Raw genomic sequence first — 72,089 nt, 5'->3', positions numbered from 1 at the left:
ACGACAACAACACGTCTGAAACCTCATTCTGGTCAGATCCTTCACGTCTCTAACTTGAATTTCCTTGTGCTCCTTGATCAACTGGATTCGCTTCACAATGGCTTGCCTGGCTGACTGAAGCTTGTGCATGTATTCGTCGCGCAACGTGCAAGTGGCGCTCTCCAGTAAAACGTGCTCGCCTTCAGCTGCTATCTGCTCGCTATCGCCACTGCCTGATCTGTTCCAACAAAATGATTTTTTTTCAACAACTGCGAGTACCGCTATAAGGAAAAACTTACCTAAGTATCGGTTGCGATGATTCCCTTTTCAGCATGTTCTTGATGTGCTTGTCGAAGTCTTGCTCGAAAATTTGACAGTTTTCAGCTTGGAGAGTTTGTTCTGGCAGATTGGAACTACTTGTATAAGAAAAAGACTCGTTTAGTGATAAATCAGGTTGACTACCTCGTAATGTACTTCTGTGTATTTGCAACTTCTAAAAACTATGCCACGTAAACCTCGTTTACTACTTTTAACTCGTTAAAAGAATAAACCTCTTTTAGTTTTGTAAAAAAAACGCTATTTAATAACATTTGTACTTATTACAATAATAATATGCTTAATAGACTTTCTTAATGGATATCTAACAAAGTCGTAACAGTACAAACTTTAAATTTAAGTAATAGTTTTTTAAATGTTGTAGAAGCGAAATTTAATTGAAGATTAAAATTACTAATTAAAAAGTAAACGTTCTCGGTTCATATAATCAAAAATATCGCTGTATTGTGTTAAATTTCAAATAATATAATACTAGTTTTTTCTGTATTTCAGCACGACTGATTAAGTTTGAGTATTATAAACTTATAACTTAATAATAATAATATAAAACGGTGTATAGTTTATAAATTTACAGTTACATTACCAACTCAAACAAAACTACTAAATCGAGTTTCCTATAAAAACATAAAAATAATTACTATTTATGATGAAAACAACAACAGTAAAGTTTAAAAAAAAACAATCAAAAGCTTTAACGATAAACTAACAAAAGATTTAATGCAGTACAATGGTTGTCATCAGTAACGCAGAGCAACATGTTGGATCCAGCCAAATTGTTGTTGATAATAGTGAGAGCTGCTACATTGCAGGGAGAACTGGCTGATGTTGGCTTCGTGCAAATCATGTGCTCTACCAAGCACGCGTCCTACAGAAAGTTAAAATAACAAGCTTTATAAATAATTAAGAAAAAGGCTAAGTAGTATAACTTTTAAAATTAACTTATCAGTTGACTAGAGTTGTAAAAAATGTGAAAGAAAAGTAAGTTTATACCATACTAAGTGAGAAATTTAGTCAAATAAAAAGGTATTGTTCTTAAAATGTTATAATAAGCTAGAAATAAAACTTGAAATGAACAATATATATATACATATTCAAGCTTTTTCTTATTTGTGTTTTAATTTTGAAAATAGTCAAGTAAAACTTATATTATTATAAATACTTAAGAGTATCAATATAAATATCAGCAAAAATAATTTCAAAAAAAAGCAATAAACTATAGAATTTTTTAACAACTTTAATATGACAACTTTTTATAGTTATTTGTGATATTGTAAAAAATGATTTTGTTCACTTTTCATAAGTTTTAATAATCTATAACAGTGGTCGGCACGCTACTTCGAATCCGTAAACCCTAAATCACAAAATTAAAATTCTGTGCACCCCAATTTGCATTCTTTAGCGCCGCTAGTGTTTAAGAATATGTAAACACTTTTAATCGTTTTTTTTACTCATAATTCGGTAACACCCAGTTAATTTTTACACGCTAACTTTAAGTTTACCCTATGCATTTCAATAAACTTTTAATATCGATGATATAATTTTTACAATAATATTTTACTTGTATCACCCAGGTCTAAAATACTAACTAGAAATTTTACATAATGTAACAGAATAGAACTAGGAGAGTACAAAAATGGTCGTTTTATTGACAACATAATGGTCAATGAGATATTAAAGTTGAATATGTCTTTAATGTAAAAAGATATAAAAATAACTTTAATTTAGTTTCTGCGCGAAAAAAAAACTCATGTACCCCAAAATAAGTTTCAAGCACCCCTAAAGTCTCGTGCAACCTAGAAAAAATTCATGTACACTAGTATGCACCAGTGTACACCGTGCCGACCACTGATCTATAACACAATGTATCATACATTATAGGTTACACAGTATAAGAACTCACACTTTTTAGTCTTCTACAGTAATAATGATTTAGCTTAAGTTTTATATAAATATTTTGTTTAATTTTTTTACCTTTTACATTTTTACTCTCACAGCATTATAAAAGATATTAAAAACATTTAAATATGCTCATCATTATGCGGAAAATCAAAAAATAATTATTTTGCAAAACTTTTTAACTTGTTCATGATTTAGAATTATATTAAAAAAACATTTGAAGGGTTTGATGATGTAATGACACAAATAATGTTTTGATATCTTTACAATTTAAACTATTGTTTCTCAAAGTGTGCACAGAACTTTTTACTATGAACTATAAATTTTGTGTGGTATACATATTTTTATTGATACATATTCAGTATTGCTCTGTTCTATAAAGTTATTTTTTAAAAGCGATTATCAAGTTTCAAATACAGTTAATTAAGAAAGGCAAATAAATCATAAAAAGTTTTTTTTTTCTTTTAGTAATTAAGTTTATTTCTAATGATTTTTTACAGATTTTTTCTTACACGGTGATTTACTGTAAAAATTTTTTGAAGATGGTGCGAATCACTGGTTTAAAATATTATTAAACTATTGTTTAAATTTGAAATTAAAGAACTTAAATATTTATTGTATGTAATTAAAAAATTTAAATGTTTTTTAAATATGTACTATCAACTAGGTAAGATCAGTAAAAAATTTATATTATACTTAGTTTTACTATAAAATATCAAACACTTTAAACATAACTATTAAAAATTACTAAGTAAAAAACTTACTTCAGTTAGCGAGCTGATTAGTTGTTCTGAAGTTTGTGGTGAATTTTCAATAAGTTTTTCATTATTTTCTACCATAAACATGTTAAACTGTTGTAGCCACGGCAGCGAAATAGAATGCACTCCAACACATGTACAACAATAATATCTCCAAGGTAATGATGGATCTAAAAACAAGATTTTCGTTGTTAATAAACGTTCATAAAAACATTTTTTTTACAATAACGGAAACTACTGCAAAAACCATCGATATAAAACTAAAAAACAAAACTAATAGCAACAGATATATTTTAATCACCATATCAGATACCCAAAAGAGGTCAACACTATCTGTATACTTTATTTACAAAAAGGTGTATTTAATTATCAAAACTACAAAATTTTCAAATTTTAAGATAAAAAAAATACAGGTAGTTACCATGGAAAAGATCTATAAAGTATTCCTGCATTTCATCGCTTTGTTCTAAATTATGTGGTACTATATCCAACTGGACAGTTTCGTATACGTACAATGTTGGTTCCAATGCAAGCTCTGCATCATCTTCTTCTATAATTTCCAATCTCTAAAAGTCAATTTTGATTATTTTTTTATTTTTTTAAAGTTAATGTAACGTATTTTTAAAATTTTTAAACAAAAAAAAATTATTAATTTGCAAAAGAAAACATGTGTCGTTAAGACACAAAAATCCAAGTAATTTGGCAGAGTATAAAAAGTAGATCAAGCATTGAAATATAAAACGTTTATTTTTATGTTATAGCAAACTATAAATAAATTAAAACATATTGTTAACTTCTCTATTATCGATCAAGTAGCTACAAAAAAAAATAGATTTTGAACTTTTCAATTTGCTGCTTAAAGGTTAAAAATTTGAAAGCTTTAGATTAAAACTCATTATTTTTTAAATGATGTAAAAGAATATAAATTTGTATAACATTTAAACCTCCCAGAACTTTTGAATTTTTTATAATTCTGTAAAAAATCTTAAAACTCTGTTAATTATCAAGAAATCGATATGTATCTTTTTATTCACCATACATTAGCTTCATTTAATCATAATTTAAATTTAAATGCAAAAACTACACTTGTTTTAATTTTTACAAAACTTGATTATTTTGAATACAATAACAACTTCAACAAAAGTACAATAAATTTAACTATAAGTATAATATAAGTATTCATAAACATATAACAAACTTTACTAGGCACCAATTCTCCTGCACTAAACTGATCTTGATTGTTGTGCAGAACAACGCAGTGGTGAACCCTGCCGTTTGTTTTTGTTCCTATAGCAATCATAGGAGGCGTTGTTTTAGTGACTAATATTGAACAAGAGTCTGTACCATAGTTGTCAACAGCCTGTGGTAGCATAATAAGAGGACCTAGCAGCATACCTTTGCTATACCTGAAAAACAAAACAGACTATTGATTTTGTTTCATACTAATATGTAAGTTAAAAGCTAATTATATTACTTTTAAATACTTGTACAGTGCTTATTCACTTATCCGAACCTCACTTATCCGGACAATTTCGGTCGTGAAGAGAATTCAAAATATTTTTCTATAACAAACACTAACACTTTTTTGATACAAATATTTGAGCTTTCATTCTGCAAGAAAGTTTTAAATTAAATTTGTTATATTCCGCGAGTTTTTTGCTAAAAAATGTAAATTTTTTTATAAAAACCTGTATTCTTTAATTTGTTAGGTGTGATATGTTTCCTTTAAATTGATTTTAAGATTATTCAAAGCTTTTTGTCTTTCTTTATATCGCTTTATTTATTTTTTGTTTGTTTAAATAATTGTTTTTTCATTTAGAGAGATAGGTTTACATATTTTTAATTTTGATTATTGTTTGTAAAGACCAACTTTTTTTTTCTTAAATAAAAATTAATCTTTTTTTCAAATTAAAAATTAGGATAAGTGGAATTACAAATGATATTTGACCCTCAAAAAACGTATACTGTTGAAGAGGTTTAGTAAGTCTGATTTTTTTCTACCTTGGAAAATTTAATTAAATAAATTAAACTGAAACTTTGCTTTCATTATTCATCATTATAATATCTAATACTCATAATTACTATTTGTTTCAATATAACACATTTATTATTTGTCATGCTTTGCACAATATACAGTATTTTTATAACTTAAGAAAAAAAAAATTTATTGTATTTATCGGGAAAAATGTTTATCCGGACATGCTTACAGAAAAATCTTGCCCAACATGTCCGGATAAGTGAATAAGCACTGTACATGTACCTGTAAAATCCTTACACTTGATTTAATGAATTTAAATTAAAGTTATTTTGTACCTTAATTTAACTATTTATTTAAAGTAAATTTATAATTTTTATTCTTAACTTTTTAGCTTTGCCTATTTGAATTTATTGTGTTGAGCTTTGTATAAAACCTGTTAGTGAGTTTTTTGATTTAATAACACTTTACTTATTTTATACAAGTAGAAGTATGGTAACTTAGTGTGGAAAAACTTTTTCGAAATCAGAACTTAATAAAATAAAGACTGGAAAAATGTTTATTTGTTACTTAAAACATTTAATATTTTCATAAGTTTCATATATATTCATAAAAACATTATTAACACTACTACTTTTAGGGCATATGGGAGTAAGGGACCTTTTTTACATTTTGATCTTATTTTAAAGATCTTCAACTTAGCTAACATTTGCTTTTCAACATATTTAAAAATCAAAGACTAAGCTGGAAAGTTCAACAACATCTTTATGGAATGGCGAAGTTAAAAAGAGAAAAAAACTAGTTAGTTAAAAATCTATCTTCTCTTACAGTTTGTAAACAATCTTTCTCAAACTTTCTCAGTCTAATCTTAACTTAATAATAAACAATCCTATTGTAAGAATTTTTAGAACTTTTAATAAAAATATATTCGGAGTCAGTAGCTTAAAAAATTAATTAAAATTCTTTATTAGTTCCTTACAATTATACCGGATTTTTTTTTACAAAACTGGTTTTGTCTCAAAAGTTAATCTGTTCGATAAAAAGTATAAAGTATACTCTAAGCTTTACAGTCAATGTTAATTTTTGTAAACAAAATTTTTCCATACCCAGCATAAAATACTGCTTTACTGTAATGCAAAGGATATTTGATAGTTACAGAATAATACATAATAAAAATAACGTCTGTAAATCAGGGTTGCCTCTCTTTGAGTCAAAAAACTTTGCTGGGTGACTTTAAAGTGCCACCCGGAATCCCTAAAAAAAATTTACCTCTTGTGCAAACTACTTATACCTCATGTTTATTTTCTTTTTGTTAATTTAAAGAAAGGTTGTATGTGCATGCTTCTACATTGGATGTTCACTAAACTTATGATAAATACTGTACTTAAAGATAAGACAACACTAGTCTATATTGTTTTTCTACTGAAAGTTAGTATTTCTAAGTTATAACAAACAACTTTATCTATGAACTACTTACGTAATTTGTGTATAAAACCATATAACTTTACTAAACTATATAAGTAACTAAATTTATAAAGTATATTAAAACTTTGTAATGTATAGTTCAACTTTTATATCTCTAAACTGTTTCTGTATATAAACTCACACCATATTAAATATTAGTTTAAGATTGAAAACAAAAACTACAATGTTATTTCTAAGAATAGTGAAGAGCTAGACCAGGGTTTCCCAAACTCATTTTCTAAATCCTTTTTCAGAAATTTAGAAAATAATCGACGCCCACGATTTTACAAAGTAGTTTTTCTCTTAAGTACAAACTTTTAAGCCGAAAAAGTTGTGTTCGAAATGTAATTTAGTTTAGTACTTCTTATGCACGCACTTTTGGGCTGTGTCCAAAGTAGGTTACAGGGCTTGAGAAAATAAGTTACATTTGTTTTCTTATAAGCCCAGTAAAGTGTATTAAAATACTTAATTATTAAAAAGCCTTTTGTAATCTGTAATAAATCCTGTTTAGATATGAATTGTTTTGAAATTAATGAAACTTTTAGGGTAGTAGTGGACAACTTTTGTAGTCAGCAATTCATATTTACTAAAAAATATTTTCTAGTTTCAACTTGTAAAAAATGTAATTGCAGGCTGCATAATTAAAAAAATAAAAAATATGAAAATTAAAAAACTCCAGCAAAATTGTAATAAAACGATTTAGTATTATTGTGATCTAGGAAATACTATTGTGAACTGAAAACAATATTGAAAGTATATTTCAAAATATTGAGTATCAAAAAACTAAATTTTATTTATTTTGCATAAGTAGTTTTCAAGTTACTTAGCGGGTCGAAGTTTGACTGGATCTTAACCGTACGTTACCCATCTAAAATCTAAACTAAAATCTGACATTATAATAATCTCTCATATAACGATTTTTAGACATTTAGAAGTTAATACTAAGTAAATTATTTAAGCCGCACAAAATATTTGAATTATTTTTATAAATAGGCATATTCTAAAATTACTATACCAGAGATTAAAAAACTATAAAAGAATAAACAGTTTATTTTACACATAATAAAATAAATATTAAAACATAATTTCTGATCTAGTTTGAGGAAGTTTGACCGACTGGTTGATTATCTCACATGAAAAGTGGTTTCATCAACAGTTTCAGTTAATGCAGTAAAATTATTGTTTTCAATGCTAAGATATATTATAAGCAAGTTAGTTGTGAAGTTAAAAACTTAATTTTAAACTTTTTAAACTATATGTTTTGTAGTAGAACACCATTAAATAGTATTTGACTTTGAATAACCTTTATATAACTAAACCTTGATTTTAACATTATCTTTTTCTTAAATAAAGTTCAAAAAAAAATCAAAAATTTTACAGTTAATTCTATGAACAGAAAGTAATCGATTGAAAATTTCTTTTAATTAGGTTAAAATTTTGTTTTGTAACTGTAGCAGTCTTTTTGATGGCTTATTTAATAATATTTAAATTTATTTTTTCTCTAGTTTTTAGCCTATAATAATTTACCAGAAGAAAATAGTAAAAAACTAAAAGCTAAAGTTGAACTACTAAAATAAACAACTCATTCTAATTGCTAATATAGTAAAATTAAGATTAAACAAAAAAACAGTTGTATTAATAGTTTAAAATTCCTTAATATATAAATTTTTAATAATAACAAATCAAGTTAAAAAATAAAATTGAGTTTAAGAATCTTTTAAATGAAAAATTTGAAGTCATTTCAAATAGAGACCTCAAATTTGTACTCTTTTAAAACCAAATAAAAATTTTTGAAATAAAAACTTTAATGGTTTTTAAGATTTTTTTATTTTTACAGATTAAACAAGTAATAACAAAATTATTTCAAATAAACTTCTTTTGAACAAATGCTTTAATCACTATGCTATAAAAACGTTTAGTGTAATGTAAACAACAAATATAAACTAAAAAATTAACCAGGTCAAAGTAAAACTATTAACAGATTTAAAAGAACATAAACCATTTAATAAATACAGTAGACTTCCGCTTGAGTTCGCACTTTGAACAAAATCAAAAAGTGCAAACTCTATAATTACTACCTTTTTTTTACAAAATGATAGATTTAAATATGTTATACGCAATAACGTTAGGAATAAACATGAAATCAACTAAAACTAACATTCATTAACAAAATAGATCTGTATAGCTATTAAATATTATGTATTTTTGTTTTATTCATACTTAGTTAGTAATAGACTTTATTTAAGTTAAATTACAGAAAATATAAATTTGCACTATTTTTTGGGTAAAAAGTGCGAACTCAAGAGGAAGTCTACCGTAATTAATGTTTATTAGGCATTATGCAAACCTATTGTAGAGTAAATAAATTAATAATTTTTTTTTTATAAAAAGACTACTTAAATACAATACAAACCAGGTTAAATAAGAAGTATTTTAAAAGATCAAAAAAAAACTTTCATAAAATACTGTCTGCTACTGAAGTCTAATATAATGTGAAGGATGAGGTTCAGGATTGCTTGCAAGTTTTTCTAATCTGATTCTTAATCAGTAAAATAACGTCTCCTTTACAAATATCTAGATTAGATCTTTTGCTAAATATGTTGATAACTGAACTGAAAGCTTTCTCAACAACATAGCTAGAAGGAAAAACTATAAACAACAATCTAAATTCCTCTCAAATGATTGGACACTATTGCCTTAGGTTTTGTTAAGTCCAAAAACTTTCATATCGTTCTTTGGAAAAATTTATTTTAAGTTCAAGGTCAATTTGTAAGTCTGAGAAGGTTTCCTGTACGTTGTTTACTTCAAAAGATCTGCCTCGAAAGGATTCATATTTTTATCCATATGATAGCTTTTTTGTGTCAAATCGGAATTTTACTACTTAATATGTTGAAATTGTTAAAAATTCCAGATTTTTTAAGTTTTTTTTTTGCTTAAATTGTCAAAATCCAGGTTTTTCCAGGTTTCTAGACAAATTGGCAACCATGTATAGTTTTATTTCTTAGTCTTACTTAGTGACTTTTCAAAAAACAATTAGAAATATCATGAGGCGATAAATAATAAATATAACATAGATTTTTACAAACCATTTATGATCCCAAATAACATATATTTCGGGTTATAAAATGGTGAGAGGGATTCCGATCGTCTATGATCTATGTAATTGTCAAATAAGAAAATATATGAATGAAAATATGTAATTTACTGTGAACGTAGTGTGAAGTAAGAGTCATAATTACTTGATTTTTTTCTCTATATTTTACATAAACTAAATAAACTTTTTTCGTTTAAGTTTTACCTCAGGTTCAAAAATTTATTAGCAAGCTAAAATTAGTAAAATAGCAAGATAAAAAATAAAAATTTTATGACAGCCCAAAATTTTAAAATCGCCCCTTTTTCGCCCTCTTACTAGTTATCGCCCACCCTTTCGCCCCCTTACTAATTATCGCCCCCCGACTTACTAAAATCGCCCCCAGGGGGACGATATCAACCACTTTGGGAAACCATGAGCTAGACGTAAGACTATAAAAAGTTAAATAAGCATTTCAAAACCAACAAAATCAATTTCTTGAGCAAAATTAGTTATATAAATAACAAAATATTGAACCTGGATCAAGAATAAAATCTGTCCTGAGATTTTTATTAAAAACCTAAACTGCCCTGAGTCGTACCGAGTTTTAAGAACAGGTCTAAATAACCTGAGATTTTCTATAACTTCAAAATATCCTGAGTTTCCCTAAGTACCCTCCTGAGTGTGTGGCTACCCTATTACATAATAAAAATGTAGTAATTGAAACTCACTTATTTTATAACTAGTTATAGATAAAACGATAAAAACTCAGTAACTACTTTACAAAGGGAGATATAAAAACAGTATTTTTAGAATAACAAGTTAAGTAAGATATTTAAACTCTGTTATGTTAATATAACATATAAAATTTAGGCTTGATTTTTGTTTTTGTGGAACGTTCTTTTACTAAATACCTGATTTATTTAACTTTTCCAAACGTTATAAAATAATGATAAAACTAAAATATTTTATTTATTTCTCAACTTTTTATTGCAATAGTGTAAAAATACATAGATTGTTTTACTAACTTAATTAATATTTAAAAAACAGTTAAAGAACAACTATCTTTAGTAAAAAAATTGTAGCATTGTAATCATGTATACAAAAAGTCTACTTCAATAAACTTAATTTATGTGAAAAGTTAAATTTTATAATAATATTAAATAAAATATGAGGAGTTCAAAAAGTACCTAAACTTGCCTATACATTTATAATTAGTTAAACATATGACTTTTAACTGGAATTTTTTTAAAGCACATTTATTTCTAAAGTAAAATGAGTTTTTTCAACTAATGTCTGCAGCTTTAAAGTTTAAGATATTTTGTAAACAAACTTAGGATGATACAGGTCAACTAATAGCAGTAGAACATCTCCATTCCCTTTTAAAATATATATTTGTTGCAGTAAAACATAGTCTTCTTGATCTTTATTGAAAAGTGATGACTTCAAAGGTTTGTAATCAATTTCTTGGCCAAAATCAAATGAAACTGCAGTTTCACCCAAGCCCCTACTCATTGAATATCTGCATTTGCATTATTAATCATTACCAAAACTGTAATTTTAATTTTTATTTTAGTTTTTGTACTATAATTTTTTTTTTTAATTTAAATAAGTTTCATCATAAGATATCTACAAAATAAAAATATTTAAGTAAAACTAGCATACAACGCTACAAATTATACTTTAAGGTGCTAGTTATACATACCAAAAGTATTAAATACTTTTGGTATGTATAACTAATATATAATATAAAATACTATTTTTAGCTGTTTAGTCTGAAACTTACTACTAAAATGTTTTAAAAGGTTAAAGCAAGGGTCAGCAAATTAAAGCTCACAAGTAGGATTTGAAAATGTTTGTTTTCTAATAAAACAGACTTAATTATCATTTTTAATTAATTTTCATGTTTATTGAACGAAAAATATTTCTTATTTACTGGCAATTTTATTCAATTTTGCTATTAATTATTTTTTTACAAAAAACAAAATTAGAGAAAAAACAAGCCCTTGCTTTATATAACACTTGTATTTACAGTACAAGGATCAATTTTTTTTTGTAGTAAAAAAAATCTAAACATTTTCTTATTCATAAACTAACTTTGTTGAGACAGAATGATTCATAGAACTATGTGAGGACTGAGATAAAACTTCACTGTCATTTTGATCTAAGTTAAAATAATGAGAAGCTGTTTGAGGGTTGTTCAGTGAAAACAAACGCAAGTAATTGTCAGACGATAAGATAAAAATAGCTGGTTTGTTAGACGTTGGATGCCATGAAGCTTGCAAAAGTTGCACAGTTATGTTAGTGATAAAAAACCTTTCTCCAATTGCAATAGTTCTGTAAATAAAAAAATTTTAGCAAACTTAGAATTTATGTTTGACAACAACATTAAAAACAACAAAAAAATATAGTAAAAAATATATGTGTTAATCTATTTCATATAGCTATTTTTTTATTTACTTTTACTTTTACATTTAATTTTTATTTACTCCCTAGCAATTACCATTCTAAAATTTTCTTACTTAATTTTTCTGCCCATCTAAAAAAAATCCTAAAAACAACTCATTTTAAAACTGAATAAAAGCATAAAAACAGTACAATTTTTTTTCAAATTTAACTAACATACTAAATTTAAACTTCATATTCATTGCTACATAATTCATAATAATCAGAAACTTTATATATATTCTTTTTGTTTAATTAAGCCTATTATTTCTCCAGATGAATTTAGTGTAGATTTAAAATAGTAACAACAGTGTGAGTTATTATTAATATAATTGTAAAAGTCTCTGCACTTCAAAGCATTGTGCATTATACCTAGATTATATCTCAATTGATAGATATTAACTTAAAGATATCTACAAAATATTTTCAATTTATGTAAAATAAATTGGATAGGTGTCAGATTTGCACAATTTAGCGTTTTAGCATAGATAAAAATAAATAATAATCTTAATCAGCATTTATAAATGAAAGACAAATTCCTTACCATAATACCTCTGAACTTTAACCCCTGAGACTAACTAAAAATAAAATATATTCAACTCCTATAACTTACTTGTGCATTCAGAGTAAAAAATATTTTTTTTTTCACTTTAAACTTTGTTAAATTTTTTAAATAAATAACTAACTCTATGATTAAAAAATTGCAATGATAAGTGTTACTCAAACACAAAAATAGGAAATAATTAATCTTTAAGTTAAGAAAAACCATTATCAAAATCTAAATATTTTTTAAATTCCATAGTATAAAGTATATTAGGTACTATTTGAAACATATTATTTTTATAATTAAACTAACTGGCAGACAACTTCTTCTTTTACTTCATTTGGTTTAACAAAAATTTGTTTAGGAAGTTTAACAACACTTAAGCCTCTTGAACCAACTAAACCAATGTGAGAACTGTCCTTCATGCATATAACTCTTTTTACTTCAAATAATGGTGCATCATTACACAAAAGAGTCTGAAAATTTATTTGTTTTTTAAATCTTCATGCTAAGCAAGCATACTAAGAAAATATTGAAGGGTATAAAAATATAATAAGGCCATAGGGGGGGGTAGACCATGTTTTTTACAAGTTGATCTTATTTTATAGAGTTTTTACTAAGCTTCAAGATGCTTTTTACCGTTTTTAAAAATTCGAATTAGTTTTTGAGATATGACCGGCCAAAGTCGGGCCGCATAACAGGTTCCTTATGGGGAAGGAAAACTAAAACGGCGAAAAAAGACTAATGCATTCAAAATCTATCTCCTCCTTCATTTTTTAAGCAATCTTCTTCAAACTTTCACAGTCTATTCTTTATACAATAACAAAAAAACGTTATTTGTGACTTTAAAAAATTTCAAGTAAAAATACCTTTTTTTTGTAAAAAAAAATTTTTTTTGATGAAAATTCACTTTTTTTTTTAATTTTTGTCATAAAATTACAAAAAAAAGGTATTTTTACTTGAAATTTTTTAAAGTCACAAATAACGTTTTTTTGTTATTGTATAAAGAATAGACTGTGAAAGTTTGAAGAAGATTGCTTAAAAAATAAAGGAGGAGATAGATTTTGAATGCATTAGTCTTTTTTCGCCGTTTTAGTTTTCCTTCCCCATAAGGAACCTGTTATGCGGCCCGACTTTGGCCGGTCATATCTCAAAAACTAATTCGAATTTTTAAAAACGGTAAAAAGCATCTTGAAGCTTAGTAAAAACTCTATAAAATAAGATCAACTTGTAAAAAACATGGTCTACCCCCCCCTATGGCCTTAACGTATTAGTCTATAGTGCAATAATTCATATTTTCAGTGATTTAAGCTTTAGTAAATTTACTTATCTAAAATATTGAGAACCACTAGCCAGGAGTATAAGTTTCATCTGCACTTTAAAAATGCTAATGGTTATAAGAAAAGTTATGTTTAATAAATAATATGCAGCAATATATTTCTTAAACAAACTTTTTAAAATAGCTTTTTTCATCAAATCTCTACTAGCAATAATTGACTTGTACTTTAAACTTTTGTAAAGACAGTATTTAATCTAAATATTTTGTTTAAAAACTAAAGTAGTACATTAATTTTGTTATTTATTTAACATTGTTTTTATAAAATTCATAATAGTAAAATACTAACATTGACAGCTGGTTCTTTACCATTGTATTGAGATGAAATACTAGTGTAATATAAACAGCTTTTTTTGTTGTTCCAGGCAAACATAAGTGAATTATTAGTTGTTACAAGCTGTGATGCTCTTGCCAATGGTACATCATCATTATCAGTGCTAAAGTCAATCATTTTCCATATTTTGTGGTTTTCAAGCAGCTTATCACTCATTTTATTTGTTAATTTAATTGAAGCTTAGTAAAAACAAACCAGAAATTATTTTTTAAGCAGTAACTGTAGTTTTGATATATTTACAATGTTAGTTAAATTTTTTATACTATTTTATTTATTAGGATTTTGTAATAAGTCTTCAATTATTTTACTTTTGTTATTTAATGTGTACAGCTTATAATTATACTTTGTAAAGTTAAGCGACCATAAAATACAATAAATTTTAAAGTCGTTTATGGTTGCTTAACTGTGGTTTTTGTGAATTTTAGTTGTTTGTTTAGTTAGACTGAAGATCAATTTTTGCAACAAATATTTGTAATGTATAATATTCAATTCTTACGCCATATTGCTTTTTTTTTTAACTTTTGCATCTCTGTTTACCAAAGTGCTTTTTATATTAAATTTGAACTAGCTGAAAATTAAAGACAATCTTTTTTGTCATTATGAAACATATGTTCTAAAATTTTTAAAACACATTTTACTAATAAGTTATTTAAAAACCCTACAAGTGGGCTCTGTTGAAAGTGATCAAGTTTAAACAATCACCTTATTTTCTATAAATATCTATATTATATTAATAAAACACTATGTTTTACATTAACAATTTATACACTGTTTTGTAAGACAGAACAGCTCTTTAGTTTATTTATTATAATAGTATGTTAAAACATAAATCAAAATGTACATAAAATTATGGGAAAAATTCAAGGATTAATACGACACTAAATAAATCATTAAAAAATATAAGACACACTAAGTTTGCATAAACGTTCAAAAATATTAAAATAAAGCTAAAAGAAAAATGTTTAAAATTACTAAAATGATTTATTGGAGCTATATTTGAGTTTAATTTTGAGATCTTGTGTTTTTCAACATTGCAGAGAGTGCTGCTATGTTTTATTAAATTTGTATTTTGTATGTGGTAAAATTTTGCACTTAATTCTAAATCTTTATTTTTATCTTTCAAATCCCAAATATTTTTCAAAAGCACAGTTTTTTATCTGTATTTACTGTTGTTAAAAGAACATTTATGTGGTGTGTACCTAAAGAATAAACCTGATAAGCCAACATACTGCTTACTTTTTTTGATACTATTTCCATTGGTCAATAGATAAAATTTGTTAATAAACAATTGCTAGCCACCATGCATTTATCTCTGCAGTTGCATAGCTTTCGTTTTTCTGTCTTATCTTCTAACATTTTGGGATTATGAGACATTATCTAGCTCTTCATATTTAGCATGAACAGGTACAAAATTTTCAACAGTTTTCTATTGAAAATTTTATGGTACGGGTGCCTTGGGCCAAATTTTTGGCTAACAATTTCAAACAACTGTTTAATAATTTTTGTCTCTACTGACAAACAAAATGGTGGCATGAATTACAGGATGTTTTGCTTTTTCATTTGGTCTTTATATCTTTACCAGCAATGCTTGTGACCTAATTTAACTAACGCTTCCTGGTATTTCTGTTTCACATATCAAGGGTGGTTTGATTGGACATATGTCCCTTGGAAATTTGGTTTTCTGTATGGTGCATAAGTGTCATTGCGAAGGTCTAGCTCTACCTCAAAAAAAAGTATTTCTTACAAGATTGGAATCTATAGTTAATTTTTAGTCAAATCTCTTTAAAGCTTTATGAGTCTTTTTAAGCTGCTTATTAATTGGATTGGAGTTATTTTGTAATATTGCTAAGCCATTGTCTGTATAAATTCCAAACTTGATTTGCACAAAGATATTTTTCTTATGAATTTCATACAGTATAAGCAACCCTACTAGTTTGCATACTTCTACACCATGAAAACTTCCCTGCAGTATATTAAAATTATCAACCATATCCTTATTCAACCAAACACAACTATTGTAAAAATGTAAGGACTGATTTGCAGCAGTGAACTAATGTGTTGATTTTGTCCTTACCAATTGCAAAATAGTTTTTAGCTAATGCTAGTGCTTCTAGCAGCATATTTCTAGAAATACTCAGGTAGAAAACTATAATATCACATCAAACATAAAAAATTTATGCTTTTGTTTGTTTTAAATATTATTGTATTAGTTGATAACGGATTGTGTATTTTTCCATTGGTTTAGCTTCATAACATACCTCATTCAATTAATTAACCTATCTAAAATTTTATACCCTTGTGGCAAACATTTGTTTAAATATGTTTAAAGGGAACCTAGTATTAGAAAAAAATTAGATAGGTAAATTATAAATCAAATTAAAATTAAGCCACGCATACAAGCAGTTTTAAAACTTTTTTATAATGCAAAATTCTTAAACCAATAACAAAACTAAAACAAGAGTATCTTTCAAACTTAACTTACTGCACAAAAACCTTCATTTTTATTACGTCAAAATATTTATAAAAATCTTAAACTCTAAATTTCTGCAACACATGCAAAACTACATCTTTATTGAGCAATATATGAGATAAAAATATCTCATATATAAAACAACTGTATAAAATTGATGTTTATTATACATGGTTGCCACTGATCAAGCTGAGAAAAATTTCCTGACTTTTCCTGACTTTTTATTAAAATTTTCCTGACTTTTCTAAATCGAACTCTTAAATTAAACTTATTCTAAAATACATAATCTAACACTTGAAACTGTATAAAGCTTTCAATCTCATTTTAATACAGGTTAAAAACAACAGTTTTTGCTGAATTCTATCATTAAACTTCCAGTACATTACTTAATAAACCATCTGTGTATGATTGATGTATTTGTAATAAACAGCTCTATCAGCAAAATACTTGTATTATTATTTTATAAACACAGCTTGTCTGAAAAAAGACACAATTTTTTAGCATTTCCTAGCATAAATGTATCTAGATAAACAAACGACTTATAAGGAAATTTTACAATTAAAACCTAGAATTAATAACGAACTTTCACAATTAAAATCTTAAAACAATAACAAATTTTTACAGTTGAAACCTTTAAACAATAAAGAACACAATTTTTTAGAATTTCCTAGCATAAATGTATCTAAATAAACGAAACAACATTATGTATTTACTTAAAACATGCTTTATTTATATAAATTGTTCACTTAGTTTAATAAAATATTACCCAAACTATTTAATATAAAATCCTTAAATTAAAAATCAATTAAAAAAGAATATAATTAAGTAACTGTAAAAAAAGACATAAAAAAGTAAACATATTTGTTGTGTAAAATATTTACTCTTATCATTTAGTATAAAATTTGTAACAAATAAATATACTCTTATTTACTTTAAAAACTTAATTTACTCTACAAAAAATAAAAATAATAAGTAAACTTAATCTTGGCATATACCTCTATTATAAGTTATTTTATAAATTTAAACAACTTTGAAAAAATTATAAAGATGTAAAGTATACACATTAACTTGTTATATAAAATACTTAACTAACTGCTTAGTTATAAACAACTCAATTATTTATTAAAACAAAAAACAATTTGATTCTAAAACTATGCTAGATAAACTTTTGAGTATATATCAGTTTCACTATGGAAGTGTCCTTGCTGCAGATCATCAATATTAAAAAGCTTACAAAATCTGCTTGTTCAGTTAGGGTACTTGTTCAATATGTTAATAGAAAATGTTTGCAATTTTATAAAGGATATTTTACTAATTTATACAAGATGAAGGCATTGGCAATAAAATTAAATATTTTTATAAATTTATGGAAAATTTTGGAGTTTTTTTTCTGACTTTAAAGGACTTTTAATTAATTTTTACCATTTGAAGGCTTTGGAATACAAGGAATTTTGTAAATTTAAACTGACAAAATCTGACTTTTATTTTAATTTTATAAAATTTCCTGACTTTTCCTGACTTTTTTTCAAAACCCCCCATTTTTACCTCACTTTTGTCATTTTTTTAATTTTTTCCTGACTTTTCCGGATTTCCTGACTTTTCCCGACCGAGTGGCAACCCTGATTATATAACTAATTAAATATTTAGCTCCAGTTTCACTTGTATAGCACTATCAACCAAAACTACTTAAAAACCTAACAATAGTTATAATATATATGTATATATAAAGCACAAAAATATAATTTCTTAATAATATATATATAACTTTATATTTATATAAAACTTTAAGGTAGAACCTATTGAACTTACTAACTTTAACACCTTGTATTTGACATGTAATTTTTAATTTGGCTTAAGTTAAAAAAATGTTTGATAGCTTTAATAAAATTTTAGAGATAAATTTTTAAAGACAAGGTCATAATCTATGGATGTGCAAGCATTTGCTTACCAAGCAGTAATTTCTTGCCACATATTTTAGCTTAAAGATATTTTTTAAAACAAGTAAAAATTAGCTATTTCTAACAATCATTTATAAAAGTGCTATTGACTTCATTTTTAGTACACAGTAGGGCTATCTAAAAGATTATTTGATTGTAGTTTTGCTTTAATTTCGATTGTATAATTTAAAAAAAAAATACAACTCTTTAATTTCAGCCAAAAAATAAATTTTCTTGTAAATGTGGATAACCAAACAAGGTAGTCACAGTTTTTTTATAAATTTTATCATGGTTTTAGGAGCTTTATTCAGGTTTTTTTTTTTACATAAAACTTTCATTGTCCCTTTTTAGTAGAAAATTATATTTATAGTAGTTAATAATAAAATAAGATTACTGAAAACATACTGTATTGCATTTTTTAAATATGTTTTGTAATGAAAATTAATCTAAATATCTATAAAAAGATCATTTATGAAATAGTTACATCATTTCTTTTTTAAATATCATTGTTTTACAAAAAAAATATTGAAATTTTAGGTAAAAAAAAATATTTTAAAGAAATAAAAACAAGCATAATATTTAAATAAACTATCTAATCTAAACTAGTTAAAGTTTCGCTTAAAACTTCAAACAAGCTTAATCAAAAAAAAATAAAATCAAACTAGCTTACGTATGCTGGAGCTTTTCTAAAACTATACATTAGCTCAAGTTGTATAAGTATGTGGCAACTTTTTGTTGAAATAAGTATGATATACAAATCTTTAATTTGATTTTAGTAATATTATGTTCTTATTCAACTTCTTTTATTGTTATTAATATAAATAATATACATATATAATTCTTTTTAGGTTATGCTAATGACCGTATTTAATACTCAACTTTTAAAGCTATCTGAATAGTTATTTTCTTATCTGCATTTTATTCATGGAAAAAATAATTTAGCCTTTAACTCAACCCTTTGCAACAATTGAAGTTTACTGGCCAAATGCGAGTGTGTTATATTAAAGACATTATTTAAAATATACTTTTTTTTTGATGAAGCTGATTGAATGATATCTATAACTTTAAAATTGTCATAAATACAATGATGAATTTCAATTTAAAAACTTAATAATCTATTTAAAGTTATCAAATAAAAATGATCTAAATTTAGGGCTTTTCCTATTTACTTTATGAATACATTGTTTTTTATTACATTAGTTTCAATATTTGAAAACCTTTATTATATACTTGTATTTGTAATATATGTACATTTATAATATGTTTTATATGTAACTCACGAGCATAAAGTTAATTTTATAGGCTAATTTATAATTTTTTCAAAAAACATAAAACTTTAATGTCAATTATTTTCCTTATCTTAAAAGCTATCTAAAAAATTTTTTTTATCTTAAAGAACGCACCTTTGTCTTTAATTTAAGAAAAAAAAAATTTGGTTTGGGGTTTGAATTATTTCATGGGGCCCCTCCAAAAATAAAGGTTTTTTTTTTGTTTTTTCTAATAAAATTGCTTTATAACCAAAAATTTTTTTTTTTTTGATTTTTTTTTTTTGATTTCCCTTAGTTTGCATGTTATTTAAACTCTTAAATAGTTATTTTATAAATAATGTTTATATCTTTTACGATTTGGCCCCAAAACAAAATGATGTATATTACACTATCATTTGCCTTGGCTATTTCCTAGATAAAAAATTGATAAAAGGAAAAAAACAATTAATAACAATGTGAATTACAACAAATGTAATTAAATTATTATAGTTTAATTAAATTTGTTGTAATTTACATTCTTATTAATTGTTTTTTTCCTTTTATCAATTTTTTATCTAGGAAATGGCCAAGGCAAATGATAGTGTAATATACATCATTTTGTTTTGGGGCCAAATCGTAAAAGATATAAACATTATTTATAAAATAACTATTTAAGAGTTTAAATAACATGCAAACTAAGGGAAATCAAAAAAAAAAATTAAAAAAAATATATATTTTTGGTTATAAAGCAATTTTAATAGAAAAAACAAAAAAAAAACCTTTATTTTTGGAGGGACCCCATGAAATAATTCAAACCCCAAACCAAATTTTTTTTTTCTTAAATTAAAGACAAAGGTGCGTTCTCTAAGATAAAAAAAAATTTTTTAGATAGCTTATAAGATAAGGAAAATAATTGACATTAAAGTTTTATGTTTTTTGAAAAAATTATAAATTTGTCTATAAAACTAACTTTATGCTCATGTAACACTTCCAAAATTTCAAATATATATTTGAAAAAAGGCAAACTTCAAAATTCAAACTGTTAAGATATTTGTCACTGCTTAGTAGCACAGCTTAGTGTAAAACTTGAAAATATTTTTTAAATTTAAGCTATTAATCAACAAAGACTTAAACTACTTTAGGATTGCTTTATCATAATTAAAATTTTGTGAGTCTAAAGTTTTAAATTTATATGATAAAAACGCAGTATTAATTATATCTTAAATATGGCAAGGGAACCTTTAAATAGTTTTATTTCAAATTTTTGATCTTGAATTCCGGTAATTTAAAAGATATCGTATTGTTTTTTAAATTTAGTTATATATATGCCAGTTTAAATTAAAGTAAAATTTAAGTATAAGAAATATTGTATAGGGCTGTTGTAGACTGGTTTCCTGTGCTTGTACTACTTCTGAAAATAAAAAAAAGTATAAATTTATCAACAACATTTAGCAGTTTTACATATGTTGGCAAATTTTCTTGCTATTTTTTAACTTATTTTTGAAATATCAATCTACAAATATAAAAATAGATAAAAAGTAGCACATTAGTGTCGGAAGCAAAGTAAGTTTGTTAATACAACAGTCTTACAATCACTGTCAAAATTACTTAAGCGTGACAGTTTAATTTAAAACAAATCTACGGTGTCTTGTTTAATTGAATTTATTTAACCCTATTATTTCAAGTTTTAAGTCTTAATCTCTAAACATTTATTATTTATTGTTTATTGTTGTTAATTTCACGACAAAAAACGCTCAAAAAGTTTGGCCCAAGGAACTGGTGCACGAAAAAACCTTTCGGTTATCGAGTCGTACACCAAAACAGTTTAACGTCATGTCCAGGACATATTGTTTAGAAATGTTAAAATTACGAGTGCAGTGGTAATCGTCTCGAATCTCGATAGTCGACTCGAAAGATATTTTCTACTGACAAACCATAATCTATTAAAAATAAACCAAACCGAAGATGATCCAAAATGTATTAATTAAAAGACTTTGATTCACAAAAAGACTTTAAGAGTTTAAGACATCAAGTCGCATACTAAAAAAGACGAAATTGAGTCACTAATACTGCATGTTAAGTTAGATAAACGTTTTGTGTTTAATAGACATTACAGTTTTAAAAATACCTTAAAAAAATCTTTAACTGAAAAAAATAATTTCTTTATGTAAAAAAACACAATCATGATTTAAAAATAATAAAACTAAATAAAAAAAAAACCATCTACTTTAATTTAAGTATAACTTGGTTTTCAAAGCATATATTATTATGAATAATAGTTTTAAGTATTTTACCGGTTATAATTTACTAAATTTATTAATGAAGTCAAAACTTTAAATTTTCTAACTACTATTTAAATAGTTTTAATCGTTAAATTATCACATGGACGAACGAGCTGGATGATTTAAAATTAAATTTTCATTTTTAAAACGTATAAACTAGATAAAAAGTCAGTTTAAAACTAATGTAATGATCTTTAACATAATTAAAACTAAATTATGTTTTAACACAGACCAACCCTGGGTTTATAAAAAATAATAGTTTTATTATTATTAGTTTTAGTTTTATTCTAAAGTTTGGTGTTGTTTACACACCATTACTATAGAAAATAATAAAGCATGCAATTAAGCATAAACAATGAAAAATCACTTAAATGTAAGATGATAAACTTATATTTTCATAAGAATCATATTATTTTTAGGATTTTAATTTTTATGTTATACACTTTATTATTTATAATTTATAATTAGAGTAATACATAAAAATATTTACTATAATATTAATAAAATTAATATAACTTACTATATAAATACATTTAGTCCTAGACATGACTTTAAACTGTATCTTGGTGTATGACTCGATAACCGAAATGTTTTTTTGTACACCAGGTCCTTGGACCAAATATTTGAGCACTTTTTTTTTTGTTCAATAAACAATAATACTATTATATATTCTAATTGCCCTTAAAAAAATTACTTCAATTAGATTAGATGTAAATAAAATTTTATTGCACCATATGAGCTGATCAGTAGCATAAATTATTTACAACTATTATATTTATAAGCAATTAAGACAGTCTTAGATGTAGAAATAACCAGATGTTTGAATAATAAAATAGGTATTTAAAATATGTGCTTATCTTAATATATGTATGGTTAGTTCTGTGTATATTTACACATATTTATTATATGTTTAGCTGGTTTTGGTTTGTTAATAAAAAACCAACATGTGTGGATTTAACAGTATGTATGAGTGAATATTTACTATTTTCAAATTTTTACATTTTTCTTTGCTTCTATTTTTAAGCAGCAATAAATTTAGATTCTTTTATTTTATTATTGAATTTTTAAATTGAATTATATAACATTTTGAAACTTTAATTATTGTTTAATACTTTTTAATTTTTTATTATTGTTATTACAGTAAAATTGGTGTTTAAGAAAGCCTTTTGTTGTTAAGTTAGTCTTTCAAGATTTTAATGTATTTATTATAGTAAAAGTTTAATGTGCTTTGTGAAAAACTGATTGTGGGTTCACTGTAGTGGAAGTGATCCCGGTTTTTTACTGTAAAAAAACATCAGTCTCAAACTCTACCCCTTGCAGTGATAATCGTTTTCTGGGGAAAAGTGAGTGTGTTACAACATGTGTAACTTTACCTGTCTCATTAATATTCAACTTTTAACTTTCCAAAAATAAAATAAACAAAAAAAAAAATTTTAAACAAATAAAAAGCCCTTGGTGACACGCCATTTGGAGAACACTCTTAAGGCTAAAATCTCAACTCTAAAAACCACAAAGTGTGGGAAAATCATAAAGCTCAAATCCCCAAGTGTTCACCAGAGCTACAACAAAAAAATCATACCAATAATCCAATCATGTGATCACTGCCACCATAGTGAACTCACAATTAGTTGTTGAAAAAATGCATTAAACTAGTATTATGATGAATACATTAGCATTAAGTAACTATCTTAAAACTTGTTAAATAATTATTTTACTGAAATGTAACTCAGAAAAAAATAAAATTAAAAATTATTAACAAAAAATGTAAATAAGAAATTTATATTGGCAGAGTTAATTTTAGTCTAATAAAAGTAAGAAGAAGAATAATAACTTGTAGTTATGCAATAGTAATTGTTATACACAGCTAACAAATAAAATACAATAAAATTGGAAAACAGCAGATAAACAATCACGCCCACCCATATAAACCTTTTTTATGTGAAGTTTTTAATATTATTTAGTGTGATCAGATAACTGTTTCAAATAAAATAAAATTAGTTTTAAAAAATCAAAAAAGCAATTTAAGAATACATATTTACAGCGCTGTAAATCTGATTATTGATAATGACTATTAAAAAGATTTAAATTTTTCTCTAATCTGGTATTATAAAAAATTCAAGTACTGTAAATCATAAAATAATCTCAGTAAAGCTTAGCTATAGAATAAAAGTATCAATATTCTATGAAAGTATAAAATAAATTGACTTTTTTTATAGAGTGATTCCAGTATGGTATTTTATAATTATGTTAATAAACAGTAAAAAAATAAATTAAATTCTAAATGGTAAAAATAAACAAAGCCTCATTATTTATTTTAAGGTAATAATAGTTTTTAACTAAATTTTTTTCAGCATAGTACTTTTAACTCATGTTTCTGGCATTTAATTGATAAAATTTGTACAATGAATCCAACAGTGATAACAATTTTTCTATCTATCGACCAATCTCAATGTGTTCAAATGCCAATTACACCTACTACAACTGCTTTAGATGTTATAGAATTCTGCAAGGAACCAGGTAACGTTTTACAATTACTGACTAGTTTTAATATTAAAGTTTTTCTAAAAAAGAGGATATTTAAGGGCATGGGGGGGGGGGGGGGGGGGGGGAATGAAAATGACAATGGAAAAACCAATGCCATAGGTTTGTATCTAAAACTGTTTACAAAAGTACTATATTTCACAATTTGAATGAAATCTTCATAATAAATTTAACTGACTTATGAAGATTCATAAGTCATGATTAATGAAGTTCATAGTTTGAGCTTTCATTTGAAATCAAATGTTATTTTTTTCTCAAATTGTAACATTTGAGATCAAATGTTTTTTTTCTCAAATTGTAACTTTAGCCTCTATGGCCTTATTGTAAAGTAATAGATTTAGCTTTTGGTAAATAACTTCATTGTCAATAAGTAGCAGGGTAGACACATGCTTAGACTATTCAGAATAACTTAGGCTAGTTTGATTTTTTTGAATAATTTTGGCTAATTTGAGGGTAACTCAGGTTAATTTGAACTTTTTTGCAAACTCAGACTGACTCAGGCTTGTTTAATTTTTTTTAAACTTTGATCTTATTTTCTAGAATTTAATCTGAGCTATCAGACACTTTTAACAGCATAGATGACCTTAAAGATTCCTTATAGAAGGGCCAAACTAAACAGCTAAAAAAAATTTAACTAAAAACAACCTATCTTCTCCCTTATTTTTGTAACCAATCTTCTTCAAAATTTTGCAGTAAGTCCATTATTGATATTTAAATCAATACAATGCAGGAATTTTATAGTTCTTGAAAATTTTAAATATTTATTTTAACAATCTTTTTTAATTTTTTTTTTTATTATGTTTTTTAAATCCCAATATTTAAAGTCTTTTAAACTATAAAAGAAATGTTTCCTGAAAATTTCTGGTCTCTAGCTTTAGAAATTAAGGAGAAGATAGTTTGAAGTGAATTTTTAAATTTCCAAGAAACAAGGAAAAATCTGCAGTCCATACGTTTGTATCCAAAATTTTTACAAAATTTATAATATCTCTAAAGTAAAACAAGTTAAAAAAAAATTCTATTAATAATGGCTTGTAGTTTATACTTTAAATATTTATTTTAAAGCCAATTTTTATTTTGTAAGAAAAATGTTGGACCCCTTATGGCCTTAAATGTGTTTTTTAGCTCTTTTTGTTTTTCTTTTGGTATTTTAAGTTATTTAAACTTGGTTAACAATAGTTCTTTTCTTTTTTTTTTGGTCATATTAGCTTTTAAATTTTTTCTTATATAAACTAGGGCTAGTTCTAGTGTATAAATTACATGGTTATTGGAATTTTGTTAAATGGCTAAAAGTGTCTAATAGGTAGCTTAACTCTTCAAAGTACTATCAATTGTTAAGCATCAACGTGGACCTTTTTATGGTTTTATTATTACTTATTTTAGTAACTTTTAATTAAACAACAGTATCATAAAGTTTGATTTACGTATATCAAAATTAGATAAAATAACTGTTTGTCAGGGTTTATTTTTAAACGATTCACATTAAACTTCAACTGTTGTTAATAGCTGCAAACCCTACAAAACTAAGAGACTTTGATAAAAGTTTGCTGTGATTTTTGAACATTTTCAGAAATTTTTAATAAATGTAAGTGTAATTTCTCAAATTATTACTTTTTTTTCTTGATTTTCTATGACACATTTATAAACAAAAAATAGGTGAAAATTCCAGTGATGTCAAGTTGTTAGAAAGGTGGAGAGGAAACGATCGTTTAGTTGACAAGTCTGAAAAACCATTCACACTGCTGCAACAGTGGGGAGGAAGAGCATCTGAAATTTCATTTATGTTATACAGGCAAGTTATATCAATATATTCAACCTTTTTCTAAATTAGTTAAATCTGTTCTTAAAAATCTAGATATTCATTTTATGTAAACAAAGTGGTGTTTTTCATTAAAGTAACTTCAGTTTTATAAAAAAAAATACATAGTTTTAATGTTACTAGGTTATTTGTGTAATATTTATACAAAATTGAAACACAGTAACTAAAAAAATGTAGGCTTGTATTTTACTATTATCACTATATAAATTTTAGGTTGAAAATTATTTTAATATTTTATTTTTAAATTTTGTTATATATATTTTAATTTAGAAATAGTAAAGTTTCTACGTAGTTGTATTTAATAAAGTTTCTGAGGATTTTTTAAGTTACTTTCTGACTAATATACTAATCAATAAAATCCATCTAAAATAAAAGGTATCCTTAAAAGATTTCCTGCTTATTTTATATTTGCAAGTTTTTACACTACAATATTTATACAATATTTTCACAAAAAAGGATTGAAAATTGTTATTTCAACACTGCTGATTATAAATATTTGTAGAATTTTTAGTACTTCAATTAATAATTTATTTTCTGAAATAAACTCAATTTCCAAAGCAAAATATCTTTAATTATTAATTTAAAAGTAATTTTACGACTTCTAAGTTATAAATACTGGTGAGAATTAAAACTGACTGCTAATATATAATACACAACAATATTTTTTTTTTTTTTGCAAAATAATTGTTGTTGTATGCTAATAGTTAAACTTATAATAGAGGTAATGCTTTGCAAAAGATTAGTTCTGATAATGATGATCAAGTAAAGGAATTCACTGGTGTTCAAGGTTTAAACTTAGATGGTCTAAACAGCTTGAAGGCACTACAAGAATTTGCTAAAAAACAACAAAAAGAGATTGAACAACAAGAATTGACTATGGCACAAAAGGAAAGAAAGTTGAAGTTAGTTTGTAAATTTGGATTTATTTTATAACTATATTTATAGTTTTAGTGTATATTATTAGATAGTAAACCTAAAACTACAAAATAAAGCATAAAAAACAAAACTACAAAGTTGCAAGTTTTTATATTATGGATTAGGTTGTCAAAAGTAAATTTTTACTTAAAGTATTTTTGAGATACTTTACATACAATATAAAATGTTTATTAAAAGTGATATTTTTTGTTATTAACTTTTTTTTTGTTAAGATTGTGTGTTTTGAACAAATTAAAACAAGGTTCAACAAATTGGTAATATTTACACTTTTTTAAGTTAAAGTATGTTTTTCTCACACTTTATTTTAATACGTATACAAAATAATCAAATAATTAAAACTAAAATTTTTAAGGTAGACACAAATTTTAAGTTGTTCATGTTACTAGTCTCCCTTAACACATTCTAAGATTGCATGTTTTTCTTAAGTTAAAATGTTTGTTTTAGATGTATTAATATTACATAAATATTTCTATGATAAAATTAGTTTTTTACTCTTTAGTAGTTATATTTAGGTTTAGTAGTTATATTTTAACAAATAGTATGTTTAAATTTTATTTTTAAAATAGTATTTACTAGTGTTTGTTTTATTAAAGTATATTTTTCACAAATAAGTTCTTTGTTTTTTATGAAGACTTATTTACTTCATTTGTTACGTATAAACTTTTTTACAACTACATACTAATAGTACAAACAATTGTAATTATTTATTTTAAGACATTTAAAAATAACAACAAAAAAAAAATTTGTCCACAATATATTCACTTTTAAGTATTGAAAAGTGTTTGCTAAACACCTTTCATAATATATGTACATTTGAAACTAGTTACAATTCTATACAACCTTATATTAATTTAAATAAAGCGTAATAAAAACATACTAAATCGTTTAAGAAAAACTATTTTTTCTTTTTTTTTAGTTTTAATTTTATTTTTTCAATAACATTTTTCTTATTATTTTTAGTTATGGTCTATTGCAAAATATTTAAAATACTTATGAGTGTTTATATAATTAAGTATATTATGAATATCTAATTAAATTTTCTAAAATATTTTTTTTTGTAGAATTATATTTCTTAAAAAGGTAAAGTAACACGATCAAACATCTTTTGAATCTAAAAAGTATATTTTATTTTTATCAAATCGTTTTAATTGTAAGATAAACTCTAAATTTTTTTTAAATTATATTTGTATTCTAATAAATAGTATCTCAAATAACTGTATGTAACACGTTGGAATTATAAATTTCAGAAATGTGAAGGATCAACTTCAGCAACATCAAATCCAGTTGAATGAAGGAGAAAAGCTGCGAAGGTTGAAGGAAAAAGCGCAAGCTCAAGAAGCAAAGTTGGCTAAAATTAGAATGATGTGCGGCCAAGTTGAAAGCAACAGGTATTTTTGTGGTTTTATTGTTTTTTGCAGTACGTATGTTACTGCAATATCTATATGTGAATTATTTAATTTGACTATAAACTAAACCTTGATATGGTTAAGAACAGTTTTTAAAATATACAATTAGAAATGCTTACATGTTTATTGTGAACAAACTAATGCTTGATGTATTTAAAGGCAAACAAAACATGGTGCAAATGCAGAATTAGAAGCAGTTAGGGAGTTGTTTTATAGAAAGCAAAAGGAATGTCAACTAAGCATACAACAAGTAATTTTTCAGTGAATTTATAAGTTTTTTTATTAAATGTTATTTTGGTTTTGATATAGTTTATCTTAAAATTTGTAAATTTGTTAAATCAAAATAATTTAAAACTTTTATTTTTAATTAAATAATTTATATCGTGACCGTAATATTGAGTCGAGTTAAAAGTTAATGTTGAATTCACCCTTTTTATTAATCATTGTAATTTGGTATTACCGGTGTAATTTTTATACATATTGTATTTTTTGCTTGTTAAGAATATTGTTTCGATTTTCAGGTAGACCAATTGACCCGCCAGTTGGATGACTTGCGTAAATTGAACATGACAAACAATCAAAGCAATTTAAGCAATAAAAGCAACATTTATGACTTCAGTATGAACGGTATTACAGGTATAGTTCTTTTAAAATTTATTTTCATAAAATTTGCTACTTGAAAAATAAAATGTCGTGGTGTTATTGAGTTCCATGAAAAAGCTATTTTTAAAACAGCGTTTGATTGTTGTTTACTGGAAATTTTTCAATAAACATAAAATGTTTAATTGAAATAAGTAGTTTTCTGCAAAAATGTTTAATTAAAAAACAGTTTTTAAAACTTATGCCAAATAATTTACTTTTAACTTCTAATATATTGTTTTAAATATTCTGGTAAATGGGTAATTTAGTTTTTACTTACAAAAAAACAATATTTTTGAATTTCTTGCTTCAACAAATATGTGCTGGTATTTGTGTATGATTAATTCAATTTTTTTTTTGTTGTTACTAGTTAAATTAATTATCGTTTTTTATTTATAATATTTTGTTATATTAAAAAAGAAAACTTAATTTTTTAAGTTTTATAATTTTAAACACACGTATAAGTACTGTGTTGTTTGAAAACTGTAAAATAATATTTAAGTTTTTTTTATTGCTTATTACTGATACAATTTTGTGGTTAAACTTACTTGAAGTTACATGTTACTAAACCTGCTAGTTAAATGACACATGTGATTTTAATCAAATGATGGTTTAAAATTCTATCTGTTATATTGGTTTATAAAGTTTTTATAAATTTTAATTTGTAGATGTTGAGATAGAAGGCCAACAAAGGGAGATGGAAAACTTGAAGCGAATAAATGATGCTCAGTTGAAAATTTTACAGGACAACAAAACTATGTTAAAGCGAAAAAACGAAGCAGCTGTAGAACTTGACAGAAAAATTGAGGTTGAAATTACTTCATAATACTAGCTATAATTCTATTAATGACTTCTCATGAAAAACATAACAAATTATAAAAGTAATTATAAGTGAGTATTTTTGCGTTATATCTGTTATTTTAAACTTAAACAGTTTTATTGTTTAGAATATGTATGTTGTCAAAAGTATATTTAACAGGCAGTCCATAGTATATTTTTGCGGTGTTATAGAACAGTAGACTTAAAAATTTATATAATTATGTAATTATGATAGTTTAATGTAAAATTATGTTATATAGAGGTTATGAACATCTGAGTTTTATTTTCTATCTTTACTTTATAATTGTTGCATTTTTCTTATGTTTTTTATAGGAGCACAAATTTTAACTTTTTTTATCAACTTTTATTTAGGTACTCACCAGAAAATTACGGCAAAAAAAGCAAAACAATCAGTCAACAAATTTTATAGAAAAATCACGCGACAACAGCTCATTAGCAAATAAAAACAAAGACATTAGCAATGTTGCTGCTGTTGAACCACAACTACAAAAAGTTTTTGTTTTTGAGTATGATAAAATTTTGAAACTAGTACAATAAATTCACAAAGACTTTAAACTACTTTATTAAAATGTAGTATTTTTTTTATAGTTTAAGAATGCATTTAAAAGTTTTAGAAAAAAATATATAGATACAGTTTTATTATAACAATTAACTTTTTTGACTATGTTGAAAGAGTTTCAGTAAAAATTTTACTGCAGCCTTTAGATGATCACATGACAACGGCGAAAGTTCACCCCATTGTGAAGACCAGCTTGTTCCAATACAACCAGCCCGCACAAACCAGGCAACTTGACAATGGCAACATACAATACCAGCCCCCTCCCTATACTGGTTTGATTTTATAGCATAATATTTAAGTTATTAGCGAATAATTTTCTGCTACAGATTGAATGCTTGGTACAAGAATTTAAATTTAATATAAATTTTATGTATATGCTTGTTTTTATTGTTATTTAAAATAAATTAAGTGAAAGAAAGTATTTTGTTTTAGAATGCAAAAAATATTCATTATCTTTTTTCACTTTTATGAGAAAGTAGAGAACGTTAACAAAAAAAAACTATGAGGTAGTTAAAAAAGTAATAGAATAAGTATAATATAAACATAAACAGTTTTTTAATATATAAACGTGTTTATTGTATTTAAAGTAAAGAAAATTTGATTTAAATTATTTAATTTAGAATGCAAGGAGAATGCATTGTTGTTTTTTCATAAATGAGAAAGTACAGAACGAAAACAATACTTTAAAAATAGAAAACTGTTTATAAATAAGATACTAAATTCTCTATATTTCACGGAATTTTATTACAGCTTCAAGTTTTAATGATCTGCGAAGAAAATTTCAAAATGCACCACGTGCGTTGAAAAAAAGAACATCATACACTGAGCCTGAAAACAGCAACACGGGTAAAACAAGTTGTTTTATATCTTGATGTACAATATTTTGTATTGTAGTTGTTTTGCTGGTTAAACTTAATATTTTTGAGCAGTTTTTACTTGTTAACATAATAAACATAAGTTAAAATACTTTTAAGTTTAATGCTAACTTATTTTTTTTTTGTCAACTCAAAAATATATTTTAAGATACACATAACTCAAAAAATAAACTATACTTCCTGCTTAACTCTTCAGTTGTTAACTAAGCAATAAAAATAAAGTTTCAAATCCAGCTTATATAGTCAAAAGGTGATCAATGTAAAAGTATAATAATGAGCAAAGGGTAATTAACAATACAAAAGTAGTTTTAATTACAATGAAATCAAAAATAGATAAAACATACGTAACAGTTTATAAAACTATTTATGAAAACAAAGAAACAGTATAATCAAAATCTTCATGCTTACACAACTTAGGTTTTTTTAATAAAATACATAAAGCCTCAAGTTTGATTAAAACAAAAATGCCATAGCAATTTTTAATAACTTAAAATCTTTCAAATTATTATTACTTGCACAATCACGGCTATTTTTGAAGCAATTACTACTCTTTTGGATTAATTTTCTTTACTACTCATTTTACTAAATTCCTCAATACTTTTTCGAATATGTTCTTTAATCCTTATACCAAATTGCCTTGAAGTCATACTGACATAAATATCTTCACAGAAGCAGTAAAACTGATAAACTACCATACTTTAAATGCTAACTTAAAATTTTTAATCAAATATAAATTAGTCAAATCTATATAAACTCATAAAAAAAATCAAAATAAATACAAAAAGAAAATTAGATTTTAAGTATGTACTTGATGTTTTTATGTATTCTACTTATTTTTTTATTTTTAATTAACACGAACTTATTTAAGAAATACATCTTGCTTTTTAAATTTTATAGGTTAAACATATTTTATTTTTGCTTGGAAAGGTCGCAATCTCTTGCCCCCGAAACCGGTCGCGAATAAAATATACAATTTGCATAAATCTATTTAGGTTAAACTTAATAAAAAAATCTTCTGTAATTTTTTTATAATCTTGTAGATGTAAGATTTAGAGATTGTATTGGATTTCAAAGTATTGTTTTACAAAAACTGTAGTGTATAAGTTCTTTATGTTAGTTTTTATACTACTATTGTAGAAAAAAAAGTTTTTTTTAAGTAATCTAAGAGTAGCTAGTGTACAGTTTTTGATTTCTAAAAAATATGTAAATTTTTTTAAATGTAATTATTATTTTAGACTTCTACTTATATCACTTTTTTCTTTATAAATTTCATAAAATATACTGGTTGATAACACAGTAAGTATAAAAATTCTTTAATAAATCAAATTTTTTAATGATGACTAATTACAATTTTTTAAAATTTACCTCTGTACCCTTAGAAACAGAATTTGAAACAGGCCCGGTCATTCCATACGACAGGCTGTTTAAAAAGCTCGACACGCGATTTCACAAGCCAAACGACAAAGTTCCGCCTCCCTCGTACAGACCTCCTCAGCAGCCAGCTGAAGCCGCCCCGCAAAAATCTGAAAGAGTAGTTTCTCCCAACGCCAGTGCTGCTCCTCCACAGCGAGGTGAAGATTCCATCGTTTCAAAACTTCGCGATGTCAAGCTGAGCGAAGGCGAAAAACCTCAGAAGCCCGTTGTTAAAGTTGCTGAGCAACCGCAAGTGAAAGATGATGCAAGCAGTGAAAGCTCAGTAGGGGACGGCAAAGTTAAAGAAAAACATATAAAGAAAGTGAAGGGAATTTTGAGGTTTGTCTATGTAGTTTACATAAGAAGATGATTTATCACTATAGTTTTAATTTAACCATACATAGGTTTATATAGAGTTAAATAAATCACAGACTTTAAATGTGTTGGTTATTATAAGATGTATACAAATTTGATTTTTTTTCTAATAGTTAAAATACAGCAAATTTGGAAAGTTTTTTTCTCTTATTTTATTTTTCAAACTGTATAATAGTAGGAATAAATTGTATTTTAATTCCAATTTACTTTTACTTTAAACTCAAGCCTTTTAAAAAGGTTCCATAGGGAACTTATAAAACGTATGCATTTATCTGTAATGTTATGACATTTGTTCAATCATTATTGTAATTGAAATAGTCCAACATTTATATGTGTATGCAGAGAACCGAAATCTAGAGGGTCTGGTCGAAGCATTAGGTTTGACCCTTTAGCCTTGCTGTTGGATGCATCTTTAGAAGGAGACTATGAAATGGTTAGATGTTTCAAACGTTTAGATGCTTCGCTTATAACGCTCATTAATTTTGAAGTTTCTAAAAAAACTACAACTATACTTTAATGTCATACTTTTTAGTTTTACATGAAAAGTTTAAATGTTAAAATGCTTAGTTTTAAACTTTTTTAGTGATAAAACATTGTAACTTGTGCAGGTCCAAGACGTGATAAGCAAGGTGTCAAATGTAAGCGGGGCGAACGACGAAGGCATCACGGCGCTTCATAACGCCGTTTGCGCCGGACATTACGACCTCGTCAGATTGCTTGTTCATATGGGGTTGGCCTTGCTTAATATAATAATAAATAACATAGAGTTGCCTTAACAAACGTGAGCTTTTTCTTAATGTAAACAAATACAGTGCTGATGTGAACGCGATGGATACTGACGCGTGGACGCCTCTCCACTGCGCTGCGAGCTGCAACAATTACCAAATGGTGAAGTTTCTCGTGGAAAATGGTGCTTGCGTGTTCGCGACGACCCTGTCGGACGATGAGACCGCTCCCATGAAGTGCGAGAAGTGTGATGACGGGTATCAGCAGTGCTACGACTATCTCATGGATATTCAGGTAACCTTTGATTGTTTACAATTTGTTTCAAAAAGCATATGCTGCTCATTTTTTAAATTGATGAATTCGAATAGTTTTAATTAAAAAATCCGAAGATATATAATTCCTAGTTAAACTACAACATTTGGAGTATTAATCTGTCGCATTTTTTAAGAACAAATAATGAACGGTAAAGAGGTACATAATAAAATTAAAAATACTTTTCTTTGAATGATTATAAAAAGTATTATAAAATTCAGTATTTTTATCTGAATAATGTAGGTTTTTGAAATTTATTGTGATATCAAAGTAAATACTTACATGACTTTTTAGCGGTATAACTTGATAATCACAATTAAACCTTACTAGCTTAACTTTGTTGACAGTATTTTGAACTATAATTATTAAGAATGCAGAGTTTATCTTAATAAATATCTTGTACGAATATGATTTTTTTTGTATTTATATTTTTTGTTATTTTTTATGCGTAAGTGATATAGTTTTGAAATACTTTTTTCAATAATATTACTTCTCTTACTAACTATATCGCTTTAAAATTAACAAAATATTGTATATAAAAATCAAATTATTAAAACCATTTTTAACCACTTAGTATTTTATATAATTCCATATCTATTCAAGTTCTGGTTATTAAATATTTTTTTTTTCAATTTCTTCACGTTGTAGAATTTTTAAGAAAGCTTAAAACGATTAAAGTTTTAGAGTCTTATTATGATTATTTATTTTTATCAATTCTTATTTCCCGCAAACTTGATGTTTTAGTAAAAGTGATTGAGTTAAAGTAGCAAATTAAATCTTTACATTGACTAGTTTCAGTACTTTGAACAACTATAACAATTCGTTAACTTAATTTCAGGAGAAACTGGGATACATCCGGCAAGCTGAGGTGTTCGCGTTGTTCGAGTATGAAGCTCAGAACGATGACGAACTCAGTTTCGATGAAGGGGAATCCCTTACCGTGATCAGAAAAGGCGATGACAGGTCAGTTTTGTTTGCTAAGTTGTTTAAAAAAGTTTTCACTCAACTCTTATTGTGAATATTTATCCACAGTGAGCAACAGTGGTGGTGGGCCGAATCTCAAACGTCCAAGCAGCAGGGCTACATTCCTCAAAACTTACTCGGGCTGTGGCCCAGGGTCAAAATAAACAACCATCAACAATAACTTGACCAAATTTTTTCTTTTCTTTTGTAACTAAAGTTTCAAATTGTTTGACTTTTCAAGCAGTTTCGTCCGTTTTTATTTATTATAAGTATTGATATAAGTTTTATTTTTATAATCTGTCAAAGTTTATAAACATGTTTCTTCGCTGCATAACTGAAGGGCATTTGTTATAATATATTATTTGCATTACGAAACATTTGCTTATATCATTTTATATAAGTTTGGTTCTTATTTTTCAAGGTTTAATTCTACAAAAATAACAAAAGTGTAAGCTGGAATTATATTTTTGTGCTCTAAATGAAAAATTTATTCTTATTGAAAAATTTTAAACTTTTGGTTTCTTTCAATTTAATATTACACTTTTTGTATTTTGCGCTTAATTTTATTTGAGCATTTAATTAGGTTTTATACTCTTGTTATTTTATGGCTTAATTTTATGTGAAAATTACACATCTCTATATTACTTTTACTTTCACATGAATTACTTAATTTTTACAACGTTTAATTAAATTACATCGTGAATAAATGGTACTGAACTAAACATTTTAGTTATAGTTTTAGCTCACTGACTTAATCTTTTACAAACGATTTAAAAAATTAGGAGGAAAATTAACTACTTTTGTAGTAAAAGCTATCAAGAAATTAAATAAAATATACTTAAAAGCTGAAAATTTGTATTAGTTTCAAATAAAGAATAATTAGAAACTAAATAAACTTTAAATAAAATTTTTAATACAACATTTTTAAAGTTTTCATAAATGTTACTTAAATAAGTGTAGTTTTAAAACAGTATTTTTTATTTTAACTATTCTCAGTTAATGATTTTAGTAAATTTATTTTTAAAGTAAAAACTTTATGGATAGCTGTATTTTTAGAGGATGCACCAAAACTGAAGTTTTTAATATTAAAATTCTTAAACTGTCTATTATGGATAATCATGTTTATAAAGCATTATAAATTTAAATATTTACCATCATAACCTTATAAGTTTGACTTAAATGTTTTTTTTTAAATTTTACTGAAACAAGTTTTAAAAAATTATCTTATTTTTAAACAAAATACTATTAAATTGCTATTAATTATACTTACATGAGAATTTAAATAAAATGCTATTTAATTTTTGAGATGTGGCCCCTTAAAGTTTTTATAAGAATTTTAATTGTCATGTTACCAACTTAAAAATATTCAAAACATCTCATTTATTCGAGAATTTACGGAAAAGATACATACTTGTTTATTACTTTATTTATGTTTTAACAGTATTATAATTAGGAAACTTTGATTAATCATCAATTATAAACACAACTTACTAAAGTTGATTGAAGCAAACTTGACATCTATCTTACTATAAACAAGTATGAATCTGTTAATATACATGACAAAGGTAAGTGGTAAGTATCATTGTGTTTCAATAGATTTTATCTAGAAAAGTATGGAAGTATACTAATACGTTTGCTTGGTTTATATATATTCATAATGAAAATAAAAGCTAAGCATACAGTTTTATACCTTAATTTTAAATTTAATATGCTGCAGACTTTTAACGAAAATAACAACTTAGTTTTAAAGTACACAGAAATTTTTCTTTAATTTCTAAAACATGTTATCAATTTAAGTTTCAGAATAAAATACAAAGCTAGTAAGTAAACTAGAGATGTCGCTTGAGAATGATTTTAATTTTATTGCTACATATAGGGATGAATAAATGCTAAAAAGAAAGTTGTGTATGAAAAATAACTTCAATGTTTTACATAAGTAAACTTTTTATAACCCATTACACAATAATCTAGATCTTTTTTACAAAAATATATTATATTAAATTGACAATTTTTTTTTTACAAATTTCAAGTACTGCAAACTATTTTCCACAATATACGTTTGTTCGTTTAATAAAACCAAAAATATTAGTTTACAGCTTCAGAAAAGATAATAAACAAGAAGAAAAATAAAATTTCTAGGTAAACAAGTAAATTTTTACTAAAGAATTTTTATTTTTAATAATACTGATTTTTTACTTAACTTTTTCTCTACTATAATATTCAGTAGCTACTAAATCTAGAAAACAGTAAGTACACTTATACAAAAATAAATGTAACTGTTAAATAATCACAGCAAATAATAATCCAGAGTAAATTTGAAATTGCTCAACTAGAGTCTAGACTCATGCCATTAGTACCCTTGTCTTTCTAAGTAATTAAGATCTTTTGATACAAATTAATTTGAAGTATATTCCTAAAGCGTATAATAATAACTCTTCTACCTATGCAGCCTACTTATTATTATAAATTTGTTTGATCTAGAACCTTTTAAGATGGCTTGGTCTTTAATTCAATGGAAATTAAAACACATAACATACTAAATTGTCCTAACATATAATTAATATGTTAAAAACCCTTAAGTTTAAAATTAGTGTAGCTGAAAAAGTAAATTAGAATATAAATTTATACTTTTGATTCGTTTTTAAATTTAAAACTAACTATTTTTTTATATCTTTGTTACTTACTAATTCATGTTTTAATAGATATTTTTTTGACACTATAAAATTTTGATAAGTAATATTTTTTAGTCATAAACCAACGAGCGTAGACTATTGATTTAAAAGGACTTAGTATTTAATTTTTAAGTACGAATTTTTCTGTTGTTATTTCTAAAAGTACAACTAAGAATTTATGTTTTGAAAATAGTTTTAAAGTTTAAATCATTATGTGAATTACCTTTAGTTTGTTCATAAAAGCATATTTGCCATTTACTACTAGTTCTATTTTAAGTTTAAAAGTTAGTAAGAGCAATATAACAACTTTAAATTTTCTAAGTTGTAATACTTAAATAAGCATAAAAAACACTCTAAACTAAGAGCAATTTGATAGGAAAATATATAAGGAATATAGAAATATAAGGAAAATTAAATTTAGAATTTGTTATTTTCAAAATTTTTATAAATCAAAAGATAGATTCAAACATTTAATAAAATTCATAAAACAATTTAAAACATCGGGCGAAGTTTACCAAAGCTAAATAAAGGACTGTCATGTGCCGTGAGACAAGCTTAAGTAATAATTATTTTATTATACCACTTTGATCATCAGACTAGAATCTCAGTCTACCGAAAGATTGTGTTTTGATGATCGAACCGGTATAATCTAAACTTTATTTTAATTTCGGCAAATATTAAACTTAGGAGAACTTTATCAAAATCAGTTTAATATTTAAAAAATAGTATTAATTTTAACACATTTAATAAAACAAATATATATGCTACTTTGAAGGTTTTTATGAGCGTGATGAGTTTTTTTTAAAGAGTTGTACATAAACCTCTTTATGTAACTACATTTTTTTATTAATCGATAAATAATTAGAAGCTATTAGATTCTAAATACTTAAAAAAAAAAATTCTACAAAATTAAGTGTAAACACCTATTAAAGCAGCATATACTTCGACATAGTTAAGTAAAACTATGATTACATTGTTTACCTAAGGTACTCTAAAGCTCTTATTATCATTTTAAATAGTAAGAGTTTAAATTCTAATACATGGTTACAAATATAAAATGTGACTAGTAAAAACCTTTTCCATTGTATACTCTACTCACTACAGTTCGTTATAGTTTTAATTTTATACCTTACGTTAGTAAATAAACCGTTTGGTATTCTAATATAACTAGCGGTTGAAAAACTAATAATTTTGCTAGAAAGTAAATATATTAAACAAGTTCTTAAATATCAGTTTGTCAGGGGTTTTAAATTGAGTATGTAATAAAAGTTTTATCAATACTTTTTGTTTATACAGTTTTTCAAACGCTGAAATCAAACCTTTACTTTTAATTGAAAATCTGTAAAAACTAAGATTGTAAGATTAAAATAAGCAAATTCTGCGTATAAAAAATCAATAAATTTTGTTAAAACAATAAAACTGTACAAAAAACAAACTCAAGTTAATACTTTAAACAAATTAACACACCTAAAAGTATACAAAGTACAAAACTAAATAATTATTTTACATTTGTTTTTTTTCATTAATTACTTAAAAAAAGACAGTTTTTAAAATAAATCGCGTTTTATGAATACTATGTAGTATGTACTTAAAACTTATAATTTTTTACCTAAAATTTAATAAGAAATATACATTAACACTTTTTATATTTTATGAGTAAAAGCTTTTAAAATATTCTCGTCTAAGATTTTATAGCATACCCTTGTTTTTTTTTTCTACTTAAAAATTGTTAAAGTTATTTTTACCAAAACATCAGCGCTTAAATTCTAAGAATAGCTTCAGTACAAGATGGACGGCACACAGATTTAGTTGGAATAGATCAAAACCAAATTTTTACCCAAAAGATATAACAGATGAAAATGTTTTAAATAGACACTACTATATTAAACACAAGAACGATCTACAGAGAGTTGGTTTTGATGGCGCGTATGAAGTTGCTTTTTTGGAAGAACCAGATTTTAAAAATCTTGACTATAAAGAAAATTTTTGGATAAATAAACCAAATCAAATATTAATTTAGCTAAAACACAATACAAGGATTCATAGGGGTAAGATATTTAAAGTACATTTTGTTAGATGCATCTTTTTTGTATCTTCTTGTATGTTATTGTGTTATTTAATAGATCTTAACATATACTTATATACTAATATACATATGTAATTTTATAAAACAAAGCTCTTTTTAATATTATAAGCATAAAGTAAATGTTTTTTTTTATTAAAAAAAATTTTTTAAAGTGTTTTGTTTGATGTTGATAAATAGATGTCATTTTATCAATTAAAAACATTTTTTTATGTTTATTTCTAAATGTTATGTTTATATTTTAATTTTTGTTTTTACAGCCGTATTTTTGCACTGAAAATGTTCTAAATAAAGAACGAAAGCTTTGCAATTAGTGTGTTTTGGTTTATGTTTCATTTAACAACTATTTTAAGGCTATTTTATAGCTTTTTTGTATTGCTTAAACTGTTTTGTTCTGATATCAACGCTCTATATTTTTCAGAGTTTTTGTGCCTAAAGAGCTGTTATTCTGCTTAACGTCGTTACGTAAACAAAATTAAACAAAAACAGTTGTATCTCCTTGCATGTTAATAGTTCGAGGATTAATAACTCTGTCTCATCTGCTTTTATCAAAAGTACTTGTACAAAAAATATTGAATTTGTAGTACTATGTTTTAAACTTTTGTTATGTTTTATGATATTTGTAAACTTTTAACATTTATATTTTTAAAATAATGTTATGTTTTGCTATAAATTTTAGCAAGTACTGCTGTGACTTACTATTATATTTAAAAGATATGTATGTTGTTTTAAAAAAAGTATGGTGATTTAAACGCCTTAAGGTAAAAATGTTAACATAAGTTTCACAAAGTTCAGTACAGTTTACGAAAGTATGTTTTGCAAATTTTTGAATCAGTTAAAAGTTAATTTTTTTTTATCATAAGAACTTTAGTTGTTAATTGGCTCAGTTTTTAAACGATTTCTTTATAAGTTATCTACACAAAAATTAATAGTTTTGCTAGTTTTATGAAAAGTGTAACTTTAAGTTAAGTCAAATTTAATTTATACATTAAAAAAAAATTATAAGTTATATACCCAAAAAATAATAGTTTTGCTAGTTTTATTAAAGGTGTAATTTAAAGTGAAGTAATATTTCATTAATAACAAGGGAGTTATTTAATTTTGAGAAATGAAAAGTTTGATATTTTATGTTACTGTATGAATGAGTGTTAAAATTCTCAATGAATACAATACTTCAAAAAAAAGATTCAAAAAATATTAATTTTAGTTTTAAGAATTTTTTAAAAAGTCATTACCAAGTCAAAATTTAAACTGTTTTTTTTGAATTTAATAATTTTTTACTTATGTTATAATTGTATAACTTTTATTAAATATTTCAATAAATCAACAAAATTATTACTAAGATATTAAAACCAAAGTTTTTCGTTTTAACTTAAGTACTAACGAGTAAAAATTGTTTTGAAACTATAGAAGAAACTTTTTTATTGACTTCAAAATGAAAAAAGGTTTTAAGAGTTAATGAGTAAGTTGTTAAAAATCATTTATTCATTTTTTAAAGTCTTTTTAAGCATTAAAAAAAGTATAGTATCACTTGTTTATTATAGCTTTTAAGTTTCGATACCTGATTAATTTGATAAATCTTGAGACAAGAAACAAATGGTATTTAATTCTTTACAGACAATCCTGAAAAATTGTCACTTGTACAAACTAAAATTTTAAGCTAAAACCTTTGCATAATCGTGGTTAACTTTTTTGCAATCAAATTATGTAAAGACTAATTTGTTGTTTAAATTGGAAACTTTTAGTTCTACGGATCAGACTTTGCCGGGGTTATACTTGGAAAAACAAAAAAAAATATTATAAATAATAATTTTTTAATATTTTTAGGGATTTTTTTCACTTTTAATTTAACAGTTTAAGTATCGTTATATTAATTTCTACAAAATATTTCTTTACAGTTGTACTGTACTGTTCAGTGTTCGTAAAAACTTATGAGGACTAAAAAGATTTAATGTATAAATTCAAACTTTATAATAATTAGTAGTGTGTAAATAACTATATTTTATTTATTTTATTGTTATAGATAATTTAAATTTTTACCCAGTTTTAGAAACTTTTATTTGTAAAAATTAAAATAAATAGAAATATATACCTACACTTTTTGATTTTACATTAAGGCCATTTACAATTTGCTATCTAACTTTGAGGTTGATAATAGTGTTATTAAATGACATAGTCTAAAACATGTTTGTTGAAGACTTTAAAACTATTGTTTTTTTTTGTAAGTAAAATGTTACAGGATTTATTAAATTTAGAAATACTTAAGTTGTACAAACTAAAATACAAAAATTAATAAAATTATGAAGAACAACTCAAGCGTAAAAAAAATCAACCCTATTTGTTTGAACGTTTTTCCTGAAATAAACCTTAGCAAGTCAAGCGAAAACTATCTTACACAAAATAATTATAAGCTTTTAGAAACTACTTTGTATGTTTTAGTTTAAATTTAAAGTATTTGTTGATAGAAAAACATAAAAAGTTATTAATATTCGCTTAAATTTAACTTTAGAATAAAGTGAACAAGAGCTGTAAATGTAAAACAAGTATAAATTAAGATTAAACGCAATTTTTTTACGCATTAAAAAAAAAATTAATTTGTTATCTGACCGCTGCTTAAGAATAACGATTAATGCTATTAAGTTTTATTACGCCACTTCCTTAGTATTAACGAAAAAAAAAAAAAACTATATGTTTACATATATATAACTTGGTTTTATTTAGTTATGCTTACTAAACTATAAACTTATTTGTTATAGCGTTTGTTAATTTCAAAAATCTTTAGAAAATTTGATCTATTCTGTTTATGATGAAGTTTTAAATCATTATACAGAATAGTATTTATTATAAAAATTTTTTTTACTGAAACTTTACTTTTACGTTTAATCTTTTAAAGTGCGTTTTATATTATCATTTAAATATATATTAGTTAAATTTGGTATATATATTAAAAAAAAGTTGTTCAACTATAATACTTTTGTTATTTGAATTATATTAAAGCTTTAAAAAACGATTAAACAATAAATTTCAATATAAAACAGAAAAATTGTTTTACAACAGTATTAATATATTGTCAGAAATACAACAAGCTCTTTTGATACGAACATAAACAATTGAATCAAGCAACAAATTACAAAACATAAAACGATTTCTATATTACTATTAGATCAGTAACTAGTAAGTGTATAATTAGTGTAAGTAATGAAACCTAATTCTACTTACTTAAGTTTTAAATATTTCTTTGATTAAGTTTTATGGAACTATTTGTAGTAAAATGATAACTCCGGATTTCGATAGTGATTCCAGCATCCCAAGCTCAAATGGCAGTATAGCCAGCTTTATTCTAAACAGCGCAGTAAAGTCTGTTCAGATAGGAGAAAACGATTTTGTTAAAACATCATACTCTCTTGTTAACGGTTGGTTTTTTGGACGTTAAAAATAATTTTCTATATTTTTTAAGCCCTAATACAAAGTATGTAACATAACAAAAAAGCATTTATTAACATAAGATATTCGTTACAGCTTAAAGTTAAACTTAGATTAAAATTATTTATACTGTTAGTTAGAATGATCGTATTACCATTTGAATGCGTTTTATAAAATTCTTATTTTTAATTTATTATAAAGCTTATTTATTAATTACTACTCTTAATTATTATTTTATACCAACGAACTAAATAGTTTAGAGCACTTATTTTATCATGCAAAACTTGTGTTTTGATTCATTGATTTGATAAGTTTCGCTTAACGATAGGAAAATAGTATAACTAATTTAATTCTGATCTAAGAAACCATTTTTTTATTAAATTAAATATCTATTTTATAAACTTAAAAGTAAAAAAAGTAAGTAAAACTTTAACCTTGAGATCCCTTGAATTAGTGTTTGCTTAATTTTGCACTCTGCACATTGACATGCATAGAAAGTTTCATTAAAAAAAACATACTTTACTTTAGATCTACTTTTATTAAAAAAAGCTTTTGAAAAAGAAAACAGTAAATCGTTATAAACAGTATTTTATTCTAATTAAATAAATTTTAAATAATCTACCGGGCAAAGTATTTCCGAAATTTTTAGAACACTGCTTTAAATTAAATAACAAAATAAACTAATCAGTTGAAACATTTTTTGTTCCATAGAGCTTGTATGAAAAAGTTATTGCTAAAAAACAAACGTTTCTTTTTAAGTTTTTTTTAAAACAGTGTGCTGTTTGTTACTTAACTATTTTCTTAAACTGATTTTAGTTAAAATATATGATGTTCAAAGTCACAGTTGATAAATATTTTATAGCACTTACTTAGTTTCTAAATATTGGTTTTAAGAACTTTCGAAAATAAATCAATTTTTGAAAAAGTAAGCATAAAGTTTCTTTAAAACGTTAGTTAAAGAAAATGTTAGTTTGTTATGTAAAAAAATGCTTTAAAATTATGACTAATTCTTATATACTTAGAACAGGATATATCTAATGAACTAGAGATTGAATTCAAAAGTACACAAGTACCATTAACCTCAGAAGATGAACCTGTTAATGTTGCATTAATCGATATTAATCCAACTAGGAAAAAGGCGGGAAAAGTAGTAAAAAAATTCAAGTCAAAATGCAAAAAATCTTCCATAAGAGACTCAAGTTGCTAATTTTATCATATGATAAACTTATATTTTTCAAATACTTTGATGTATATAAGCTTTACTATAAAAATGTTGCTTACTTATTAAAACATTTTTTCATTGTGCTTAAAATCCTTAAAATAGGTCACATAAATTGACTTATTTCAAGAAATGTTTGCAATCATCTAGTATTGCGTTGAAAAAACTCATATGAGTAACACAGGTTTTAAAAGTACTTATTTTATGTAACCTTTTATATGTTTTTATAATCTTTTATTATACTTTCCTTAACTTTTAGAATTAAGCAAGACTGAGCTGCATCATGCTAAATCAGAAAGCAGTATGAAACAAGATGTGGTAAAGACATCAACCAGATCAAAGAAAACTTTGAAACGAATGATAACAAGAACCCCTGCTGATGGTTCGTATATTAATTTGATTTTGACTTGTAAACTCAGTTATGTGTAAATTTAAATAAAGAGTGGGCTGACTGTCAAAAGAAAAAGGAGGAAAAACAAAAACTAAAGCAGAAAATAAAATCCGGTTGGGAGGTACGACAGGCTTTGTTTGGAAAAGAAAATGTGTAAGTTTAAGAAGTTTTACTTTAAATTTAAAAGTAAACCATTAAAAAAACGATTAAACTTACTTATTAGTTTAGAACCTTTCAAAATGAACATTAATTATATCTTTTTAATAAAAGTATAGTTGAATGATTTGTATAGTAGAGAATATTAAAATACACTTCAACTATACTTTAAACTATTTAATAATTTGTTTTGTTCTGGTTAGAATAGGGGTGAGCCAGTTTTTCCAGAAAAAAAGTTTTTGTAGGTGTACTTGTTTTACAAATAGTACTATAAACTTAAAATAAAACTTTTAAAAGTGAGAATGCAATCTACAAACTGTTTTACATGTCAAAATGTATTTGACAGTGACAAACTTTGCATGTAAATAAGAAGGATTTGAGATAATTTGTTAATATAACTTATTATTTTTTAAGCTTTTTTTTTAGTATTTACTTTTACAACAAATAAATGTTACAAAAACCTTTAAATCATTTACTGCTTTAATTAAAATCAAATATTGTTTAAAAGAAAACTAATGATCTAATTTGTATAATTTTTAAACAACACCTCTTTGAGCTTAAAATAAACACAGACAAGCTGAGGAATTATATTTAGAAAAAGTACAAGAAAAAAGATGTGACCTAGTAGAAGCATTGCTGAAAATTAGCCACATCCATATGGTCAAACTGAACATTGACGCTACAAACCAACACCACCAATCAGCACTTCACCTAGCGATTGAAAATGAAGATAGCGATATGTGCACTCTGCTCCTACAAAACGAGGTTATTTCAAATGTTTATATAATTTATCTTGTTCTTAACAGATTAATACTAGTTAATATAAATTTAAAAGTTTTCATTAACATTCAAAAAAAAGTTTTTTTACGTCTATGTACTTACATTGTACATTACAGTCTTAAGTTGATTTATAAACTCAATTTTATTTCATTGAGTTTCTAATGAAGTTTTGTTTGTAGTTATAAGTACAAAGATATAAAAAAGTAAAAAACTATAACTTACTTTAACAAACAACTTATACATATACTAAAGAAGTTTTAAGTCTGAAAATACTAAAAAAAAACTTTTATGTTTTTAGTATAGTTTAAAACTCCATAGTAAATATCGTGTTAAGTTTAATTTTTTTTTAATATTAATATGTAGCACTACTTTAAAAATTACAAACAAAACCAATAAAATTACGAGCTTGTTAGTATATAATATTAAAACTGTTTTTTATTTATCTAGTATTTTTTGATATCATCATGTTTATATTTTTACATGCTTTAGATGTTATTGTTATATAAAATTTACTAGTTACAAAATATTTTGTTTTCTTAGGTAGAGATTAGAGATGCGCTTTTTCACGCAATAGAAAAAGACTTCTCTGAGGGAGTGGAACTTATTCTCATGCATAATCCATGCGTGGGTATGAAAATTGTTGGTAACAACTACTTTTTCCCCCCTGACATCAGCCCATACCGATATGCTGCCTGGAAGAATAAATACGAAATGCTTAAAATACTTTACAAATATGGCCATAGATTAAAAGTAAGAAATACTTTTTACGTAATAAGTGAATTTATTTGATACTTGCAGCTTCTTAAAAGTTTATTTTAAAGTCAGTTTTTTAGTCACAAAACTACTTTTTTAGAAAAAATATTGTATAAACTTAATATTAGGAAGCAGGAGGATGGTACGAAGGAATAATGTTCGCGTGGGAGTCAAGCAACGACAGAAAATGGTATTACGAAGCAAAATCGAGTCCGGCTCACATCACAATTATTAGTGAGGTAGAAAGCTTGTATTTTTTGGATAAATTAATATACTAACTTCGTACTTTTTAAAGCCGAATAAGGGCATTAGCAAACATAATTATTTTAATTTACATTATATTGACCGTAAAATAATCGAGGTATTATTCTAAATATAAAACATGTTCAAACAATTATTAATCGGTACTAAAGGGTAAAACTTACAAAACCATTTAAATAAAAAACTTTCTATCTTATTATAAACCTCATATTAAACAAATCTTTTTTGTTTAACATAAACAATTAAAACTTGTTTGAGCAGGAATAAACTAAGAGAAAAATACTAGTCAATATTGAACTTTAATTTTGAAATAGACAAGTACATATAAAACATTTATATAACAAGATCTACTAAAATATTCTTTTTAATATGATGTAATACTTAAAATTATTAATTAATTATTTTTGAGAATAAACAATTACTCAGTTTCACCGCAGAGCGGATTTTCAAATTGTAAATCTGTAGTAAAATAATAATGTTCAAAATAAAACAAGGGAGTAAGCATTAAAAAAAAATTTTTGAAAGCATTGTTGTTGTTGTTAACACAGTTGTATTATGATGACAAAGAATAAAATGGCTTTTTGTGAAAAATTTTAGATAAGCGAAAAATAGAATGAGGGTTAGATTTCAGATGTTAAATTTTAAAAATAAGATAAAAAATTAAATATATTTAGTTGAGAGATAATCAAAGAGAGTATAAACTACTAATAATTCAACTCAAGAAAAAAAATATATATACTAATTCTCCAACAATTATGATTTACAACTGGAAATGGGTATATTATAGGGTATGCACAATTTATCTTATATCTTAATGAAATATATTTAACTAATAAACAGACTTGAAAAAAAAAAATAAAACAGTTTAAGACTGAGAATGGGAATAATATTATGATACATGCACAAATAATAAAAAATCTTAATAAAATTGATACCTATGTGAGATATAAATTATAAATATTCATTTAAGTAATGTGGGCATTGGGTTATCAGTTCGTTTCTCTTGTTTAAGGTTTTTCTCTTGTCTGCTAGGGCTATATGGAGTCTTTCTAGGTTACATAAAGTGCACATGTTAGTATGGTTTGTGTTAGATTTTACTGATTCTACTATTTTCCATTCAATTGAGTATTTTATATGGTTACTGTATAGATCCCATAGGTGAATGCAAGTTGGGTACAATTTTTGGGTTTGCTTTTAAAAGGTTTTGGGAAAGAGGTTTTGTGTTTATTATATCTAGACTTAAATGTTCTTTTGGTTGAACCAATATAAATCTTGTGGTCATTTAAGGATGTGGAGACTTTAGCTTGATATATTATATTACTTAGGCAACACTTGTTATCCACGGGGCAGTTTGTTTTTATTTACAATTACAAAGTTTTTCGTTTTTATCTGATTTTTTCGTGAGTTTTTTGTTGTGGGAATTTATATTACAGAAATATAAAATAAATGTAATACAAACATTAACAAAATTAGAAAAAGAAATTGCATTTATTACAATCCCCCCTTTTGTAAATCTGTACAGACTAAAATTGGCAAACTTTTCCTGGATTTAGTAGATAAACATTTTAAGAAAGACACCATCTATCACAAAATAATCAACAGAAATTCTATAAAAATATCATACTGCTGCACACCAAATATTATGGCCCTTATAAATATCATGCATTATCTATGCATCATGATATATGGTCATTTATATCAGAATAGTAAACTTTGAAATTCTTTATGAATTAAAAGACCAAGATCACCTTAGCACATTCAATTTATATAAATATTTTCGACTAAAAAAGCGAATAATAACAATTGAATGAATAAAGTATGTATGGTTTGTATGGGAACGTTATTTTCTGACGTTATAGTATTATAAACTGATAACTGTTTATACTTAAGTACACTCAATATTAAGCTAGTTAATGGGAACATTATTTTCTGACGTTGAAGTATTATAAACTGATAACTGTTTATACTTAAGTATTTTCACTATTAAGCTTGTAAATGGGAACATTATTTTCTGAAGTTATAGTGTTATAAACTGATTATTGTTTATACTGAAGTACATTCAATATTAAGCTTGTTTATAGAGTTTTAAGGGCATTGGTCTAGTATAGAATGTAAAAATTACTATCATATTTCTATTTTCGATTACTGGTTAAATTTCATTAGTTATATAAAATTTATTTTGTATGAATAAAATTACTAAATAAAAACTGTTACCAGAAAAAACTAAACAGATAAATCATTAGTTAAAGCTACTAGTAAAATGTATAATTGATAGTGTCATAGTTATAATTTTAATTTCTTCTTAAAGATAAATATTTACTACTCAGTTTAAGTATTTTTTAAGTCTGTTTACATTGTTTAAATTTTAATCCTTATACATAATTGTTAAAGTACAAAAAATTATTTTAAGTTTAGTTAAAGTGTTAAAATTAACGACTTTTATCTCTAGTTAAAGTAGCAAAAGTGGAAAATATTTTATAAGAAGATGAAACTCACTTTTCTTTTTTTTTCAGTTAGCTTGTTTAGTTTTAATCTTCTATTAGTAAACTTAATCAGCAAATATTATCTTAAACGTTTATTATCATTTTTATAAATTTTATAGGTTAAAAATATGTACAAAACATAAATGTCTCCTTTTTTTTCAACTATGTCAAGTTAGTGTGCCTGAATTCTTATTTCTACGCAGCTTTTTATCTTATATTGTTTATTGAACGACAAACAAAGCGCTCAAAATTTTTGGTCCTAAGACCTGGTGCACAAAAAAACCTTTCGGTTATCGATTCGCACACCACTTGGATACCTTTTAACGTCTTGTCCAGAACAATTTATGTTACAAAATATCTACTATTTAAATATCGTTTTTTATTTATTTCTTTAAGCTAAGTGGATTATTTCTTTTTTTTTTTTCTATCTTTAAAATTTATCAAATATATTTCTATGCAGCACAAAATAGTTAAAGTAAATTAATAAAACTTATTTTCAATAAACTGTTACTACTTATGGAGTAAATTATTTTTTATTAATTTCTAAACGAGCTTGCATTAAAAGATAGTTATAATTAATTTATAGCTCTTTTTAAACTCAAGCAGAAATATTTTTTAAAAACAGAAAGAAAACAAGGATCCATTTCAAGAGTGTTTCACCACAATCAAAGAACTAAGGACGCAAGCCCACCTGGAACCTATGTTTGATGAAAGGTTCAAGCAATTACAAGTCCAAGTTGAAGGGTACATGTGTCAGCTACTTGATAAAGTTATTTTAATTAGATACAAATTAGGTACAAACTACTAACCCACAACATTTAATTTCGTCTTATTTTAGATTAGTTTTCACTAAATAAATGTTTTTGCTAAATTTTAGAAAATCACAATTGAGCATAAAATATTAGTTTTAACTACATAACAAAAGGGTTGATCACGCCAATTCGATCATCAAACCACAAGTTTCGGTAGACTGAGACCGGTTTCGTCCTTATTAGGACTCATGTTTTAAACGTTGCACGGCAAATGACAATGCTGACGTCACTGATCATTGTCAGCAAATGGTTGCTTCATGTGAAAGCATCATAAACCGTTTGTAGATTTACGACTGCAAGTTTTTCGGTTGTGACTAACCGATGAGTCCTAATAAGGACGAAACCGGTCTCAGTCTACCGAAACTTGTGGTCTGATGATCGAATGGGCGTGATCAACCCTTTTGTTAAACTTGAGCTTGTCTCACGGCAAACGAAAGTCCAGGCTTCTTTCGCCGATGTTTTTTGTTTTAACTACGTAGAAATTTTTTAATTCTAAAAAATTAGGAATAATGCAAAACGAATTTTACTTAAGGTTTAATCAAATTAAAAATTGTTTTTGAAAAGTTTGATTTTATGCTTTGTAAAGTTGTTATAGTCGAGTTACTGCTCTTTTATTATCATTTGTTTTTCTAACCAAAGTTAATTTTTTGATTTTATAATTTACAAAACTTTTTAATATAAGTAAAATAATATTCGTCTTTTATAATATTTGTTATAAGTACAATGCTTTTTAGGTAACAGCTTGTTATTAAAAATTTGAAGCATAAAATTTTCTTCATCAACCTAGTTTCCCTCATTTTACTATTTTTATTAAAATGTAATGACAATTTTTAGTAATAGCCGACATAATTTATTTTTAATTTTAATGTTGTTTGTGAGGTAGTGTAAAATATTTTTTAGAAAAAAAACATTCAAACTATATTAACTTTACTAAACTATTGATTTATAAGTAAAATCTGTTTAAAAGTCATTTGTTTCTGTTTAATCAATCAAAATCAATCAATTAACTTTAATAAAAAACCAATAATATGTAAAACTGTTCTAAACGTAACTAAAACGTAATTTGTTCAAAAAAATGCAAATCCGTCAATAATAAATAATTGAAATAGTTAATATATGCTTTGAACTTAAAAAGTAATTTTTTTAACAAATTAATAGAAATTATTCTAGCTAGATCTATAATAAATAAGTTAAACCAACAAACATAGTAGCTTCATAAAAGTTAATACAACAGAGTTTTTTTTAAATTTTGGTAGTTGTTTATAAGCTTTGAACTTGAAAAGATTTTTATACAATTCTCCCAAACAAAAGCTAACAAGTTTATTAAAAAATGCAGGTTAGATCTTCAGAAGAACTGTCGAGTATTTTCAAGTACAATTTTATCAGGGTTAGAAATATAGGCAAAAAAGTTAAGTTCACAAAAGGTCCTATAATTAGATACCATAGCTCCACAGTTGCAAGTCTACTTGATGAAGCTTGTGAAAATAGGCTGTACGATTTTGTCACTCATCCGTATTCCCAGGTATAGCTTTGTCAGTTTTTTATATTAGTATATTTTATAACTAAAAAAAAGTTAAAATGGTGTATTTAAAAGTAAAATCTAAATAAGTTTTTTACAAGACTAAGTTTAGTCTACAACATTATCGAAACTACTAAACTTTTTTAACTTGATTTAAACAAGATCAAACACAGTTTATGATCGGTTATTTGTAATTCGTTAGAATTAATACAAATTTGTATAAAAAAAGTGTACCATAAGCTTATTTAAATGAAATTTCATTTAAACAAGCTTATGATACACTTTTTTATTTACTATTTATAAACTGTATACCAAACAGGGTATTAGCTTAATCATTATATTAACACGGGCCTGGTTTGTCTGACTAAAAAGTTCTATCTTTTTAAGCTAACACCTTATTAGTACCTTATACTAGATCCACTAAAGAATATGTTTATTAATGAGTCTAATAGAACTTATTAAATTAGGACATTTTGTACTTAATGACTAATTACAAACTTTTAGAATATATTTCCATGGTTTAGAACTTAGTTTTATTTACATAAATGAATTGATACTATACAATAACTGCAAGTAATAATACGACAAAATCCAAAAATAAAGAACAACAGAAGAGAGCTGCTATAGACTAATGAGCAATTTCTTAACCTTATCTTGAAATAAGTATACAATTTCGGCTGACTATAGCGCCAACTGGCGGAAAAGTATAGAACAACGAAATCGAGAATCGATCTCGTTACAACTGAACCTTGTTTTTGTTTTAAAGCTAAACAAAGTTTTTAGTTAAAAAAGTTTACTATACACGTTTTGTAAAAACATATCAATGTAAACTTAAACATTATGGCGTGTAAACCGATGACCGAAAGGTCTTTACCCACAATAATTTATAGACCATAGTTGTGAGCATTCACATTTTTCTTCCTTTCTTTTAATTTTTTAAATGACAATGTTCAAAACTTTACAACTACTTTTTATAATGAAAATGACGCATAAAATAGGTTTAAGCTGTTTTTATGATTTCTATTATTGTCTTAAAATCTTTATATGCTTAAAAAAACTTAAGAATAATAGATATTACAAACAACAGCTTGCTATAGATTACCTAAAGTATCGTCACACTCCGAGTCTACATTCTACTTGGCCCGCTAAAAATGTTTTTATGAAGATCTGTATCGGAGTACTTTTTCCTCTGTTATCACTTTTTTACATTGTCAATTCGAGATCTAGAATGGGTCGTAAGTTATTGATTTATGTAATGTATGACCTTATCTATATTGTTATAATTGTATGATATACACAAATATATTATAGCTATAAAACACTTTTTTTGAATTACAACAACTCTCGAACCGAATCTATGATTTTCCCTTGATATAAGATAATTTAGCATGTGTTAAAAATATAAAGTTTTACTTAATCTTAGCAACAAGTTTAACCCACTTTTGACTATCAACGCTTCTTTTTAATTAAGTTGTAGAATTTTTAAATTATTATCCTTTAATGTATTCCTTTATACTTATTATTTAAAATATCAAGAATAAAAGCAGCTTTGAATATTATAGTGCCTGCTTACAAGAATACCTTTTAAAGTATGCTTTAGCAGACAAGTTTTTTTTAATAAGGATATTTGAAGATGATATTTTCACTTAAAGTTCTTATAGCCTGACTTTTCTTTTTTATCTAATTAGCTTTCTTTTCATATTTTTACTGGTTTTTATTTTATTTATAAAGTTTATAAAATTATGCAATTATAACTTATTTAAAGTTTGGATTAGCTACCCGCCCATTTCCTTCCACTGCCACATGGCATCTGATTTCACGTTTATTGCACTCCTTGTCCTAAACATTTTTCAAAGTATGACATATCAAGCTTATTTAGGTTTGTTTAACAATACATCAATTATATAACAAGAATTTTTTAAATCCGACATTTTAAAATTATATAGTTTATTTTTGTTGTTATAAATAAATAAGTATGGGTAGTTGTAAACAATAAACTATTTAGTTTTTATTTGAATTTAAAATTACACTAAAAGTCTAGCGTACACTTTAAAAAAAAATATTTTAAACTCTTGTAAATATTAATTCTACGTAAACTTTTTCATTGGTTATTTTAAATACTACAACAAATATAGAATAAACATAAGTCTACAAAAATTCGAAATCACTGAAATTTTATTACTTTTAAGATGTGATAAGTAAAATAAAATGAATCGTTAATTAATGTTTAGGTATGCCGCCGACAGCTTTAGAAACACTTATTGTAATTTGGATCGCTGCAAAGTGGCTCCAAGAAGCTCAAGAACTGATTAGAAGAGGATTTAAGAGTTATTTCACTGATACTTGGAACTATAATGATATACTGTTTCTTTTTCTTTTTTCTGTTGCCATATTTTTTAGGTAAGACTATATGTAATATAAATTTCGTATTAAAGTTTTAGTTCTACACTTAAGTTTTAAATACTATAATTTGTTCGAAATAAGAATAAAGACTTCAGCATGCAAACAATTGTTGAATTTTTTTGTTCGTTTAATATACTTTTAATCAAAAAAAAACTGTTATTTGTTATAAATCATACATCAATAAATTTTTTAAAGTCGCAAGTAGCTTATAATTTATTACTTACTCCTTAATTTTATTCTAAAATAATCATTGCAAATACTGTTTAAAAGGTATGTATGTACATGCTTTATTTAGATTTAAAAAATTTTTTTCTTATAACTGTGATGGTTTTTGTAAAACATGTTTGCAATTCATTCCTTACTAATTCAAGTTACAAATAGAGTATTTAAAAACAGTTAAACCAAACTGTATAAATAAAATTAAAGCTAAAATGCCAAAGGTAAAAACTACACTATATAATAAATATTTTTAAGAGGTGATAACTTTAGACAGGTTTCGCTTCTCTGTTTTTGTATCCTATAAAGAAGTATACTTTAATTGAATTTTCTTGTTTTTTGTACTTTCTATAATTTTTTTTTATGACTATTTAAAACAAAATTATCTAAAACGCTTAGAAAAAAAGCAATCATTATTTTCTTATGAAAAACTTATAAAGAAATATAAATTAAAAAGATGTTTTATATAGAGCAGTGGATTGTGTTCAAAGTTATAATAAATTAGATCCAGTGTATCGGGCAGAATGGTCTGATTACTGTCCAAGACTAATAGCAGAAAGTTTTCAAGCTTATGGCTATGTTTTTCTTGTACTTAGACTTCTGGGAATTTTAAGAACTGACAGAACTCTGGGTCCGTTGCAGGTAAAGTTTTTTTGATATTTTCTTTTAAGTTAATTGATTTAAAGTTCGTTTATAAACTTTATTGTATGTGTTTTGTTTAAGTTATAAAGTCTATGTTTTAAAAAGTTAAACATTAAACAATAAAGTTTTAACTTGCTGAATTCTAATAAAGTAAAATTTCTTAAAACCTATGACTTTTTGAATTTATCTATAAGCAAAATAATTCTTTTACACAAAGTTTAACCTCTTCTAATACAGCTAAACAGTTTAACTCTTTTGAAATTTATTTTTTGCATTTGAATATTTTTAAATTAAAAATTGTAATGAATAAATAAAACAATCGATATCGATACAGTAAGAAAAATATTATATATTTTTACAGGTATCGTTAGCCAGAATGATGGTAAATATTTTTCAATTTCTAGCTATTTTTGCTATGATAATCCTTGCTTTTTCCATGGGTTTTACTGAGCTTTTGTCTTATTACGGAACTTCTGAAGGCCAAAAGTTCCTTTGCAACGATACATCAAAACCGGACTGTGATATGGCCAAAACAAACATGTTCACTTCAATCCCTGTTTCCCTCAACAGCTTGTTTTGGTTGCTTTTTGGTCAAGTAAGGATTTTTTTTTTGAAAGTTGTAAATTTTCATCGGATATTTGTAGTTAGCTAAGTTATTTACATAGATGGACGTGCCAAAGTGGACAGGTGAAGGACATCACAGTATGACATGGTCAGTTGGCCACAGTTTAATAATTTTTTACCATGTCACAGCTGTCATCGTGCTTATAAACATGCTTATTGCCATGATGTCACAGACTTACGAAACTACGTCATCGCGGTCGGAGTGTGAATGGAAATTTATAAGGACTTACTACTGGATAAGGTTTTTTTCCTAAAATATTTGTTTTGTTCTTCCTGAAATAACATTAAGTGATTAAACTTTAATGCGTAGAACTTATTTTTTCAATTATTTAAAAGTTGTAAAATTTTGATTTTGTGAACTTAAAAACATACCAGAGCAAATTAGTATGTACTTAACATTTATTATTTTAGTAAATAGTTTTCTAATATGTAATATTTTTTAGACTATTCAAGTCTTCTGAACAGATATAGTTTAGAATTTAGATACTAATGCAAATTAATGCGTCATAATAGTTCTTTTTTTTATATAAAATTGTGACTCTTACAATAATGTTTTTTATCTGATTTTAAAACTTTAATAATTTTAAAACAAAGTAACTAAATTAAAAAACTACTTTAAATCATTTTAGTAAGTATGAACTGAAAAAGCATTGTTCAGAAAATCTGTGATATACTCTTAATTTTATTTTTTCACAGTCCTACTTTTATATAAGCTTACATTTAATCAAACTTACAGATTTATTAGAAAAGAAGCTGTGCTACCTCCACCAATGAACTTAATTCCTAGCTATGTTTTTGTCGCTAAGAAAATAGCTTCCATTTTCAAGCTTAACTATTTTTTGAACGTAAAAAATCTTGAAAAAGAAAATAATGACGTGGAAATGAAAAAAATAAACATTAACAACTCTAACAACAAAAGAACCAAAAGTATTGGAGAGCAAAGCAGAGAGCAAAATATACAAAAACTTGTACAGCGATATAAATTTAAAGAGTTTCATTGAGTTAATAACAACGAAAACGTTTATTCAACGACGAAAAAGCGCTCAAAATAATTGGTCCAGGAACTGGTGTACGAAAAAACCTTTCGGTTATCGAGTCGTACACCACTTGGATACAGTTTAACCCCTTGTCAAGGACAACAATATTGTTTATTACTTAAAACAATATGATAAAAATTTTACTAACCCTTTATTACATGTAAATAAATCAGAGTAGTTTATTATGTTAAAATAATTTTAGTTTTAAAGTTAGTATATGAAACCTGAAATATTAGTTATTTTTTTTAATTTCAGCTGTATCTAATAAGAATGTATATTAGTGATCTACCGGGTCCGGCTGTATATTGCCTTTTTTCACTACTATCCATATCAGACCATATCTTATTTTTTTAAATAGATCCGGTTTCGGCCGGATCCTAATTTTGTGGACCCGGTTAATCACTTTTTTTTTTCGAACATTGTAAAGGAACAAAAAATACACTTTTTAAAAACTATTACATATAGCCGCAATAAATTCTAGGATGCCGGTAAAACTGATTAATTAATCAAAATTTGAAGTAGTTTCAAACATTTTACTCTCTACTAAACCTTTAATATTTTCGTAAATTACTTAAAATATGAACTGATCTTTTTTTTTTGCTCTAATATAATAAATTAATAACATGACGTTTTTGGTTGAATACAAACTTAAATACTATTCACCACTTGTAAAAAACCTTTTAGTAAATAAAATCGCTTATCTAATGATTCAAGCTGTTCTACTTAAGTACGCATATTTTACCAACATATTTTAAACTTTATTGTCAATTTTATGGAGATTAGATAATTCATTTAATTTAGAAAGCGATAGTTATTAACTCGTAACAGTTTTATCGATTTATTTCGATGGTTTTTTAAAGTTGGTGATATTAATTTGAGTCTGGAAATTACTGATTTAAACTTTTTTCTTAAAATGCACAGTGGGCCATAATTACGCTGAAGTTGAAATATGAAGTAAACTTTTTTATATAATCATGAACAAATCCTTGCAAATACCTTTTTTAAATGTAGCCTAATTGAACTTTTGAAACTAATTATATAAATTCAAAAAAAATAAAGTTATCACACATCAAGTAGAAGCTTAAAAAAAATCGGTATAGTTTTAATCTTTATTAAACATTTATTTAAATCTTAAAAACAAAACAAATTACGTCTATATTTTTTGTATGTAAAAGCCTGTAAATGTTTAGCAGACGCTGAATTTAAAAACTTGATAATAAAAAAGAACTTTTTATACTAAAATGTACCTATCAAACTTTATAAAAGTAAGTTCAATTAAGTATTTCTAGATAATACGTTGACTAAAAACATTAAAAAAAAAAAAATTGTTTCATTATACTTTGATAACTTTTTAAAATCAACTAATTCTATGCTTCTAAAAATAAATAAACATATATAGGAGAATCGTCCAGAAATTAATTTAATCGATACTACCCTTTATCTTTAAGGAAATACTATATTAACAATATAATTAAGCGGAAATATTTTTTTAACATTTGCAAAAAAAATAATCAGAATTTTTTACAAACAAAACTTATATGCAATTTTTTTAAACTGTTTAATAGTAAATTAAAGATAGTAGATTGCCTTGCGGAAATTACTACGTAGGTCAAACATCTCAACGTTTCCAGGTCAGACGAGAGCAGCTTGTCACGAAAAAGCTAAAAAGGGGGTCGGTCTTTTTATGGGTAACCTTTTAAAAAACTGTACAACTTTATATCGACGTGACGTATTTTTCCAACTTTTTTAAACAATTATTTTCTAAAATCCTTTTACGTATATTTTTTCATAAAATTGTTCAACTTCTTAAAACTTAGATTTCATTAATATTAAATTAAAATCTTGTTTAAAATGCGAAATTTAAAAAGGATACCCTTAAATAGAGTAAACACAGCTTTAAAACTTTTTATGGGTATCCTTTTGAGTTTGTTTAAAATATCTTGTTTTAAACTAATATTTACTTGTAAAGCTTAATAATCTTGTTTAAACAGTTTTAAATGTTAAAATTCAAAAGGATACACATAAATAGAGTAAACACAGCTTTAAAACTTTTTATGGGTATCCTTTTGAGTTTGTTCAAAATATCTTGTTTTAAACTATTTTTTACTTGTAAAGCCTAAAAATCTTGTTTAAACTGTTTTAAATGAAAAAATTCAAAAGGATACCCGTAAAAAGACTAAACACAGCTTTAAAACTTTATATGGGTATCCTTTTAAGTTTGATTAAAATTTGCTGTAAAAGAACATTTCCATTGTAGTCAAGTTTGTTAAATGTTTAATCTAATTTCTTATAAAAATCACTGAGGACAACTTCTTGCTTTTTTGGGTTTCAATAAGTTATTCCTTGCAACTAATTCAATGTTTTGTATCTAATAAAAAATGCTGCTTAAAATTTAAAGCTTTAACTATATTATAATTTAGAACTTTTGTTAAGGTGTAGTTTTAGTAACTAACTTGCCTGGTAATAACTTTTCAATATATGATTTTATGCTGAGTTACAAAAACTCTATAACTAGAGTTAAATAGAAATAACTTTATTTATGCAAATCATTGTCTTTTATTTAAAAACTGTTCTTATTAATTCATTACAGAAGCCTAAAATGTAAAAAAGAAAACAAATTTTAATAATAAAAATAATTCTGTGTTTTCCTTAATTCTTTTTTTTATAGTACTAATTCAAATAAACAATGAAATTTATAAAATACTAGTGGTAAAAATTAATTTAACAATTTGATCATAAGCAACTTAACTAAATTTGGCATATTAGTAGATTCAATTTACAAAAGTGTCTAATAAGTAGACAAATCAACAAAACTAGCTTTTTTTGTTTGCTTATTAATTGTTTTGAAACAAAAATAAATGCTTGGTACAAAAGTATTACAACTAAAATTACATAAAAATTGCATTAAAAATACAGTCAAAATTCTGAAATTTGCAGTTTTTTTGATTTAACTTTAAACGATTTTTTACTAACAAGTTTTAGTAACAAATATATATTTATAATACAGAATATAACATATTTTAAGAGGCCAAGCCTATATTTTTTGAACATTATATTAAGATTTATTACTTAAACAACTAACTCTAAAACTTGGCTCACACATATCAACAATAAATATTAACAAAAAAACTAACAAAACACAAATTGAAACAATTTTTACCATTTTTATCTAGACACAGTTTTCAAATTCAATTTCTGTTAAAATGTCAAAGGCCTGGCCACTACTGTTTTAAATTATAGTAGCATTTATTAAGTAAAAAATAAGCTTTAATACGTATAAAGTTTTAAATTAAGCTAACAGACATTTTTTTAAACATTTCTAAAGCATTTGAAACAATACAATATACCATAAAAAAGTTGGTAATAAAGATTTTTTTTGATTTACTGTGTAAACATTTAGAATCTGTTTTGATTGCTTCTACATTTTTGCTTTAGTTAGAGAAAGAAAAATTTTCTTAGTATTTTGATGACGTCATTAAAATATATGAATTGAACAATTTTGCAAAAATAAACTGCTGCAACTATGACACCCATAAAAAGACCTACCGCTAAAAAGGTTTATTTTTAATGACAACGTTAAGCCAAAAGGTGAACAATCATCCATCCATGAACACCTCCTCAATAACCCTAGTTGTGCTGAGAACTACCTGGATAGTAAATTCTAAATTCTATTCAGAGCGAGAAACTCTTACCATCTCTCAGTTCTAGAATCATTGATTACTAGAACTCGCGAGCCGAAAATTTGTAAACGAGATTTATACAATTTAAAACTTCATAAATAGAGTGTTTTTAGTATTATTATTATCGTATTTTGTAATGTAATTTTTAATTTAGTTTTAAGTAAAATTTATATTATCTTAAATGTTCTTGTTTAAACAATTTTGTTTAATAAATAACTTCAAAACAGTTAAGTATAACTTAACTCTAATTTAAACCTTTTAAACAGACTTTTACACTTAACATATTATGACGTAACTATTTTTTAGATAGACATTTCAAAATCATTGTTTATAACTAAATTTACACTATATTCTTATCAGTTTTTAGCAAGCTTATTCTGAGGACCCCCTAAATAAAATTAATAAATAACCTTTTTTTAAATGAGTGACTTGTGTTTATATTTTCTAAGTATTGAATTTAGTTCCATACAACATAAACTTGTTATAGAATAATTTTACTAGTACTACTTTTAAAAAACTATTAAAATACTTCTAAAATAAAATTGTTAACTAACTTTGATTTTTTACGAATCTAATGCGTGTTTACATTTAATTTTAAATTTAGTTTTCAAAGACGTGTTATGTATATTACAGATTTCTAAATATCTATAAATAAAAATTTATTATAGAAAAATTTTCAAATGAAGGTTTGGTTTGTGCAAAATAACGCTCGGTCAAAAAAAAAAAAAAAAGACACTTCAAGCAAAAATATTTGCAAAAATGACACTCGGTGATAAATTGACGATGTGCAAAAGTGGCCCTCCGTGCTAAAGTGACGCACCGTGCTACTCTGACCCTCTCTCCTTTAACTATAATTTAAAAATCATAATACAACATATTTTCAGTTGCTTATTAATTTCGTTAATATAATTAATTACTAACTTATAATCAAATTTAAGTTACAATAAAAAATAAGTATAAGAAACGAAAAAATACTGCCAAATTATTGTTTAGGTTTAAAAAAACTTACTAAATTAGTTAAATATTTTAGGTCTGCAAGTTTATATTATTAAAAAAACTAAAAACTAGAACAAACTGATGGAAATTTTATTAAACTTTTTGGAAAAAACTTCTAAAATATAAAAATCATTAAAAGATGAAAATCAGTTTAAAATAAAACCTGTACTTTTTCTTAAATTATTGAATTGATGATCTCGTTTGATTTAGTTCAAGCAAGTGAAATATTGTTTTCTTATTAAAATTTTAAAAATTTAAAATAAAACTACTAGTATATTAATCAAATAGCAAGTTTATCTAAATCATTTAATGAAACTGTTTTTAATAAGTATGACAGCTAATACGAACAAAACTAAAGCTAATCAAAACATAATAATAATACACTAAAGTAAATTTATGTAACTTCTTGCATACGACAATCTGCTATTGCAAATTAAAAAATAAATACATCACCGAAGGTTTTTTAATTGTTGTAATAATCTCCATTGTAATTAATTTACAGCCTACATATTTTCACGTGATTGTGAATACACGTTGCTTCCTTTACAAGTCCGCTTTCAGCAAAACTTGGCCGTTCTGCATTTTCGAAGCAACTTCGGCGGCAAGTGGGTCCATTCCGAGCGTTGCAACCGCCACTACCTTGTCCTCTTTGGTGTAATAAGCGCAAAACTTGCCTTCTTCCAAACTACCTCTTATTACTATGTCGTCATAACCAAAGCCGTACCCTATAATTTTTCTAATGAATTTTTATGTCATAACGACTTACAAAAAATAAAGACTAATCTTTTTATTCTGTTAGTTATTTATTAACTTCAAAAGGTTTTCATTTAAAAGGCGACCTGAAAACAAAACTGAAAAATTTGATTAACGGTTGAATTTGTTTTTGTTCTACAGAAAGCTTTTACAAAAACAAACATGTTTAATAGTTATAACTTATTCAAATTATTTTGCACATTATGTCAAACAGTATTTACTTTTAAGAAATAAATTCATACATAGATTATTTTACATGACTAGCTAACTCTAAACAACAGTTTTGACATCATTAAGTACATAATTAACTTAATTTTGTTATTTTTATTAAGCTATCGCCTTTTATTTTAAACAAATAAGTTTAACTTTTTTATTAAGTTCTCTATAAATCTAATTTTTGTTTTTTTCTTTTATCTCAAACTGTTGAGTATGAGATTATTTTTATTTTATTTTTTTCATTGTGATGCCTGAGTCCAACATTGCACAATAAACAATATAATATAAATGAACTTTCTTTGGGAAAAACTATTTTTTTCTATTTGTACTATTGTGTAGTGTTTATTTATGTACTTTTCTTAAAAAACTTAACTCTCAATAAGACATTTTGCACCAATGCCGAATAAAATGTTTAATATAGTAACTAGTTATTAAATATTGGCCGAAAATTGGCAAATTTGAATAAATATATTTTATACTTAGCTAGTTTAGGAGGAAACAAAAGTCTTTCAATGTATTTAACAAATTTAAAATGCATGGTAAATAGTAGAACAAAACTAGGTAAAACAGTTGAATAACATGATTTGTGTTCTATAAAGTTTTAAATTGAAAATTTCCAAACTAAATTGATTTATTGATATATATGTGTAACAGATTGACTTATATTGTATTTAAGTGGTATATGACATAACTAAAAAAAAAGATTAATAAGTAATCGAAGGCACGACTATTTAAATTACAATAATTCTGAGTTAAAATAGTTATTTCTTTTAATAAATATTATTGAACCAAAAAAATTTACCATCTGAGTTTTATTAATTAGACTTACATGAGCATTTCTATTATTTTTTGAGAAACGGCTATAATCAGTTTTTAAATGTACTAAAAAATAGTAACTTTTAGTAGTTTTCAGCTTTAAAGAATATATCTTTTTACCATCTATATCTTATTATTGTTGACCCTTATGTTTTTGAAATACATATTACTTTTTGAGATGTGGCACATAAAACATTATTTTAAGAATTTTAATTTTAGGAACTTGAATTTTCATGTAACCGTAATGAATTGTAATAATATTTCAAGGTAAAAAAGCACAAAATATCACTCTCACGTATTTAAAACTTGCTAAATCTAATGAAAAACACTTTAATATGCATTGATTTGTCAAATTGTGATGAATTTTTAATTTAAAAATTATGTGTACAAATAACCATATTAGGAATTTAAAATAAGAATGCTCAAAAAGATGTCTTAATAAAGAAATAACTTTATTAGAAACAGAACTGAAGGTAGTAAAATTACCTGTGTAACGAATGGACTTTCCGTACTGTACAGTCCAGAAAAATGGGACACTGTCCACTTGTTTGAGGTCGATTTCAGACAACACCAAGTTGTTACCCACCGTTCTTCCATGAAACTGCGCCATTTGATAATGCTGGATGTTGCTTGGTTGCCAGTCTCGCAATCTGCAACGTTTTATACAAATTTTAAAAAATATTCTGTTTTTTAAATTTTGTTGTTTTAAATACTTTAATTTACTAGTCAAAGTAAACACACTTTTTAAAAAGCCTCATTTATAAATTAATTACTTTTTTGCCTATTATTAATGTCAGATTTTTTAAAGCTTTATGTTAACGTTTAAAACTATTTCAAGTCTTTTGAAAACTATTTATATTAAAAACATTTTATCTAAAACTTAAAAAGTTATAAAAAAATAAAAGTTTACGTTTAAACAACACAAAAAAAAATATTTCAAAACGCTACAAAACGTAAAGGTAATTATTAACGAAATCTCTGTATTTGTTTTATTTTTAGTTGATTTGTTACACAACATGTAAATTTTGCCACTTATCCTATGTTTAATTATTCATGTTTGTTGTACAGCAAACCTTTTTAAAAATTTAACCACATATTTTTAAACAAGCACATAAATTTTAGTTTTTCGAGTGTATTAATACAAAATTTGACAAGCAAATATACTTTAAGGTTACTGTGAAACTTAGTTTCATCATAGACATAGAGATAAATAGTTACAATTGAAAAATATGTTTCGTATGCTAAATCGGACTTTCCTTAAAACTAAAACTTTTAAAGACAAAAGTATTTTGTAACACTTAAACATATTTGTAATTACATATATATTTTTAATTATTTTAATAAACAGTATTAAATTTAAAGGAAAGAACACAACTTTATATAGCAAATATGCAAAACAATTAAAATAAAAGTAAAGTCAAACTAAACAATAAAAAAAAATCTGCTTTGTCTAAAAATTGGTATATAGTTTAAACCAGAAAAACGATAGAGTGAAAAATTAAAATATGATGTTAATTTTTTAAAGACCACATATGAAAGCTTGAACAAAATAGTTTAAGTAATAGTTTTTAAGTTAAGTAATCATGAGAAACTACATTAAAACAAAAATATTGTCATAATTTACATGTAATGTAATAAATAATATGTCATTAGCAAGAAAGTTATTGAAATATAAGACAAAAAACTAAACTAACTACTTTTTAAAATTATGTAAATGCAATAAAGCATTAAACAAATATGTAAGTTAAAAAACTGTGTTTTGCTTACTACTTTAAAAGAATATACAATTTAAAAACATATATTTGCCCTGAACTTTGTTTAAAATATTTATAAGTTATAAAATTTGTAAATATTTATACAGCAGTTATGTTAAAATATATGGTGAAAGTTCTTTTATAAAAACACTTGTAACTTTTTTATTGTTTTTACTCTTTTATCTACTATAGAAAGAGTATTACAAATAGCTAATTATAAAGTATACAAAAATCAACAAACTTTTGAGGGTACATAACAATGTCACCAGCAGCATAAACATCAGGAATGACTTTGTTGTCTGTATCAAGAACTCTCAGGTACTTGTCAGTGTTAACAAATCCCTGCTTGGTCATACTGATTGCTGATGAAGTTTCTTTTTGTAAGAAAGCGGTCGACGGAATCACACCAACTCCGGCTACTAACACATCGCACTGAAAATATTAAGCTGAAGTTATTGATTACTATTGGTTAAATATGAGGATAAGAGGTTTACTATTCTTTTTCAGATAATATTTTTTTAAGATTTCTTAGAACTAATAGATTATAAACAACTGCTTTAAAACATATTTTAGCTGAGAGTTGAAGTAGTACTGTAAAACGTAAGAAAAAAAACGATTAAAAATCTAAAATTACTTAAAATCAAGTCTAACGATTCATTTGCAACAATAAAAAAGTTCACAGCACTTTAAGACATAAAATTTATTGATTAAAATAATAGTCAAATAAACAGGAAACTTTCTACAATCCATACTAGAAACTGGCTACATTAAAATCTTTAGAGTCTAATTTCAGTAAAATTTAGTTTAGTATTTAAAAAATTTGCAACATTTATACTTGGGTCTAAAAAGTCAAAACTTAACTTGTTTAATACACAATAATTCCTTCTAATTTCAACTGGGATTAGTTCAAATACTTTACTTAAACCAACTTACGTCAATAGTTTGTCCTCCTTTCAGTTTTATTTGTTTAACTTTTCCACTCTCATCGCTAATAATTTCCTCCATGCTTGTTCCCATGTGAAATTCCACCCCTTTATTTTCGTGCATGTTTTGCAAAAATTGACCAACCTAAGAAATTAAATACTTAAGTATTGAACTATTGATTACTTTAAACCGTATTAAAAATATAAAAACGCTACAATCAAATTTTTAGTGTGAGTTTCCAACCTTAGTACAGTAGTCTGCTTTTGGGGTTTGCTCTTTTGACCCAAAAACCAGTTTGTCCATGTTGAATTTTTTTTAACTTTAAAAATGGTTTTACCTCATAAAAACCAATAAAATACAATAAAATTTTCATCAAACTAAATAAAAGTCAATAAACTAATAAATGAAAAACTATTAGAGAAATATTTAAGACACAAAGTATTATATCTTTGAAACATGCTTTAAACCACATTTTCAAATATGAATATGACAATATTATATACTCTATGATAAAAAACTAATACGCCACACTGATTAATCCATGACAGAAAAATGAATAGTTTAAATATACAAAAGATCCATATCAAAACTTTTATTTTTTATATAAGTAAAGCTTAAATTTTTTTTAAACTAAACTTTTTTTTTAAATGTTTGTTAGAGTAGCTTGCTGTTTAGATCTAATAGACTCTTTTTGTTGTTTTAAGTTCTTTCAATTTTTACTTGATTTTATAACTAGAAATATTAATGGTATGACCAAACATATAAAGGAAATTAGAATTTCAAAATTAAGTATAAATAAAACTGATTTGCATAAAAAAATTACTGCAGGTATTCTAGTTCAATGTATTAAAACCAGGTTCTTTCTGAGTTACAAATATCAAACTTAAGAGTCAGATTACTGTATTTCCAAGTAAATTTGATGATGATCTCAAAATAGCACTGGCTGATATCAATGTACTTTTTCTAAGAAAATATGTTTGTAGTAAAAAAGCTTACATTGAAAAATGACAAAACTGCAATAGGACCATAAAAAGTTGCTTTGGAGCATAATAGAATACTTTTTAAAACCAAATATTAGTAGTCCATGATATTAAAAAAATTTTAAGTCAACTAGAATTGGAAGATTTGAAGTACAAACTTTAAAGACAAGGTTTGAAAGTTAAACATTGTTAAAAAAAAATCTTTATGTAATAAATTATACAATGTGTGTATAAAATGTAAACCAAAATTTTCTTAATTTAATTGTTTTAAATATATTGATTATAAAAATATTAGATACTATTATTAACCTCTTTACCAAGCACACGCTCAAAAGGAACTTTAAAGAATTCACAAACTGACACTTTATTTGCTTTTGAAGCTAGATAGCTGGCAACTTCCATACCAATGAATGAAGCTCCACAAATTACTACATTCTTTTCTGTGTTAAACAGTTTTGTAATGACATTGACCACTTAAAATTCTAGTTCATACAGGGCAGCTAAATGCAACCCATAGGCCGCATATTTTGACTGACACTAGCTTTTTAGCTAAAAAAACAACTATTACAATATAAACAAGTTCAAACTTTTTATAATAAAAGTATAGAATCATGTTTTTCTATTGCTTGTGATTAAACTGCTGCCTATTTAATGTTATTTCGTTACAAATTTACTCTGTCATACACTTTGACTTTAGTTTTTTTTAATATTGTGACAAACAAAGGTTTTTATCTTTTTATAAAGAACTTTCTGTCAGTAAACCTGGTCTGATCATCATAAAAAGCTGTCAACATTTGTAATCTTAAATACTTTCATGAAATATTAAAAAAAAATCTTGAGATGTAGTCAGTTTTGCAATAAGTTTCTAATGCAAATGTATGAAGGAGGCTTTCTTATGAAAATTTTCTCAGAATTAGAAAAATCTACCTTATATTATGTTTTTTGAGCAAGTAATAAAAAACTGTCAGTAAATATATCTTGCAATTTTTAGAATATACTATGGAAGTATTTTTTTATAAAAAATATAAAGTCAATGATCGAAAATAAATGAATCTTTTATTTTGTTATAATAATGAAAACAGTTTTTAGTTAAAAATCTAATTCTGAGAGTATTGTTAAAACTTTATAAAGATTACATTGTAAAATTTAAATGCAATTGCTCAAAATTTGTAGGAGTAGATATATTTCTAGTGAAATGATACTTTTCAGCCTTGCCAACTATGAGGAACTTTTATTAAATTCGAAAAAAAGATTTATTTAAAACTAACTGAGTAAAAACTGTTTACTGTTTATTAAATAAATTTTGAAAACAAATACTATTGATATTTAATTTCCTTTGCTAAATTGATAAGAACATATATGTTTCATAAACATCTAGAACAGGGGTCGGCAGCCTTATGTAACTCACGGGCCGCACTATTTAGAAAAAGATCTTTAAGGGTTGCATTTATTCAAAAAAAATTCTAGTAATCAGTATAAAAATATTATTTAAGACCAAAACTATGATAAACAAGGCACTATTATACCACTAATAAAGATTAATTATTAAATTAAGATCCTAGCTGTAGGTTTTTATAACAAAATCTTTAACTTTTATTTTTTTTAAACTGTATATTTTTAGCTGAAAAGGAGCTTGCGGGCCGCAGATTTTGACTTTGAGGGTTGTATTTGGCCCGCAGGCCGCAGTTTGCCAACCTCTGATCTAGAATCATTATTCCCTAACATTATTAGACTAAAAAATTAATAGACTATATCTTAAAATTAACTGTTAATAGTAAAAAGACAGTAAAAAATAATTAGTAGCTTAATTATGTGAAAAAATTGACTGAATGTTAAAAAGTTATTTACCCTCTAAATTAAGAGCACATTTGTAAATATTTATTTCTTATATAAATATAAAACTTGCTTGTTTTAAACTAAGTATCTTCAAAATAAAAAATAACCTAATGGGTAACCTTTAAAAATTTGCCGACCTCTACTCAAGTGCACTACCTATCTTTTTTTACTAATAAGATGGAATAATAATGAAAACAAAGAAAATTTAATAAACTAAATATTTAAGTGAAATTAAGTAGTTGTTTTTTTAACTTAAAGTTAATTGAATAAGAGTTATTATAACTAGTATGCAATATTAAGAGAATATTTAAAATATAACAAACTTTAAAACTTAAATTTTACTAATTAAAATCTAATTTATAATAACAGAAGGTATATTAAACTCATTAATACTTTCTTATAACAAAGTATATTACAAAATTTAAATATATATGCACATAACCCATCTCAAGTATAATAGTTTTAAGAGTCTCAACTTTTCTAACCAGTAGCTGCTTTTACAATAGCTTTAGCATCAGCAGGAGTTCTTAAAACAAAAACATTTTCTAGCTCCCATCCAGGTATTGGTAGACTTCTTGGACTTCCACCTAAAATTTAGTTAAGAATAGTGTAAAAACTTATTAAATGCTTAAAAATATACCTTTTTTTTTTATGAAAAATATAATTTCTAAAAAATAGAATATAGCAAGAAAGTAGATATGAAACATCAAACCAAATTTATAAGCTAGTCTTAATTTTAGAACTTGATATATGCTATTTAATTCTTTGTTTATAGTTCAAAAATTAATTTTATTATTTTTAAGTAACTTCTGTGCTCTTATAATTTTTGAAATGAAAAACTCTAAAACATAGTAAGAAAGATTTTATCTTTGCTATTTATCGATTTTAAAATACTTTTTTAACTCAAAATTTAAAAATTTCATTATAAGTGAAACCTGAAATTTCAATAAACTTAAAAACTTTTAAAAATATATAGTAATTTAAATAAATGCTATAATAACACTTTTAAGTCTAAAAGACTACATTCTTTTAAGGGTTGACAAAAATTTTTTGAATTTTTTTTTCATATTTTCTAAATTTCTTCCAGGTTTTCACGGAAGCAAGTAAATTGTTAAAATTTCATAATAAATTAGCAATTTTTTATTAGTAAATAAATGCTATGATACAAATAAAATGTACATAAATAAAAACTATTACTAACCAGTTGCTACTACTAGCTTGTCATATTTTACACAGTTTCCATCTTGAAAACCAACTATTTTTTCTTTTAAATTGACTTCAGTAGCATTACTATTTTTCATAACTTTTATATTTACTGAATCATAAAACTGTTGTGGTCTAAGATAAATTTTTTCTGGATCTATATCCATGGCTTTACTAAGTTTCGTCCTGTTCAAAAGTTTTTACACACTGTTGTTTTTGATAAAAACATGTTTCAATATAAACTAAAATGGACTGTTATAATAAAATTTCAAAAAATAAGAATTTTAAATTTTAATAGCACTTTTTCTTTATTGCATTGAATTTCTTAGAAAGCATTTAGTCAAAACTTTCATTTTAGCATAGTCTTAATCTAAAACAAGCCTCTAAACAAATATCATGATATAAGCGACTGTAAAGTAAATGCTTACCTGTCATAAGGTATATGTTTTTCTCGGGTGACAATAGTTATAGGACCTGTAAATGACTTTTGCCTTAAAGTTTCAGCACATGTAACAGAAGCAGGTCCCCCACCAATGATAACAACATGTTGACCATTTGTATCAACTTCTTGTACCATTGGCTTGTACCTTTTGTGAGACTTTAGACTGTCAACTTCCGCTCTGACAAACACTTGAGCACCTTTAATTACAACTTCATGTTTAGGAACACAATCTAGACCAGGATAGTCTTCTATGTCTCCAGTTTTAACATTGAAACAGGCTCCATGCCATGGACATCTAACAGTATTTTTGTACAATGTTCCTTTGATTAGTGGAGCTCCAAAATGAGTGCATTTAGGACCAATAGCAGAAAATTCCCCTTCTGACCTTACTAATAAAGCTTTACCCATTCCTTCATCAAACTCAACTTCTTTCATTTCTCCATCTTTCATTTCACTGACGTTACATACAAATTTTTCAACAACATTGCTGTTTCCTGCTGATGTGTTCTGACCCATATTAAAACTTGATGTCATAAAGTAAGATACACTCAAGTAAAAACTTTTGTTTAAAGAGTTTTTGTTAATGTAACTAAATTTATTTGATGATGCAGCTGCTTGAAAAAATAACTTTTTAATAGCAAACATTTAAGTACATTCTGGTAAATATAAACTTATAAAACTATTTTAGTTATCATAAAATTGATAATTTTCAGTTAGAGTTACTATTCTTTGGGTATTTAATTAAGACAAAGATTCTATTTGAATAAGACCTATTTACAACAACTGAGGATCTCCTATATGCAAGTATAGGAGTGAAAAATTGTTTTGTTAGTAATAAACTGTTAAAATAAATATTGGATATAAATCTCCTTAAAGACATTTAAGTCGAGAACTTTAAATTGTTTGATTTAAAACAAGTTACATTAGTATTTAAATAAGTAATAATCAAATAGCTCTTTAAATACTTTAAATTAAATTACCTTTTTTATGGTAAAAAATAATAGTTTTTAAATTGTTACATGATTTTTAACAATTAAATAAACATTTGTTTGACACTAGCATGAAGTTTTTGTGATATTTGATATTGTAATATTTAGATACCTATAAAACCTAATACAAAACATTCAATTCTTAATATAAAAAAGTCGATACTTATACATTTTTGACAACATTGAAACTTTATATCCAAGTTCCTAAAGGTCTTATTTTAATTGTCCATTCCTTAATTTTTGCTATTTGGCCGTTTTTTTATGAGCAGTGACATTTCTAAAACAGTGATTTTTTATTGTTTGTTAAAATGTTTATTCACAGCTTCGAACATTAAATAAAATAAAAATTGATACTTAATTTAATTTAACAATATTGAAACTTTGTACTTGAGTTCTTAAAGATCTTATTTTAATTGTCCATTCCTTACTTTTTGCCTTTTTTTCATCAGCAGTGACCTTTCTAATACAGCAATTTTTCATTGTATGTTAAAATGTTTATTCACTGCTTTATAATTAAAATTAAAAAAGTCAATACTAAATTTTATTTGACAA

General features: G+C 25.0%; 4 protein-coding genes across 4 annotated transcripts in view; 2 read left to right on the top strand and 2 right to left on the bottom strand.

Annotated features, from left to right (window-relative positions):
- Positions 1 to 14,312, bottom strand: part of LOC145829298 (nucleoporin 88-like) — a 17,890-nt gene extending 3,578 nt beyond the window's left edge. Inside the window, exons 1-10 of the mRNA XM_082937058.1 lie at positions 14,093 to 14,312; positions 12,780 to 12,943; positions 11,576 to 11,815; positions 10,812 to 11,000; positions 4,168 to 4,375; positions 3,391 to 3,535; positions 2,976 to 3,139; positions 1,023 to 1,180; positions 279 to 455; positions 23 to 217 (exon numbers count right to left, since the gene is read on the bottom strand). Coding sequence (XP_082793184.1) covers positions 23 to 217; positions 279 to 455; positions 1,023 to 1,180; positions 2,976 to 3,139; positions 3,391 to 3,535; positions 4,168 to 4,375; positions 10,812 to 11,000; positions 11,576 to 11,815; positions 12,780 to 12,943; positions 14,093 to 14,293 — 1,841 coding nt within the window. The 5' untranslated portion in view covers positions 14,294 to 14,312. The remainder of the gene's footprint in view (positions 1 to 22; positions 218 to 278; positions 456 to 1,022; positions 1,181 to 2,975; positions 3,140 to 3,390; positions 3,536 to 4,167; positions 4,376 to 10,811; positions 11,001 to 11,575; positions 11,816 to 12,779; positions 12,944 to 14,092) is intronic.
- A 10,116-nt stretch (positions 14,313 to 24,428) lies between these two features.
- On the top strand, positions 24,429 to 36,190 carry LOC145849756 (apoptosis-stimulating of p53 protein 1-like). Its single transcript, XM_082954803.1, has 16 exons — positions 24,429 to 24,590; positions 26,268 to 26,403; positions 27,150 to 27,332; positions 28,614 to 28,754; positions 28,932 to 29,022; positions 29,294 to 29,408; positions 30,080 to 30,219; positions 30,603 to 30,743; positions 30,950 to 31,082; positions 31,561 to 31,656; positions 33,083 to 33,437; positions 33,816 to 33,906; positions 34,082 to 34,203; positions 34,286 to 34,493; positions 35,350 to 35,474; positions 35,544 to 36,190. Exons 1-16 carry the CDS (start codon positions 24,476 to 24,478, stop codon positions 35,653 to 35,655), a joined length of 2,304 nt encoding a protein of 767 aa, XP_082810929.1. The 5' UTR covers positions 24,429 to 24,475; the 3' UTR covers positions 35,656 to 36,190.
- A 7,198-nt stretch (positions 36,191 to 43,388) lies between these two features.
- Positions 43,389 to 57,575, top strand: LOC145849755 (short transient receptor potential channel 4-like). Its single transcript, XM_082954802.1, has 16 exons — positions 43,389 to 43,642; positions 44,675 to 44,851; positions 45,131 to 45,253; positions 45,313 to 45,415; positions 45,991 to 46,183; positions 46,739 to 46,948; positions 47,080 to 47,190; positions 50,321 to 50,464; positions 51,844 to 52,029; positions 53,114 to 53,261; positions 53,792 to 53,905; positions 54,258 to 54,426; positions 55,116 to 55,287; positions 55,649 to 55,882; positions 55,953 to 56,152; positions 56,648 to 57,575. The coding sequence occupies exons 1-16, from the start codon at positions 43,501 to 43,503 to the stop codon at positions 56,910 to 56,912; spliced, it is 2,691 nt and encodes an 896-aa protein (XP_082810928.1). The 5' UTR covers positions 43,389 to 43,500; the 3' UTR covers positions 56,913 to 57,575.
- A 4,125-nt stretch (positions 57,576 to 61,700) lies between these two features.
- On the bottom strand, positions 61,701 to 71,202 carry LOC145830126 (apoptosis-inducing factor 3-like). Its single transcript, XM_082938012.1, has 8 exons — positions 70,535 to 71,202; positions 70,105 to 70,292; positions 69,389 to 69,490; positions 67,377 to 67,507; positions 66,097 to 66,231; positions 65,405 to 65,595; positions 63,896 to 64,059; positions 61,701 to 62,349 (listed from the first exon to the last, which is right to left on the bottom strand). The coding sequence occupies exons 1-8, from the start codon at positions 71,191 to 71,193 to the stop codon at positions 62,168 to 62,170; spliced, it is 1,752 nt and encodes a 583-aa protein (XP_082794138.1). The 5' UTR covers positions 71,194 to 71,202; the 3' UTR covers positions 61,701 to 62,167.
- Positions 71,203 to 72,089: the final 887 nt, after the last annotated feature.

This window comes from Thalia democratica, chromosome 2 (genome assembly GCF_965202585.1).
Source record: "Thalia democratica chromosome 2, ktThaDemo2.hap1.1, whole genome shotgun sequence".
Lineage (NCBI taxonomy): Eukaryota > Metazoa > Chordata > Thaliacea > Salpida > Salpidae > Thalia > Thalia democratica.
Note: the sequence above shows the minus strand (reverse complement) of the source record. Positions and strands in the feature narration are given on the sequence as shown.

Bases quoted from the DNA above. Each gene is read 5' to 3' on its own strand.
- LOC145849755 (XM_082954802.1), top strand. From the start codon at position 43,501: ATGATAACTCCGGATTTCGATAGTGATTCCAGCATCCCAAGCTCAAAT. The intron at 44,852-45,130 runs GTTGCTAATTTT...CTTAACTTTTAG, and splicing joins ATCTTCCATAAGAGACTCAA to AATTAAGCAAGACTGAGCTG. The intron at 52,030-53,113 runs GTATAGCTTTGT...TACAAACAACAG, and splicing joins TCACTCATCCGTATTCCCAG to CTTGCTATAGATTACCTAAA.
- LOC145849756 (XM_082954803.1), top strand. From the start codon at position 24,476: ATGAATCCAACAGTGATAACAATTTTTCTATCTATCGACCAATCTCAA. The intron at 24,591-26,267 runs GTAACGTTTTAC...AACAAAAAATAG, and splicing joins AGAATTCTGCAAGGAACCAG to GTGAAAATTCCAGTGATGTC. The intron at 26,404-27,149 runs GCAAGTTATATC...AACTTATAATAG, and splicing joins ATTTCATTTATGTTATACAG to AGGTAATGCTTTGCAAAAGA.
- LOC145830126 (XM_082938012.1), bottom strand. From the start codon at position 71,193: ATGTTTGCTATTAAAAAGTTATTTTTTCAAGCAGCTGCATCATCAAAT. The intron at 65,596-66,096 runs GTAAGTTGGTTT...TAATATTTTCAG, and splicing joins AAGGAGGACAAACTATTGAC to TGCGATGTGTTAGTAGCCGG. The intron at 62,350-63,895 runs GTAATTTTACTA...GAAAAATTATAG, and splicing joins AAAGTCCATTCGTTACACAG to GGTACGGCTTTGGTTATGAC.